This window comes from Triplophysa rosa, linkage group LG17, assembly GCF_024868665.1.
Source record: "Triplophysa rosa linkage group LG17, Trosa_1v2, whole genome shotgun sequence".
In the NCBI taxonomy this organism is placed as follows: domain Eukaryota; kingdom Metazoa; phylum Chordata; class Actinopteri; order Cypriniformes; family Nemacheilidae; genus Triplophysa; species Triplophysa rosa.
Window position 1 is genome coordinate 9,245,525 of NC_079906.1, and position 72,089 is coordinate 9,317,613.

General features: G+C 37.8%; 3 protein-coding genes across 7 annotated transcripts in view; all 3 read left to right on the forward strand.

Moving 5' to 3' along the window:
* The first annotated feature begins 7,446 nt into the window (after positions 1-7,446).
* Positions 7,447-32,504, forward strand: si:ch211-158d24.2 (multiple epidermal growth factor-like domains protein 9). The gene is made up of 6 exons (XM_057357403.1): positions 7,447-8,089; positions 14,406-14,604; positions 21,758-21,897; positions 23,778-23,927; positions 27,861-28,130; positions 29,255-32,504. Exons 1-6 carry the CDS (start codon positions 7,654-7,656, stop codon positions 29,728-29,730), a joined length of 1,671 nt encoding a protein of 556 aa, XP_057213386.1. The 5' UTR covers positions 7,447-7,653; the 3' UTR covers positions 29,731-32,504.
* Positions 32,505-35,155: 2,651 nt separating this feature from the next.
* Positions 35,156-45,371, forward strand: si:ch211-158d24.4 (uncharacterized protein LOC560966 homolog). 5 transcript variants are annotated; one of them, XR_008964701.1, is made up of 6 exons: positions 35,156-35,557; positions 36,212-36,242; positions 36,625-36,711; positions 37,030-37,370; positions 38,038-38,139; positions 38,502-45,371. XR_008964701.1 is itself a non-coding variant. In XM_057357338.1 (5 exons), exons 1-5 carry the CDS (start codon positions 35,363-35,365, stop codon positions 38,535-38,537), a joined length of 690 nt encoding a protein of 229 aa, XP_057213321.1. In that variant the 5' UTR covers positions 35,156-35,362; the 3' UTR covers positions 38,538-45,371. The 5 variants fall into 5 exon arrangements, 2 of the variants coding, with proteins under 2 accessions (XP_057213321.1, XP_057213320.1); XR_008964699.1 differs by lacking the exon at positions 38,038-38,139 and having other exon boundaries at positions 38,502-38,621; positions 40,858-45,363; XR_008964700.1 differs by lacking the exon at positions 38,038-38,139 and having other exon boundaries at positions 38,502-38,621; positions 40,862-45,363.
* Positions 45,372-68,864: 23,493 nt separating this feature from the next.
* si:dkeyp-14d3.1 (transmembrane protein 132C) overlaps positions 68,865-72,089 on the forward strand; it is a 244,288-nt gene continuing 241,063 nt past the window's right edge. The window contains exon 1 of the mRNA XM_057357037.1: positions 68,865-69,691. Within this exon, the coding sequence (XP_057213020.1) occupies positions 69,616-69,691 (76 nt within the window). The 5' untranslated portion in view covers positions 68,865-69,615. The remainder of the gene's footprint in view (positions 69,692-72,089) is intronic.

Below are 72,089 nucleotides of genomic sequence, written 5' to 3' on the forward strand. Positions count from 1 at the left end.
GCAAAAAAAGTAAAGTTTAAAGTAAACTTACATATTTGTACATTTTACAAGCAGTTACTATATAACTGATAAATTAACTTTTAATTTTCTTTTTTTATAAATTCCCTTTTTTTAGTAGTTAATTGCAATGAGATGGTATTTTCCCCACACAAAATAAAGTGTTTAAATACCCATTAGACACTGAAGAAAGTGTGTCCGATGACTGTCCATAAGAGAAGTTAAGAATTTCAATAACATTTCTTAAATTGCATAAACTCAGTAGCAGTTACAGTAGTCCATATCATATAAATCAGCTGAGTCTGCACAGAAAAGTGATACAAAGATAAGGAAAATATGATTTTGTTGTGTTAATTTTATTGTATTTAATGTATTGTGAATTATTTATTTCTCCCCAAAGGCACAACCATGTAAAAACTTTTAAGGTTGTATAAAGTCTTTAAAGTGACAGTTCATCCAAAAATAAAAATTCTGTCATCATTTACTCAACTTCTTGTCATTTCAAACCTGTTTTACTTTTTTCTTCCGCAGAACACAAAAGAAGATATTTTGAAGAATGTTGTTATCTGGCCTCCATTCACTTGCATTGGTTTTGTGTCCATACAATAGAAGTGAACGGGGACCAGTGCTGTTCAGTTACCAACTTTCTTCTAAATATCTTCTTTTGTGTTCTGCAGAAGAAAGTCAGTCATAAAGGTTTGAAATGACAAAAGGGTGAGTAAATGATGACAGAATTTTCATTTTTAGGTGAATCACTTAAAAGGTTGAATATATGCAAATTTAAAAGCAAAAACTTCAATACACTTAGACCTTGACCATATAAAGAAGACAAAACTAAAACTGGAGATAAAGTTGCTTTAAATGGGACTTTGGAGTAAGTGCTACCTCACTATTTCTAACATTGTTTACTGACTTAACATCTCTTATTCCAGGAAAAACATGACTGATACCTGCCTATTATCCATAGAATTAAAATAAAATGCATGTGGTTCTATGTATGTTTGTGTTGTTTTTAATTTAGGAATAATAAAGAAATGGTATTCCAAAAATGATATCTCATGAAGGTCAGTAGTGGTTTAAGTGTAATGTCTAGAGATCATCATCAGACTGCTTCTTCATCACATGTCTCCTCTCTTTTCTGATGATGTGTGTAGTGTAGCACATGCAACAGTAACAGGCCCTGACAGGTTTAAACATCAGACTTTTAAAAACACTGAAATCCTTCCCATCAGTCGCCCAAAAGTCATTTCAAATCATGATCTTGTCCTGGCTGTAGCTGCAGTGTAACAGGTTTGGGTCAGGGAATGGTATCTTCAAACACAATCCCATCATAATCACCTGTGGTAAGGAAAAATGCAGTTCAGTTAGGCCCAGCATGTAATATATTTACTGTATGCAATACAGTGAGTTTGACACTTTTACTTTCTCTTACCTTATTTAAGTAATGTGCATAAGTGTGACTGAAGATTATTGGCTCATGCATGCCATTTTGCTTCAGTGCTGGTGATACTGTAGGTGCACATTATGTCACACACCATCTAAGAGATTGTAATCAGTCAGCTTCATTTTACTTATTGATTCTGTTGCTTTTTGCTTAATATAATATTACTAATCTGAAATATTACAATTAATAATAGTTCACCTGCAAATATTATTGTCATGCACAAGACTGCACTCAACTGCGGGGTTGAGAAAACAACTTTATTTAAAGAAGAGAACAAGCAAGATCTAAGTCAATGTGAGAAAAGTCATGCTGTGTTTTTTACAGTCTATGGGCCGCATAGAGGGGCTGGAGTTCACAGTTTTACGGCAGTCGGTAACAGTTTACATTGCACAGATTCGCATGGATTTGTTTGTTCGTATTATCAATACATATTACACAAGAAAAGTGATTTTGTTGCTTATGCTGATATCGTTTAAATAGACACCATGACCGTATTTGTAAATGTAATTTATTTGTTGAAATCTGGAAGCCATAGAAACTAGTGATGTTAGCTGTGACACTAAAGCTCTGATGCTTGCGTAAAAAAAATGAAGCGATTTTCAGTGAAGCTTAGTATTGATGCTTGATTCGTTCAAAATCTCGTGACCAATGACGTCCGAAGCTTCGTTTCACACAGACCCACTTGACTGCTTTGTACTATGATTCAACGGTTTCAAAATTCGCGACACATGCCATGCCCTCATGGGTTGTTACAGCTACAGATTTACTATAATCATATGAAAGTGCATGGGTATTTTTATTTACTTTCTCTATTCATGAGTTTGACTTGTTTACAAACAGGAAAAATGTCCACTTCATCTACAATAAGTAGTGAAATAGGACCTGATGACTGTATTTATATTGTATCATCAAAACAATACCAGCACAGTAAAGCATCAAAACAATCCCAGCAAAGTAAAGCATCAAAAGGTTCAAACATTACTTCAAGTTCAACTTCTTCTGCACGGATAAAGGCATTGGCTTCATTATTACAACATGCTTCTGCCATGGAAAGGAGACATGTTTTGGAAGAGGAGCAAGATAAACTTCGCATTCAAAGTGAAAGGCTCTAAAGACGGAAGGAACTACTTCTGATGGATCCAAACAGCAGCCCATGATGCGAAACTGACAATTTTAAAAACTAGCGATGTTGGAAGCAGTAAAATGGAACCCTCAGATGATTCAAAATGTAAAAGATCTCACTCATCGAATCACACCTCTCAAGTAAAGTTGCCTGTAAACTCTACTCAAGTTGTAAACCACACTACAAGAATACAGGATGACACAGCTGCCGTTCAAAATAATCCAGTTTCTCATTCTCAAACACAGGTTCAGTCTCCACTATCTGTTCATTTGCAAACTGATACAAAACAAGATATTTTGTACAAAATTGTGCAGCAACAGGCAGATATGCTCAACTCGTCCATCAAAAGGACATGACTCCATTGCAGTATGCTGCCTTTATTCAAGCTTTTGAGGATGGAATTGAAAGAAAGACCACAAATAAGCATGATTGTTGATATTATCTTGAACAGTATACCAGAGGACAGCCAAGGGAGTTGGTCAGAAGCTGCCAGCATATGATACAAGAACAAGGTTTCAGTAGAGCCAAGAATCTTTTGAAAGAACACTTTGGTCATGAGTTGAAAATCACTGCATAAATGGAAAAGGCTTTGAAATGGCCTGCAATAAAATCTGATGATATCAGGGGTTTGCAAGCATATGCTTTGTTTCTGAGAGGATACAGTATTTGCAATGTAATCGTAGACTTGCAGTATATGGATGAGATTAATGTTTCATCAAACTTGAAGCATATCATAATGAAATTGCCTTACCGACTCAGGGAAAAGTGGAGAGCCTGAGTTACAAGAACAGCCTGGTTATAGAGTCAAATTTACAAACATAGTGGATTTTGTTGAACATCGGGTTAAGATCCTCACTGTATGTATAAAGTATAATGTATAAAGGGTTTAAAACAATGTTTTTCATACTTCAATGTAACCATTATGTCCAATATGAAGATATGCAAAAGGGAGCAATTAAAGTCACGGTGAGAATATTACAGGACTTTAAAGAGACCTTTGTACTGTTCAGAGATGAACAGCCCATAAAAGGACAACCTTTTCCCGCATTATCTTAAAAACTTCCAGCTTCTTGCATTGAACAGAATATAAAAAATAGGGGTTTTCATTGTAATTACTTGTATGATGTCATATGGAATATACACAGTGGTCAAAATTTAACATACACCTTGCAGAATCCTGAAAATGTTGGAAATTTAATTTATTCAAATAAGTGTACATTTTGAAGATTTGCTTTTAATTTAGTACTGCCCTGAACAAATTATTTCACATATAGTCCACAACACAGAATAATGACTGAATTTATCAAAATAACCCCGTTCAGAAGTTTACATATTGCTTATCCTTATAATACTGTATGATGTACCTGGACAATCAATTATAGTTTTTGTGTTGTCTGACTGTTGTTTAAGAGTTTCTTGTTTGTCATGAGCCATTTAACTTGTACACTGATCTTCAGAGAAATCCTCCAGGTCCTGCACAGTCTTTGATTTTCAGCATCTTCTGCATGTCTGACCTCTGTCACTCTGATGTTGAGATGATCTTTACACACTGACATATAATAGTTGTGTATGAGTGATTGTTGTCAGTCTGTAAAGATGAATCTAACATTGTATGGTCAAAGCTGGACATTGATCAAACATGCAGAAAATGCAGAAAAATCAAAGACCAGTGAACAGTTTAATGGACCAGGACAAACAAGAAACCCAAAACCACACACACTGTCATTGATTTTCCAGATAACATGTATTAATAACAATATATCTCTTCATAGACCTGTCTATATGTAATGTGCAGGGCAAACTTCAAAGCTTCAGATGTGGTTTAAAGTAAACGTAAGGTAATAGATGATGCTGTATACTTAATAATCAAGTTATCAGTCTTGCTTTTTTTTTTATTGCCCTGTTTCTTCGTTTTACAAAAATATTTCAACACTTGTGATTTTGCTGTCTGCTTAGGAAGACTGGGTTGTGTAGTTCACAGTACAGCCACTAGACGTGAATAGATATAACGACAGGTACAGTAAGTGCGCAGACAGTATACCCCCATTGGGCTCCCAAGGACCACGAATTGATTTCTACACACCAGAAAATCGTATAGACTTCCATTTGCATCCACGTGTGGCATGGTAATGTTTCTACCTCAAGACATCCAGAAAGAGGAAGACTTTAACAGACATGCTGAACACAGCACTCAAAGGATACCGTTGATTTGGAAAAATCTGAATAATTTGATCATTTGATAGCTATTATTACTAAAGTTATAGTTGAACATTTTAATATTTAATGTGTTCAGCAAAGTTAAGTAGTTTACAAACCTCGTTGCTAATATGTTATTGTGAAATTGAAACAGAATATACATTTAAATGTATTTGAAAAATGTAAAACTTTAATTAGCAAAGAGTTTGATAACTGGACATTAACTTGGCAATGGTGGATATTAATGGACCTTAATTAAATGTTCATTAATTTTTTTGGGAAAAAACAATTTTTCTGTAGCAACAATAAAAGGCCAATTGCAAAAATTCAAGTAAATGTCATGTAATTTTACACAAATAAATTACTTTTGATTTGTTTTAATACCCATTATACAAGATCTTAATGAAATACTGAGAACTGAAAAGAAACAGTTCACTCAAAAATGAAAATTCTGTCATCATACTAATTTCAAACCTGAATGAGTTTCTTTATCCCATAGAAAAAAATGATATTTTGAAGAATGTTGGTAATGGCACCTATTCACTTGCATTGGTTTTCTGTCCATACAATAGAAGTGAATGGGTACCACTGGTTTTCAGTTACCAACTTACTTCAAAATATCTTCATTTATGTTCTGCAGAAGAAAGAAAGTCATACAGGTTTGAAATGAAACGAGGGTGAGCAAATGATGACAGAATGTCCATTTTTGGGTGAACTATCACTATCAGGTTTTTAAACACCATACAAAGCTAAATGAAAACTTAGTTTCTATTTGAATTGTATTATAGTAAATTACTTTCTGTCATTGTCAATATTTTCAAAGAAGTTAATAACTTGCTCCAGAAGATCAATTCCTAAATCATCCAGCCTCCCACCAAGTGGGTTGACAAGCTGCACCACCTGTCTTTCCCTGTCCCAAATGGCGCAGTTCATGTGGACTTGCGGTCTCGTGGTCTTAAATTGCGCATGCTCGCCAAGTCCGTAGATTTATATATAGTTGTCTCTGGGCTCTGTAAAGCCGAACAACACAGCTTATGTATTAAAGAGATATATTAAATAACAACATATATGCATAAGAACACATTATGCACATTAAGTATAGTGTAGCTATATAAATAAATTAGCAGTTGCATTTACGTCATGCCAAACGAATGCATTACAAACATAACTTTCTATTGCGTAATGCTCGGGTGGCATATCAACATATGAAATACAGAACCCCCCCCCCCCTTTAATGGTCACATCTTAATGACAAATTAAATCAAACAAAATAAATAGTCTCAAAAGCGACTGAGTGATTCTCGTCACCAAGGTAAAATACATCTAAGATCATTTTTTAAAAGATTGATGATACACTTAATTTATTAATCAATCGTATTGAATGGTCGCGTGGTTAATTCATGTTTGCTGTCACGCTGCAAAAACTTGGATTTGGAAAGGGCTTACAACCAGCTGTCATATGATAACAAAACCCTTAACGTTAATATGTACAATTTTCTAGCTGAAGCTTTGTTTATACACGCGCCTGGCTCCGCACCGCGAGCCTGGTCGCGCGCGCACCTCCGGGCGAGGTGCTCAAAATGCCCCTCAAAAGTTATGTGCACGGCGCTGTCAGACACACATACAAATCTCTCAACATCTCATAGTTCTTCTGATTGATTACACCTGCAATCAAAGTCAATCTTGTGAACAGCTACAGCACACCACATATGAAACAAGACAACTACATCTTTTTAAATTAAAGTGTAATGCTACCGGATTTTTTAAATCATTTGTGTTTATATTGCATCAATGTTCTGCAATCCACTAGATGGCACCGTGTTTAATGATATGTTGTGGACATGCAAAAGGCTCTCCTGTTTTTGCCAAGTGGTTGATATCCTTAGGACAACATCATGTTGACCCTGGGACAACATTTAAATCAACCAATCAGATTTCAGAAATAAATTTACAGTTTATTTTAAATTTAATCTTCCAACCAGGATTAGGTGCTTCGAGACCATTGTTTTTCGCTTATCATTTCCCTCTGATTTTAGGGGTAAATTATGGTTAGGGTTGGGGTTTGGTGTGGGTTTAGGTCTTATTTATAAAAATGTTGTCCTTAGGTCAACAAAATATGTTGTCCTGAGGACATCAACCACTTGGGAAAAAAAAGGCCGAGCTGCAGGAAAAGCAACAGCAAAGCAATAATCACACGATGAAGTAACGTTATTGGTCGAGAATAATGTTGTGACAACTTGAGACTGTACCTGAGTTTTATTTGAATCGTCGAATAAAACACCGAAGGCCGTTTTAATTTACACAATATGTTAAACAGTGAGTGTTTCATATTGAAAATGAGTTGTTAGATTAAAATGTTATTTTATTGATCCGGTAAAACAGCAGTCAAACATGTATGTGATATAAACAAATATTAATGTCGTGCCTTATAAATAGTGTGAAATAGCGGTAGTAATAGTGTGTTGTGTGACAATAGGCTATAAAACGAGCCGTGGAAATATTTTAATGATCGCCTGACTGCATGAACCAGCCAGAGATCAACAACGAGGTTTCGACGCACCCGATGTTAGCCAATCAGACCGCTCACCGTCTCTCAAGCGAAGAAAAAACAACGCATCTGACTTCGGCGTTAACCCGTCCTGTATTCTGATTGGTCAGTAAGTGTGTCACTCTAATGCGCTTCCTTCCTACTACAGGTCGGTGCGGCTCAAACACCTTGCAGTCGGATAAAAGCCATTGAGGAAAAGGGGGTCTCACTCGGATATGGTGGAGTAGGAAACATCGGGGCGGCTTGGAAACCACCTAGTTTGGAATAACCCGATGGAAATTGGAGGACAGAGGCCTCGCGACGTCCGATTCGAGGAGGTTTTCATGGAGCGTTAAAATTATTATTATGTGGTGGCTTGCCTTAATGATGTTTACATCTCCGGTTTTCCCATTCATCGTGTTTGTGTGCATGGGCTTAACCGATGTGGCTCATTCTTACGATGCGCTGCCGTTAATACGGAAATCTCGCGAAGTCGCTAAAGAGCATCTGAATACCAGCGCTAACGGGTTTCCAGGGTACCGGCTCGGTATTGTCGCATTAACACAAGCGCCCACGATCGCCGCCAGAAAACCGATAAATGTCGCCGCACCAGCAACCACCACCATTCAACCACCAACAACGGAGCCCAACACATCGTTTCTGTCTGATTCTATTTATATAGCTGCATTTGATGGGAGAAAGCTCAACTCTGTTGACATGAAAGCATCGCAGATGTCTGATAATAAAGCAGAAAGACCGGGCGTCGTGCCTGATCTTAGCACAACCTCTGAACATTCTCAAGGTGAGTTTAAATGCGCAAATATAATGGAACAATTGTATATAGGGTAATCATTTTATTTGTCATTGACATGTTTTTTTTTGTATATTCATAATCATTTATTTGTCTTCGTCTGGCAACCCGTTATCATCAGGCCTTGATCTGTCACTTTAATCCTTTACAGTATCAAGCGTAATAGCTGCAGCCTGCCGCCAGGAATCACTTCATTAGCAGTCATAGCCATGCAACATGATATATATTGATGAGGTGTAGATCGATAGCACATTCTTTCATAGTCTCTGTCCGTTCCTCTGTCCAAATGTATTGATTTGTAATAAAACTTGACCTTTAATTTACATAATATATGATGCAACAGGGTATCATGTTTATTACTGCATGTCTAATGGTGGGTGAGTGTCTATGGGTGAGCTTAATAATCATATGGGCTTCTTGTTGATTGAACTCGCTCATGGTGTTTGTCCTAGCTGGTTATGTCTGTTTTCATTTGACCCCTTCAGTATGAAGGAATTTAGAATCTGTGGGTTTTATCATTTAAGGGAGATCACCATATTTTTGAAAATGTCCAGCGGGGATTCTTGTTGGGATATTTGTAAATTAGAAGGAATGACCCGGGGTTATCCATTGTGCACGTCTTGGAAAGAAATAGGTCAGATTGTTAATTAGATTGAAGTAAATCTTTCATTTATGTTAAATGATCGTTTGGGTTTTCTTAGTATCTATAGACTTGGCCTACTTTCACATGATAATGCTAAACCCCCAAGATTAGAAAACAGACTGACAAAAGAGGTAATTGACCCCCCCATTGATTTTACATTGTATTGATATAAATGTAGAAACTCACTTTAATAGAACAACAGGGGGACAAAGAAAGCTAGCTGGTTTGTGGGGTTGTTTTAATATAATAACCCTCTGGCTCTGACTTTCTTGCATTCCCTACCCGACTGTAAAGAATTTATTTTTAAGAAACGCCAACATATTTTGAGAACATTTGAAGAGGGCAAACTATCCCACCAGTGTCCCACCCTTTTCCGGCCTGCTGTTGTGATCAGAGATCGCACAGCTATTGTTCATGATGGCTGAGGTTATAATCTGGAGACAAAGATCACAAAAGCCAAAACACGGGCAGCGTCTAAGCCTGCCTAAGAACTTTGGATAACAAACCATACAGACCTGAGACAGCTGGCTAGAAATCAACAGTGAGGCGTCACACCTTTCACCTTCCGTTACTTATTTTTGAAAACAAGTTTCTGTATTGGCACATACTTTTAGTTTTTGAAGACAAAATAAAAAATCACTGAAAATTTCCATCTTTGTTACACAGAAAGAAAAAGAAAATACAAACATTTATTACATTTTTATTTACGTTTGCAATTGGCAAATGATTTTATCCAAAGCAACATTCGCTAAATTCTTGTGTTTCCTGGGATCAAAACAATTTCTAGTGCTATTGTCCAACAGTTATTATTCAAATCTATTTTCACTATATAGGCTAGTTGACAGCTGCATTAATAATTAATGATAATACTAAAAATTTTGTGTGAAGGATAAATTAATAAAACGATTGTCATCTTGGAGAGAAGACAAGAAATATAAATCATAAGTCTGTATATTTCAGTAGACGTATTTACATTCACTTTTTTTATTGGTTAACAATTAAAGCATTTTCTAATCAGACTGAGTGAAAAACAACATATCAGTACCAGAATTATATCAAAGACACATTGTTGACACATTTTTTAACCGATTCAGATAAAACATTTACGACGGCGTTTCTGTTGTTATTATGTATAGCACAATTTAGCTAGACAATCATCTGATTGCAGAATCTTAAATGGAAACAGTTAAGTGTCTTATGGTACAGTACATATGTTTTAGAGATGATTGACCTACATAGCAGCAGGGTTTGATTTCCAGTGAAATGAGTGGACAGTGTGTCTCTGGTGGAATTTCGAAACGTACGGAGTGATATAGGTTACTGAGTACGCATGAGTCAGACACCGTTGTCATTTTTTATTTCTTTTGTTGTCTGACATCCAGGCTTTCAAATACATTGCTGATGTTAAGTGTGTGCGATGGCACTGAGAGAAAAAAATGGGTCAATCTCAAGAACGTTCAGGTTATAAGATCAAAGATAGAAAAAATATTTTAAAAAATTGTTTTATTAAAAAATGGAAACTCACTTTTAGTACCATTGAGATTTTTGGGACCATAAGCACACAGCCCAAATATAGTAAACAGTAAAATAAAACAATAAAATAAACAATAAAAAAAGCTAAATATACACATGTTTTAAGGTAACTCCAATTTTTGTAATTATGTGCGTTTTTGTAAATTAATTGTCTTAAAAATATCATAGGCAACTATTTAGTTTTAGTTAAATATTACACAGACAGTTTTCTGACATCTTCCACGAGATTCGCTCAAATCATTGTGATAATGTTTTTATTTTCCTGCCATTCATTATTGCTTCAAGTCAATGAAGCCAAAATGAATTGACCTCACATCAAAGGTTCATCATCTCAGTTGGCTCATTTTTAATCGCGCTGTCATATTTAACATTCTCATCATATTTTTTCTCATAAATAGATGAGTCTGGTCGGCAGCCTCGCTTATGTATGTCTAATCTGTCAGACAGGGTCTGTAAGCCTCTTATCCACACCCTCCACAGCTCCCCCTCAGGAGCAGAAGGTGTTTACGTTCATACTCCACAGCTCTTTGCATTAGAACAGGGGTCGGGAACCTTTTTTAACCAAAGAGACATTTTTCCAGTTTTGGTTCATTTATTTTTGCAAAAGAGCCATTGCAAAAACTATAACATCTTTCAATGTCTTCAATTCTTATAACTTGATTTATGTCCACAGCCTCACTTATGGTCCCTGTGGGTATCAATTGTTCTTTGCCATCGATAAGAGAACATGTCCACAGACAAGGCAAAAACTGTGAAACAAACGAAACAGTGCATACATCTGGGCCCATGAAAATGATTTCCATGACTTATAAACAACTTTCAGGTTTACATTAGGCCTCCATTCAATTAAACTTCATTAGGCTATATCTAACATATAACAAATTTAAAAAGTGCTCGTTCATAGTACTGATACTCACAAAATACTGCATATGTGTCTTCTGACTTTGCATTGCGATGTTCGACTTCTTGAAATGCTGCATGATCGGCGAATGTCTGACATCAGAGTACCGCGTTTCGAAAGCACACGGAGCTCTGCTCTCGCGGCACTTTGATGTCATAGGCCGATCGGTCTGCGCAACATCTCATGAAAGCGAACATACCTAGCGTCTTGCTAATAGCTTTGTAGTTCGGTTTGTAGGAGGTCAAGACACTTACATACCGGCATTACAACTCCTCTGTCAACCTTGACAACTGTAGGGACTTCATATGCGAGAAAGACTGCTCACACGGAAATGAGGAGCTAAACACAGCGCATCCATACTGACGCGTCGCAGTTTACTTCCATGTGTTTTTAAAACTTTTTACATGTGATTACATAGCGCGGTATTAAGTTCTGTATAATACGCCACAAAGAGCCGTAACTTTCAATAAAAGAATGACGCTCGCTCTTCTAAAAGACCTCGCGCTCTGGGTAAAAAGCACGCGAATTGGGAGCCTGTTGGCTTTCGATATGATGCTGGGCTGCCGGCGCGAGAGGTTACCATATAAAAGTTGTTTGCTGTTGATTAGTGTCGTGACGCGGCTTGCGCATAGCACTGCATGCGTGTATTGGCCAGGACAACCTGAAATATTCATATACAGTATATTATGATGTTTTTAACGATCAAATGTTGGTGAAGGGAAAGATACCTGGCGAGCCACGTGTGGCTCCACTGCATTAGAAGGTGTGTCTGTCTGTGCATACAAATGATGTTTTTCCCTCCAGCAGGTAGGTGCCCCTCTGGGTGACCCGCTGCAGTAAATCTGGGGAAATGGGTTTCTTGGGGATGGACGTGCGTGTGAGAATCTAAAGGCAGACATGTGGCTTTTACCATACATCACTGCTGCGTGCCGTCTCTTCAGTTTTATGCATTAAACCCATGCTGAGCAGACCATTGTTAACGTTGTTCTTTACATTAAAATGAATATGTTCAGGCAGGCTGTTTGTATGTTGTAGAGGTGCCGTGGTGGTTAAACAATGGTTAACCTCTTGTCTGGCTTTGATTTTTGTCCTTTGAACTAAATGGCCCATTGAAAGAGGAAAATGGCCCCTCACTATTGGAAAAGATGTTGCTTTGGGTTGAACAAAGGCTGCTGAATAAAAACATGAACTACATGAAAGATCGATTCAAATGCGATCTTCAGATTTCCATTTTTACAAATATAGCCCACTTTGCTTTGTCAGATAAAACACGTTTGACAACAGCGTCTAAGACCATTATAGATCTTACAGACAAGAAGGAGATATGTGGATAATCAGGTAGCGTTTGATGTTATTTAATCATAGGAGCTGTGGTGCTCATGTGAGATAAGTGGGTTCGAATTTTGCACGTGTTCTTGTTCCGTTGCATTTCTTTCCTTTCATCAGTTCTTATACTCTAAAACATGCTGGGTTATTTTCAACCCAGCTTTGGGTCAAAAAGGGATGAACCCAACTGTTGGGTTAAATGAACCCAGAAAATGGTTTATATTTGACCCATCGATGGATTAAAACAACCCAACGGCTGGCTTTGTCCCATTTTTACCCAATGGTGGGTTGATCACCAGTAATACCAAAACAATAATAGTAACCCCAAAATAACTTACTAAATAAATAAATATGTAATATACGCAATGTCTACTGCCTCTATCAACAAAAAAGTGCATTTATATATAAAAGAAAATCTACATCCATAGATTGTACACTGAAGGCGCTTTCACATTGGCAGTTTGAAAAATGAAAATTGGTGAATCTGAAAGCTGTCATGCAGACACCAGAAAAAGCCAAAGAAAATATATATAAACAAGATGCGCCACTGCCTTTACAATGAATGGGGAGGAATGCAACACTCAATATGGCTGCTTTAGAAAAGAAAGTCCCGCCTTCCAGTAAAAAGATCCAATCGTCAATCGATAAAGACTGATGGTTCTTTGGGGCGAGACTCTTGTAGCTGAAGCGACTTTGAAAAGGTAAATTTGAGTTGAGTATTGGGTCAAAAAAGGGACAAAACCAACGGTTGGGCCGCAAATTAACCTATGCTGGGTTGTTTTAACCCATCGTTGAGTCGAATATAAACAATTTGCTTGTTTCATTTTACCAGCAAATTGAAAGCACTGGGTTGAAAATAACCATCGTTCTCCATGCATTCTACAGACACGTTTATGATATAAGTTGACCGCAAATGCATCACACAGCAAACATGCCTATCGTGAAAACCTCCGAAACTTGAAGCTAGACTTAACATCCAGATGTTGTTCTCAATAATGCTGAGCCAAATGGTCACCAGACTGAATTCGGATCAATATTTAAACATTACACCAACACTCCTGGAAATTCCTCTTTGATTTAATTGCGGTTGGTATGGATTTGCAATTACACAAGCTTCAGTCATTTCCAGGAATATTGGGGTTGGAATCCTACTGCAATATTCTGTGCATTTCATCTCTGGTCTTGCTTTATAGTGCCGTCCGGCCTCTCTGGAATACTAAATATCTGCAGTCTCGCAGGCTGATATCAGCTTAATGAGCTATCAGAGAATCAGACCAGAGGGAGTCATTCATTACAGCTGGCAGAGAACAGCAGGATGGAGCAGGGTAATGCATAGCAGATATGAAGGAGAGATTCTCCTCGAGCAGAAGTGAGATGCATTACAGGTCCAGTGTGTAGTTTTTTTGAGGCTCTATTGACAGAAATGCAATATAATATACATAACTTTGTGTTCAGAGGTGTATAAAGACTTTACATAATGAAGCGTTATGTTTTTATTACCTTTAGAATGAGCTATTTCTATCTACATACACCGCGAGTTGGAATTCACGATGTTGTTTCTACAGTAGCCCTAAACAGACAAACTGCTCTTCAGAGCGAGTTTTTTAAATACGTTATCTTCTATGGCAAAGCAGTGAAAATGTGACGACATCTTTGACCTGTGTCAGCCACCGTAGTGCTTCAAAAGGGAGGGGTGGAGTGAGCCATTGGTTGCAATTCATAACCTCACCGCTAGATGCCGCTAAATTTCATACATTAATGTTAAACAATATCCTCTATTTAATATTAATCACATCAGTCATTCATGTTGACCTTTTTCTGTGATTTGTATAAATGTTTGCTGTACTACGGCTGTCATTGGTTGTCAAAAATTCATAATGAATTTCTCTGTGTCCTCTCTGAAGAGCTGGTGTGTAACTGCAGCGGTGAGGGCGTGTCGGACCCCGACGAGTGCGACCGTGAGACGGGTCAGTGTGACTGTATGCCGGGTAACACCGGACTGCAGTGTGAGGAGTGTGAAGAGGATCACTTCACCAATGGCACCATCGGCTGCCTGCCCTGCGGTTGCGACTCCTTCGGCGCAGTCAGCTCACGCTGTGACAGGTAAGGAGCATTGTGGGAAAAGTCTTTGTTTTTTAACAATAATGCTTATCGTGTGAATTACTTCTTAGCAATTGAAATCATTTCGTACATACATAGTCACCATCATTAAACTAGACATCACCTATACTTGAATCTAAAAACTGGTACTCCGAGTGTAGCAAAGGATTGTGGGAGTTTACATTAACTTGGTATTGATTTTGTTAGATTAAAGCTTTATGTATTATTTAATTGTATAATTCCATATTTCCTCTCTTACTCGCATATCTTAGAACACACTTGATGCATCTGGAAATTTCAGTTGCCTGTTGGTATATTTACACTGTGCTTTAAATGTTATGTGGTAAACTATGCTTCAACAGGGACATGATGAGTGTTGCCAGATTGGGAAAAATGACATCAATTGATGTTCATTGCAGGGAGCAGATGCTTTGTTTTGGCTTTTAGGGCCTAAATAAACTAATCCATAATTAAACCCAAGTTTGGACATTTCTTCAAAGACAAATGGAATTTTTTTGCAAATGAAATGATTGGATATCTGACTGTATTTTAAAGCAGAGATAACAGGGACAGTGTTTGTGCAGAGAGAGAGAGAAGCTAATTCACCTTTACATCATGAAGGTCAAGTTTTATGATCTTAAATACAACCTCTGAATAGTCAGCCAAGCATGGAAGCAAGCTGATACAACATCCCTTGCGATGAAAAACCCTAATAATAATCATATACAGTATAATGAATATAGTGTTTGGGAGGCTCATTTACTGTGTGATTCAGGTGGGTTGTGGTTATTTTAGGGGAAATCACAGATTCACACCTCTGATCAGACTGATATCTTACTGTGTTCGATGTTCATACTTAAAGAGCTCCACGGGGAAATTATATTAACTTATTTGAATACACTGTGTATTCCCAAGACATATATTAGCATATCATAGCAGCCATATCAAAACTGAACTTTTGCTGGGCTTGATTTGGGATTTTAAGAGCTTATCATCTAACAACATGCAGTAATAGAGGAAGAATGCTTGTAACAGTTCTTGGCCACCATTGACTACCATAGTAGAAAAATGACAAAAAATACCCCAGAACTGTTTGTTGTCCTACATTCTTCAAAATATCTTATTTTGTGTTCAACAAAACAAAGAAATGTATAAAGCAATTTTCCTACTATGGTAGTCAATGTTGGGCAAAAACTGTTTGGTTACAAGCATTCTTCTAAACAGATGTGTTTGAGACCCCTTGCCAAGCACAGGTGTTAATTTCTGCATCTATTTGTCATTAAATTCAATTATATAAATTGTTAAATTATAAATGTATTGGTATTGTATCGGTTGTTGTCAACCTACCCTGCTCTCTAGAAAACAGTAGTGGCATAGGCCATTAAAAACCCATACGTACATAAGTACAACATACATGTAAAGTGCCCTGTGGTTTAGGTAAGTCAATAAAGTATGATGCCAGGAAAGGTTTTGGTAGCTACATCTGTGCTGCTTCCCCAGTTGCTAAGAAACCAGATCTTTCATGTGTTCTCCGCCTAAAACATCTAAGTCTTTCACTTTCAAAGCAGCAGGCAAGGTTTACAGCACCCGGTTCCACGGTTGTCATGGTTGTGAAAGATGCAAGATAGAGAATGATGCTGGCATCTCCATGGCAGCAGCAGAGAGAGAGGGATGGGGGGGGTCCAGTCGTTGTGTAACACTGACCTAGTTAATATGCAGCTGATCTGCCCCAGGATCTCTGAAACATTAATGAGCTTTCTGCTTCTGCTGCCTGCTCGATGTGCTCTCTCTCGCCGAATGCACACTCATACACACACGCACAAACAAGCAATCCAAATGATTTAAGAAGCGTCTTGTGATATTATGATGACATATTATGTGTCAAGTCTGCAGGATTGGAGTGTATAGGTTTGATTGGGTTAAAAGCTGGCTGTGTTGAGTGATGTTGTTCAGGTTTTGCCTAATAAAGGCGGGGTAACCATTTCCGAATTACGCTTACCCGAGTACCAAAACAACCTTGTAGCCAATCAGCAGTAAGGTGTACAGTGTACAGGACAGACATTAGCCGAGCCGAGCGCTGACCAAAGCGAAAGATGGGGGTAGGGGTGTGTTTGTTTTGGTGATTTGAACATCAACAACGGCTAAGAGAAATCGGACACCCCGCCTTTAAGAGTTTCTCATGTGGAGTTGCGCGTGCTGTGAGGAGGTGTTGGATCTTTGATTTCACCTTATAATAAAATTATAGTCTTACTCTTTTTCTTGTCTTGTTTTCCAACACAGTTGTCTAAACATCCCTAAAACTAGATATTTACTAGGGGATAGGACTTCTGCCTTGATTTCACAGAAATCTAATAGAATTTTGTGAAGCTTATGCTTAAAGGATCAATGTGGAGATTTTTCGCAGCATCTAGTTGTGAGGTTGCGAATTGCAACCAATGGCTCACTCCACCCCTCCCTTTCTAAGCACTACAGCGGCTCTCACAGGACTAAGATGTTTTCGCTTCTTTGCCGAAGGAGATAACATATTTATGAAACGCGTTCTGTAGAGCAGTTTGTCCGTTTAGGGCTACTGTAGAAACAACATGGCGAATTCCATGTAAGGGGACCCGCGGTGTATGTAGACAGAAATAGCTCATTCTAAGGTAATAAAATCATAATGCTTCATTATGTAAAGTCTTTATACACCTCTGAAGACATAGTTATGTATATTATATTGCATTTCTGTCAATAGATCCTCCAAAAAAAAACCCACACGTGACAGCACCTTTAAAACAAGAACAAAGCTATTTGCCAAATGGTGTAAGAAAAATAAACTTTTAACATTTGTTGTTAAACTTTTTCCTCGAGAATTAGATCATATTTTCTTACCTCTTTGGCAAACAAAATTTTTCTTAAGCAAAAACCTCAATACTGTAAGATTTGCTTCAAGCAAGACATGAAATATTATATTATATTATATAATTTTGCTTATCTTGTTTTAAGGATGTTTAAATAATTGTATTGGAAAACAAGACAGAAAACCTTGAGTAAGAAAAAGATTTGCGTTAAAATTATATATTGTTATTACTGTAATGCAAAAAGAGTCCCATACTCTAATAGTAACATACATCATTTATGGACAATATTTTTTTCATGATTAAAAATAAACACATTACAAGGACTGTAAAATGTTACAATTTCCTTTTTTACATAACGGTAGTGAAATTATTGTATTGTATTATAATAAATATAAATGATTGCATTATAAATTATAATTTATAACAAGCTACCTGAGTGCCTTTATGCATTTATATTTATTTATACTCATTATATATTAATGTTGTGAACTCAAGTAAAATGCTCATGGTGAGTTATCATGTGCTGTGACTCCCTGACAGCGCTTCATATTTCAACCCCATAATGCAGTGTCCACACAGCTGAGATGTAACTAACGGTTGGACAGGTTTTTTTACTAATATTATGACAACAAATAGCCTACCGTACATACTTTGCCAGCTCTAATTTTATTGGCCTGTTTGCATGAATCTAGTATTTTTTAGCTGCATTTACCAGATCGAATGCATAGAAGTGTTTTTCTATCTGAACACTTGTTTTTTTTTAAATAAGACTAAAGTAAATAGTCGTTCTGGAACAAGGGTTGATCCATTTAGAGCATCATGGTGCTAACAGCTACAACACCGCCCTGTTTTCTGTTTACACAAAACGTCAAATGTGCCACCGTGTGAATGGTTTCAACAGCTGGCTTTACAGAGCTGTCTGTAGCCCATGCAGAGAAAGACAAGACATCTGTCTCTTAATGAATGTAAAAGCAATGGTCGGACGTTCGACCGGGTGTGATTGATCATTATCTGACCTTGATAATGTCTGATTCAGACTGGGTGCTTGTTTGGGAAACAGACATCTTTATATGCTCTTATTACTGACTCTTTTTAACTCTGTTTTTGTATGGACCGTGATTGTGTTTTGCATCTGTATCTTTTCTCCAGTCATATGAATGTGTTAAAGGAAAAATTCACCCAAAAATGGAAATTCTGTCTTCATTTACTCACACTCAAATTGTTCCCAATCTGTATAATTTCTTTGTTCTGATGAACACAGAGAAAGATATTTGGAAGAATGCTTGTAACCAAACAGTTCTTGGCCACCACTGACTACCATAATAGTGCCCCAGAACCTTTTGCTTTCCTACGTTCTTCGAAATATCTTCTTTTGTATTCAATTATACAGATTTGGAACGACTTGAGGGTGAGTAAATAAAGACAGAATTTTCATTTTTGAGTGAACTGTCCCTTTAACACGCTGTGGTGGTCTCTCTCTCTCTCACTTGATATCTCTCGTTCCCTTCTCCTGAGAATGTGATTGATAGGTCATATGTCCCACCTCACTCTAATTCCTCAGAATCGCCATGGTAACCTGTCTATTGGCCCGTGCACATATACATGCACCCGCTCACCCACACACACACTCGCACAGACTCGATAAGTGCAAATGTATCTGATGACTCCCAGCAGACATCAATGATGGGTAACAAAGCCGAAGCAAGGCTTGGTCCATTTAGTTCATGTGATATCATTGGGGACACTATTACATGTTGTATTATGAAGCATTACACCTTGAATGGACATCTCGGTAACCGCTTGTAGATTCATAGTCTAAAGAAAGGTTTAAGAAAGCCCAGGTTTAACCCAGACACACATATAGTTATGTTTATAAGTATAAATGAATAATATTGCATTCTTTTTCTGTTTGTAAAGATTTCTTTTTGTTCCACATAATTGTGCAAAAATGTGATGATTGAAAGCACAAAAACATGCCGTAGATTTATGTATAACTGTGTAACATGTTGTTTTGTCTTGTCAACATCATTCTCTACTCCCCTCCCCCATTCACACTTCCATAACACTACTGTAGATCCATAATAAGGTGCGTGCGTGTCTGAATGAATTCAGATTACATTCAGTGTGATCATTTCCATATGTCACAGTGAGAGTATGCCTGTAGTGTGGGTGGATGGTGAGGACACTGATGATGCCGCTGCTTTATATGTCATGTATGCTTCTTACAAAGCAGCCCGAACAAAAACCAGCCGTGATGCTTTTGTTTATGTCACCCCCTTTCTTTCAAAATCTCTTTATGTGCTTTTCTTTTTTGGTGTGTGCCCTGCCTCTGTTTTTGCTGCTCTTGTTGTTTTTATCCTGGGGTCCCCAGTGCTGCTGGAGATTCTGTCAGCATGGCTGAGCGCTTTAAACCTGTCCCGTGAGTCCCATCGTCCGCCCTCTCTCTCATCCATCACCCCCTCCGCTCGCACACAGGAACCAATCGCGCAACCCCGAGCCCCCTCACCTCACTACAACCTTCACCCCAGATCTAACACAACAGCCCAGGGCTGTGTGATGATAGTGAGGGAGTCTATTAATGAGGAAAATTACTCATTTAAGGTGTGTGATAAACACGAGATCACTGAAATAATGCTATACATTTATAATGACGAAAGATCTAACGCCATATCAGTTTTGGGGAGATATGGATGTGGGTTTTTGGACTTTGGCCAACAAGTAACCACCCAGAAGACCATTGAAACCATATATCAACACTATGAAAACCACTCAGAAACCACAACAGCAGCTCTGATAAGCACCACTCTGGAAAATCTAGTTTGTGTTTTCTGTGATGTGGCATTTTGTTTCTATATAAATAGACGTAAATGGACCTTTCTCTTTGAGATCTGTATTTAGTTTGGATATCTGATTTACTCTATTGATTATTAATCTTCCTTAGTGTATCACTTCCACAGTCTTTAGTAGTTTTATGTGGACCAGAAGCATTATGGGTTGACAACTTTGCAAGCACATTAAGATTAAATTAGTTTGGGATTGTGTGTGTGTGGTCCTGGTAAACCCTACAGCCATACCAATACTTTTTGTTCTGGGACGGCCCATGAGGTAAACAGCTTATAAATCAAACTAATTGATACTTATTTGAAAATGTTAAAAGTGCATTATTGTTCTGTGATGGTTAGGGAAAACAATATACAATTTGTTCATTATAAAATTCCTAACGTCTATAGAAAGTCCCCATAAAACATGGCAACCCAGCACGTGTGTGTGTGTCTGTGTGAGAGATTCCAGGAATCGGGGCAAAAGCAGCAGATGGTTTTAAAATGTGGTATGGGCCACAGATCCCCCATGTATACCCACATGTAGAAGTGGTGGAATTAAAAATAAAAGGTCTAGACTGCTAAAGTGTGCATGACAGTTTGGGGCAGGATTGGTAGCCGTCTGGGTCAAAGCCATGAATACAGTACAAGTGTGTGTTTGAGTGAGTGAGATTTCATGGATGTGTTTGAGATTGATAATTATTTGTGTTTTGTGTTCGCATGAACATTGTGTGTTGTGAGATTGTCATGAATGGTTGAATGCACATTTCGCAATTCTGGTTATTTTATTCATAGTGTGGTATAGAGACAACAGTCAATGATGGGACAAAGATGGGAAAAAAGGCTCAGGTTTGTGGGTGGTTGCAAACTGAACATGTGTTGTCTGCAAAAGCACAATGTCTCAATGTGTCACGGCTAGGCTGAGTAAATAAAATACTCTGTTTTTGTGTACTATATTGACCTATAGTCTTTTAAAGCAATCTCTTACAGGGATCTTACAACAATCAGACTCTCAAGCAACCCCTCGTATAATGAAATAAATATACTTTTATTATGATCATCAACAAACATTACTACATCATGCTCAACTATAAGACCTAGTTACTCAGTTCACAACCGGTAGACCCTTTGTTATTGTATTGTCTGCCAGAGAGAATGTTACATTTATATAAATATAGAAACAATTGTATTCTCAGGCGATATATGTAAACTACTTACGTTGTCAAGAGACTGTCACATTTTAACAACAAATGTTAAAGTATCAATTAACTATAGAACAATTACAACAATTATTTATACAACCCACAAATTATTTTTAAAGATTATGTAACACCCTGTCTACACCGGACGCGACAAGGCGTGACACGACATGACAAAAGACAATAGAACCCATTATAATTTTGAATTGTGTCCACACTGGATGTGGCGCGATGTAACTTTACTATTTTATTCTTTTCAGTTGTTTTCATCTTTGTATTTTACATATATTGTCTCTTGCAGCTCAGGTACGTGTGACTGTAAAACAGGTGTGTACGGGCCCAAGTGTGACGACTGCCATCCTGGATTCTTCCACTTCAGCAGCACAGGATGCCAACCATGCCAATGCAATAGCCACTCAACCTACTGCCACCCACAGTCAGGTCAGAGTCAGTTTCTAGACCATCTCACAGCTGCTGATGAGTTTGCACCACCCTAAATTCATCCACAAATTACAGTTTTCAAACATTTATTTATTAAAGAATTAATGCAATTAATGTAAAAACAAGCCTTATGTTTCTGCCGGGAATGTTGTCCCCAATACTTTTCTATATTGTTAAATGTGTTACTGTACTTTACAAATCTATAGACCGTTTCAGCGACAACAACATAAACGAACATTATGTGGGCCAAACTTAACTTCCGGCAGACCTCCGCAAAGAATCAATAACAGTTGAGTAGTTTTAATTGAATACATTTACATTTATTCATTTGGCAGACGCTTTTATCCAAAGCGACTTACAAGTAGGAGAGCAAATAAACATTTTGTCAACACGCTAAACAGTACCGTTAGTTCACAAGGCCATGATTAAAGCTGGAGTAAGCAAGGGAGAGAATGAACAACAAGGTTGTTGTTTTAGACACATGACATAGATAGACAGTTATTGGTTAGTCAAATAAATGCAGAACAGGTATGTAATACAATTAATAATATACAAATATAAATTAACATTCATATAAATTTTATATAAAATAAATTGTTATAACCAAACACAAACCAGAAGTTAACTTCAGGCCAGGCGTATGAGTCTGATAAAATTGTCTATATGTATATTAAAATGTTTTTATAGCATTTATTGTGCTTTCAAGCTATTAAATACTCTTTTCATAGAACTCATTTCCTATATCTTTAGTCTTCTAAGACTACTTGAGCTTCAGTAAATGATTAAATGATGACAAAACATTATTTTGGAGTGAACTATATCTTTACATCACATTGAACAAGGGACTTTCTTTAAAGGGATAGTTCACCCAAAAATAAAAATTAAATCTATTTTTACTCACCCTCGAGTTGTTTCAAACCTGTATAATTCTTTGTTGTGCTGAACGCAAAGGAAGATATCTGGAAGAATGTCAGTAACCAAACAGATGACTGACTGCCATAGTAGGGAAAATAAATACTATTGGAGTCAATGGGGCATGAGATGTCTTTGGTAACTGACATTCTTCCAAATATCTTCCTTTTGTGTTTAGCAGAACAAAGACGTTTTTACAGGTTTGGATGGAACAATCTGAGGGTGAGTAAATGATCATTTTTGGGTGAACTATCTCTTTAAATCTAAAATATCTACAGATTTGAGATAGAGGGGTTTATCATACCATTATCCAAACCTCTCTCACTCTCTCGCTCCCTCCTTGTATCCTAGGCAACCCAGATGTTAATTAACCTCAATCTGAATCACCCAATCACCATAACGCTCATGTCTGTGTATGCGTGTGTATTAGTTAAGCCAAACTGCTGACATCTGAGGAGTGTAGGCGCGTTTGTCTTAAATCACTTCACGCATGTCTGGGTATACTGATGTCAAAGCTGTGTTTTTCAGCTACTTGCATTAGCTTGCATGCGTGTCCAGGAACCCATCTGTCTCAACGCCGCAAGCGTGTGTTTGTGTGTGTGTGGTTGGTAACCCCACCCCTGATGCGAAGAGTCAGATTTACAGCCCTCCTCAGTCATAAACCCCATCAGTATCTCCGTAATGCTTGCAGTTCATAGATCTACACCCCACCCTCACAGCGTAATACCCCACACACAGGAGACCAGCAGTAACTCATTGACTCGGCACATCAGTGGTGGATGATATACAAAGGCGTTGGGCTTCTGCCAGTTTATTTTGCATTCTCTTTGTCCAGGCAGTAAAAAACCTAACTGTAGCATACACATTGATTTAGCTGTTATTAAAATGAACAAAGAAGGAACAAGAATAAAGCTTCTGTGACATAAAATCGAAATGTAACATTGCTTGTTATTTTCTCCGTCCCTCAGGTGTGTGTTTGGACTGCCAGGGCAACACTCAGGCCCACAACTGTGAGGAATGTCTGCCCAGTTTTTACCGTCGTCATGGTGACGGTTTAGGGGATGCCTGTACGCCCTGTCCCTGCTCTTCGGACAGCTCCTCCGGCAGCTGCCATCTCGGTGAGTCTCCATCTGTGCGACGCTCACGGGGTCAAAGACAGGATATAAGATCAGTACATGATGTTCTGATGTTCTGTTACTCTTCACTTCAAAGACAACATGAACATGGCTTAAGCAAGGTGCCCAACTACAATAAAGTGACATTATTCTACAGGAAAACATCAAATGGGATTTTACTGGATGGATCTTTGCATTCACAGATATTTTCTTCAGAATAAAAATGAAGAAATCTAATTGGCTTATGTTAATTCAAGGAAAAGTTCACCCGAAAATTGGTAGTCAATGGTGGCCAATAATTGTTTGGTTACTGACATTCTTCCAAAAATATGTCTCTGTGTTTATCAGAACAAAGACATTCATAGAGATTTGAAACAACTCGAGGGTGAGTAAATGAGGACAGAATTTTCATTTTTGGGTAAACTGTCCCTTTAACCATGTGGCCGTGGTTATCTCAAAAACAATAGAAAAGAACGTTTTTTCAAAGGTAGAGAAAGGTGTTATATTTGGGATTATGTTATCATTACAGGATGTGAACTCCAGACTACAGAACATAGTTTATTATATAAGTGGCCTGACTTTTGTTCCAGTTACCTCAAATTTTATTGCATTAGGTTGATGGCAGCGTGTGAAATTGCGGGTGTTGATGTGTTTTTTTTTTTGTCACCTGGGGGTCTTGACCTCTTCTAAAAGTGTATGTGGCACTCAAGAGCCAATCAGAGATCTTGTTTCAGTTCAGCTTCTTGTCCATTGGTCCCAGCTGCACAGCAACAGTCACGGTGGCTTTGAGTTGTCAGTTTACATTACATACATGTCCATTGCAGCCTGAGGAGAAGAATCAGTGAGTGAATCTGAGAGAGAGAGAAGTGAAAGTTCCGAAGCATTATATAAGTGTGCCCAGTTTTGCAGTTCCTATATATTAGGTCAAACAAGAGCTATTATTGGTGATGTACGTTTGTCCAAGACTATAGAAGATCGTCTGCCACTATTTGAATTGATTTTTGGGATGACTTTATCTTTAAACTGTGAATATCGTTTTAAAATTCTAGTCAGAATCAGTTCTTTATTTTTCTGATATTACTGCCAGAAAACTTGATTTTACTAATACTCACTGAAAAAAATAGTTGGATTTACTTTTTTAAGTCAATTACTCTGCAAAAACTTGCCACTAGGGATGCACTGATATGTAAATTTTGTCCGATAACGATAACCGATAATTCTTTAACATTGGAAGCCGATAACCAATATACTGGCCGATATACAATATCTACATATTAACATAACATTTTCTGAGACTGAAACAAAAGGCAAAAAGTGGACAATTGATTTTATTTGAAAACACTGCATCCATTAGTTCTTTTTTCCCCCTGAAAATCATGTACCAAGCCTACTTTACACTAGTTGAAGATTCTTTAACTTTTCAACTTTTCTGGTATAATGTTTATTTAATAAACAAATAAAAAATATGTCTATAAAATAAAATAAAGTCTTAACAGGTCTCAAAACAGAAAGCATTCAGACAGCAATCGGCTTCAAACAATATGCTTTTGTTCCTATAATTTACACATTCATAATATCTACATACTGTACCTACATTAACAATGTTTTGCTAATAGGTGAATGATCATGACAGAAAGACTGTGCTGTACTGGATTTGAACTGTGAGCAGAGTGCAGCTAAAGTGGTTCAAACTGGCTATAATATATCGGCCTGAATTTATTATTGGGCCGATACTGATAAAATTAAAAAAGGCCATTTAACGGCAGATACCGATGGTCGATAATTTATTGTGCATCCCACTTGCCACTAGGGTTGTCACGGTACTATAAACATGTCTTACGATACTATGCCAGCTGAAGTATCTCGATACCAAGTAGTATCACGATGCTGTGCCATGTTCATAATTCAAATCTATACAAAAAACACAGATTTAGATTAAACATTTTGTATTTACTATAGTAAACTGTATTATACGTTGCACTAGAATATTTTGTTGTATTAACTGTAGTAATTGGATAAATAGTTGCAAATACCGTAGTAAGACTCAAAAACACTAGTATCTATGAGTTTTAGTAGTTTACTGTAGTAAATACTAAAGTACACTAGATCATTTTTCACGTAGGAACTAATTCAAATGTGGGACAAATTTAATTGATACAGCAGTCTTTATAAAGGGAAATATTAGGCTTACTTTAAATGCAGAACTAAGACGGCCAGTAGGTGGCGTCAACTTTCCACTGAGTTAGTGAAGCATTTAACCAACTCGTTCAAAACGCTAATTTGACTCATTCTCTCGTCCGAGACATTCAAAACACACATTCATTTAGGAGATAAACACCGCAAAAAGGCAGATGCAAGTGTTCTAATGAATATTAATGTGCATACGCAACATTAACTACGGTACTACGATACTACCGTTTCAAAAATAGAGAGGCATCGCGGGTATTTTGAAGCTTTAGCACCGGTACACCGTGCAACCCTACTTGCCACAGAAAAAATGTAGGTAAATTTACTTTAAAAACTGTGTGCAAAAACTTGCCACATAAAAATTTAAAGTAAATTTACCAAAAATTAAGCAAATTAACACAAAAAATAAGAAAATCCTACTAGTTGTTTTTCAGTGCTCCTCTAGCTGAAGAAAATAAATTCCTGAATGTTTTTTGGCTCTTGCTGATGTTCAGGATGCCTTGGAACTGATACTGACCCGTATGGACGAATACAACTCCGACAGTAGAGTGACGGCCTGTTGTCTTTAAAGAATTTATGTAACCAAAAGTGCGTGTTTTGTTTCTTTGCAAAGGGTAAAGCAGCAGCAGGTCATCTACATCCAGGCTAGGATTTTTTTTATTTATTTAAATCCTTAAAAACCTGACAGACCATTCAGGAAAGATAAAGAATTGCCATCAGATTATATGAAAAGTAATTTGACTTAAAAAGCACACGAGTGAATGTGCATTTCTGTTTAAATAGTTCCTTTTGTTAAAGGTTAAAAGTGCCTCATCTGTTAGTACACACTGTATGCGTGATGCTGGCACGGATCAGCACTTCTCATCACATGAATGGCCTTCTGGTCATTTCCTTCTGTCACTGCCACCAGTCTGTCTGCATCTCTCTGATTTCCCCGCGACAGATTTGTGGATGTCACCAGGCAGTAAAGCCGGTCGGGGTGTCGTGGCTAGAGATCTGCTTTAGTCTGTCAGAGAGAGGGGTTGCCGTGGCAAATTAAATAAATATAAATAAATCATTAACTCTTTTGAGGTCATGTTTTGATGTTAATGCTAAATATCAAGGTACATGAATAACCACTGAAACTACAGTACTTATAACCGATACAGTGATACTGAATTTACCATGCCATGATATTTTAACTACAAAAACATGGCAGATAAATATCTTAAAACATGGTAGTATCATAAAACCAATGGCTCGGCTTTCGTGCGGATCAGTGGTGGGAGCACGGCACTAGCAATGCCAAGGTCATGGGTTCGATCCCAGGGGATTGCACATAGTCAGAAACAAATGTATAATACAATGCAATGTAAGTCGCTTTGGATAAAAGCGTCTGCCAAATGCGTAAATGTAAATGTATTACATTTTGAAAGTGTATCATTCAGTACTGATACCATGATATCACCATCTGATATAATCACTGTAGCACAGAACCTCTACTGTACAAACAATTTAAAGAAACCAAAAATAAATCTCAATACTGAATCTGCATTTCATTCACACCTCAACAGATAATGAAGGGCTTAGCATAAAATGTGTTGTTGTGGCGCCTCTTTGTGGTAGAAATGGTAACTACACTACAATGAGTCATTGAGAAGAGAACTAACTGATGACTGTGCATTGAAAGAAACATCAACACTGTAATAAGTTTTCCTGAAATAAACCCAAAATCACATGCTATTTCTCTTTTGTGTGATCTCTTGACAGATTCCAGCGGGGACCCTGTATGTGACAAATGTAAGCCTGGCTTCTCTGGCCCCACATGTGATGTGTGCACAGACGGCTTCTTTAAATCAGCAGGCGCGTGCGTGCCCTGCGACTGCAACGGAAACTCGGACCCTCGATCTATTCCTCAGATATGCCACCCAGAGTCCGGACGCTGCCATCGCTGCATCAACAACACGGCGGGAGAACACTGTGAGATCTGTGCACATGGTTACGTGGGGGTCGCGCGCTCCCACAACTGCACCCTGAGAGGTACGACAAGCATGTACATTGGGATGTGTTTTTATGTATTATGTGCAGTAGTTATATTTACTAGCCAGTTATATGCAGTAGTTTCTGGTAGTTATGTGTAGAATGATTCATTGTTTTATTGTTTAATTATTAATTTATTATGCAATTCGATCATATGTAGAAAAGGCTGTGGACACTTTGAGATCTTATTAGCGCCCTCTACTGGTTTGAGGCCTTTACTCGATAAGTATTAGGACCGTATACAGATTCGGCCCACGGAAAAAAAGATTTTCATTTATTCAGCCTTTCTAGGTGTATTGTGACATTTCCAGTCCAGTGTCTGTTGAATTTCAACAAAATCAAACCTCAAGAGTGACATAAAGCCATCCAACAGCAACGTGAAAGACTGACAGTATGACAAGACACATGAAAACTTTGATAAAAATCACAGGTTATCACATAAAATATAATTTAAACTTTTCCTAAATACATGTACAAATATGACTGTTGTATTGTGTAAAAGTAAATATGAACTTGTTTTCTTTGCAGTATTTGCAGTAAAACCCAGAGCATCTTTTCTGTTATTTTGATCGTTTTCTTCAGTTTTCGTTTTCTGCTAATAGAAACAATATTTTCATTTGAAATTTGGGAGAAATATTGTTAGTAGTTCACAGAATGAAGCAAAAGTGATCATTTTACCTAAACACATACCTATAAATAGTAAATTAATGGTCTCTTAATTTTAGGAACATTATGTCAGTACATCATCGTTTATCAATATAAACTCGTGATGATGTCATTTCTATTGTGAGCACATTTGTTGTTACAATGGTTGCTAGGGTTCCTGAGTTTTGCTTTCAATGACTAAATGAGCCATGACTCATGAGTAATGAATGCAAACTTCAACATTGTCTAGATAATTTTTTATGATTTTATTACACCTCAGGCATTTTCACTCAACTACTGAAGTGAAGCCACATTTCCGGTCAGGAAAATAAACAGCAAATTTATCACTATATAAACATCAATTGTATGGCAACCCTGTGTTTGTTTGGGCAATCAAACTCATTACATAGGAAAACATTTAACTCAATACGTTCGAAAACAAATGCACTGACCATTTTTATCACCCTTTTCTTCCTCAGCTGTGAGACTTCTTCCAACTCGAGAAGACATCCAGGCAGAAATTCCCAAATCTAGAAATTCGGTTTCTTCTACCCCTCCTCTCCTCACATCCTCCTTCGCCACCACGACCCGCCCCAGCCTACCGACCCTGCAGTCCGGCGCAGGAGACTCGGCGGGACACAACAGCACGGCCTCCGCCCTGACCGTGGTGTCGTGGACGCAGTTTAACATCATCATTTTGGCCGTCATCATTGTCGTCGTCGTTCTCCTCATGGGCTTCGTCGGAGGCGTGTATACGTACAGAGAGTATCGCAATCGGAAACTGAACGCCCCGTTTTGGACCATCGAGCTGAAGGAAGATAACATCAGCTTCAGCAGCTATCACGACAGCATTCCACACGCCGACCCCAACGGACTGTTAGAGGAGGAACCGTGCGTGGTCGCAGCTAATGGCCAGTTAGCATTAGCCACAGCTGCTAACATGTACAAAGCGTGAAAAGTTGATGGTTCTTAAACTTCTCTCGTTATTTACTCACTCGTAAATTGTTCAAAACCATTATGATAATTTGTGAAACTGCTTTTAAAACGATGAAAGCGAATGGTGACTCATTTTGTCAGTTACGAGTCTTTTGTCTAAAGACGTGCTACGCAAAACGCTAGTTACTGTTCACACTTATTACTTTTTTAAAACAAACTCAACCCTCTTGAAAATGGTCTTGCTAAAAAAACATGCATGTTTGGAACAACATGAGGTTAAAAGAATGATGACAGAAGTTTCATTTTTGGGTGAACTGTCCCCTTAAAAATTTGAAGATTGCCAAAGCTACCTTCTTTATTTTAGGAATATTTCACCCAAAAATTCATTTTCTCACCCTCGCGCTGTTCAAAACTTCCATGACTTTCTCTTGTAGACCATGTAAAGAGATGTTTAGCACAATGCTAACAAGACTCTTTTATAGTATACAAGTACATGATGACCAGAGGCTGTCAATGTCCAAAATTTCTCTTTATGTCCGAGGTTGGAATGAAATGAGAGTGAATTTTATATTTAAAATTCTTGGGTAAATTTGTTTTATTCAGACGAAACACTATTTAGCCTCCCTGGTACCATTGCTTCCTGTGTTTTTATTTAAGATTTTTCCGGTACCATTTTGGAGTCAACTCAAGTAAATTCAAGACAAGCCATTATTATATTAAGTCACGTTATCCCTCAGACACATAGACGCTTCTCGTTCACGAGCCTTTAAACTTTGTGTGCTTGAGTTAAATGATAAGAAGTGTAATATTTCTGCATACATGAATAGGGCTTCACTTTCATTAAAGAGGCATGACAGACCAACACGCCTAGTACTGCTAGACGGAGACAATTACATCATCCAAGGATTTTCGAAATATCTCCAAAATTTATGGACGTTCAGTCAACAAGCCAGCTGTAAAGGACTCATAGACGACTTCTCAGAGAAGTGTCATTCAGATGACATTGAAAGAACTTCTGTGGGTCTGTCTGAGACTATTTCATTCATTCTTCAAAGACTTCTCTGGAATGCAGTCTTGATACGGTTTCCCGTTTCTCGCCACGACAAGAGGAAATTCCTGTTTTGAGTCTGTACCAAAACGAAGACCCTACATCAAAATCATACCTGGTAAACTGGTAACACAAGCACCTGTTTCAGCCTTATTGTATCATGCGTGTGTGTGTGTGGGGGAGTGACGGTGTCGTGTAAAAACACGGTTTCAGTTTTGATTGTGTAGAGCTGGATTCTACGCAGGAATGTACAAAAAGACTTTGTGAGGACGGACAGATTCTGCCGCAAGGTTTCACAGAAACCGGATGAAATGTTTGACACGATATTGTAGTCGTGAAAGCCATGTGGAATGACACGGGACTTTGCGAGTTTAGAAGACGTTGCGATGCGATGTGTCCGGGAATCTGTAATCTACACAATGGAGGACACCATGTCGTTTTTGTCTCCATTGTTTTGCCAGCACCCTTTGAAATGTGATTTCGGATTTGGATGATTTGGACAATGCTCTTTTGAATTATTGTGTTTTTTTATTAAGTTGATGTGTTCGTTCTTATTTATTTATCTTTGTGTTTGTCTCATGTGGTCTGATTTTATTGCTGTTTGTTCCTCATGCTGCATTGTACAGTGTATCATACCGAATGCAAACTCTGTAGGCTGACTTTTCAGGACATCCTCAAAGACTGTGTTGGACGACTTAGTTTTTCCTTATTTTCTTTCTAATTTATTTAGTCGGGTTACGCAATAATAACACAAACAATTTCAGTGGAAGATGTTGTATTTTCTCATTTTCGGGTGATCAAATGACAAAATTAAAGGATTATTGAATCGGAGGATGTTTTAATGATACTGTATATGCCGTGTTTTAGACTGAATAAGAGTGAATGGAGTGATTAAAAAGGGAAGCGTGTCATTTCTTATTTCTGTATATAGTTTGGGGGGGAAGGAATTTCTGTTTGTTAAACAAGAGGCAAAACCTTTTTGTCCTTATTCTTGTATTTCCGTTCATGATGCTGTGTCTCGAAAATCGCACACTTCACCTTTACAACTGACAAGTTGCAAATCAGAAGAACATTCACTTGGAATTCTTTAGACGCCTGAATGTTTTTAGTCACGTGACCCATTTAAGGTACACAAATGAGCCCTACGGCTCTTATAAAGGATATTATAAAGTCCCACTCCATTTGATAATTTAATCACATACAACTCATCTTCAAGCATTAAAATAGCATATGTAGAAAGAAATTCCTGTGATGATTTCTTCATGCCTTAAAATAACTTGAATGTAACTTTACACCCTTGCTTCCTTTAGTATACACAGAGTCATAAATATGTAAATTAGTCCCCGCCGCATCATTTTGACGTGTGAGCAGTCACAATCAGACCTGAAACACCAGCGATCGTTTCAGTGCCGAGTCTATGCATAAACCTTACATATGGCTCAAATCTGTTAACGTGATGTATGATGTCATAAACAGAGGCAGTTTCAAACTGCATTTTTTAAACTGTCTTTGGTAAACTAACGTTTTATGAAGACAATACTCCGCAACGGTTTAAAATGATGAATTTGCACATGGTTTATCTTAAAGCATATTAAAAGCAGCAGAAAGACATATAAACAACATAAAAAACTTTTCCCCACAGGCAAACTATAACTGAATAAAAATAGTCAGTTAGACATGAATGTTCACAGTCACATCCTCAATGGCGTACACTGTTATAAAAAAGATGCTTCACAGTGCCACAGAAGAACCTTTTTGGTCAAAATCCGAAGAACCTTTCTGTTTTATAAAAAAAGATTATAAAAAGTTAAGACAGAGATGGTTCTCTAAAAAACCTTTGTCTGAATGGGTCTTTGTGGAGCCAAAAATGCTTCGCTGTGAGGAACCTTTTAAGCACCTTTATTTTTAAGAAGGTAGCGCAGCTGTCCACGGCAAAAACTGGATCTGACGGCACAATTCCAGACCGACATCTGTGCCAAACCCTCAAGACTTAATGTGGATGATTATGATCAAACATGGCGCTTTCTATGAAGCAGGTTTTAACATGTGTGAACAGTTTTTTAACAGACATAAATTGTTTTTTTTTACAAAACAAAAATCTACCCTTGACAAATGAGCACTTTATAGTCACAGATGCAGACACAATATAATAAAACATACAGTGGGGGTTGCGATCACATAGAAATGCGTAACTCTAACTTATGTTAAGCATATTGAAAAACAGAAACATACAAAACAAATGAGAAAATGTTGGGAATACGAAATATTTTGCACATCAAATATGGATATTTGTCGCGCTGACAATATCGATTCCTTAGCACAAACAGCCAGATTTCTTTTTTCCATTACAAGATACTTACTGGAAAGTTCTCAAATGATGAATCACCACATTTTCCTGAAATCATAACTATTACTGTAAACCACAAAGAGGCACTGTCCATACTAGTCTCACACTTTTTGACCCCACTTTATATGATTCACAGTCACGTTACACAAACAAAGTGGATGAATAGTACATAAACACTCTTGCATATGGACAGCTTTATGCAACTTACACTCAGTAGGTGTGCATCAAAGGACAAAAACATGCCTAAAGATAAACAGGTGCTGTTCCACAGGGTTGAGAATAATGAAGTGTGACGTCTGTTTGACTGACTTTCAGCATTCATAGCATGTAATGTGCCAGACATTACACCATAGACACCACACCGGATTATTCTCAACCGTGTGGAACGTATTTACTGATATGAACCTCTGATTCTGGTCTGACTTTCTTGAGCAACTGGTCTAACCTTTTTGTTTAATATGTGTAATACCGAAACGCATTCATGTATAATTGATGCTTGGGGAGCCGAACCAATCAAAAAAGTGTTAGAATCAAATCAAATAAATGATGACAGAATTGTTTTTATTTCTGGGTGAACTTTAAGTATGCATTGAAGGACTCAGTAAGATAGCAAATGATAAACATGTTCCATTCTACACCGTTCACATAATTAAATGTGATTTCTTTGATGTTTGATGGGTTATTGTGTGTGTTTACTAGTCTTATGCTGGTCTGACTCTCTTTGTGTTGTAAAAGCAAGAAAATGACATGTATTGTGCATGGAAAAGTTGCTATGGAAGCTCCTGAGTCAAAAACCGCAACATTGAATCACTGCTCAAAGTGCTTTGGCATAACATGTTATTAAGCCCACATTAGAAAGTTTTCAATTGTTTTCAGTTCAGTAAAATTCAAAAGGATAAAATAATTACAAAAAACATCTGTTTCCTTTTGTATTTGTTTTACTTAATAAGGCGTGGTATTTGATTAATTTAATGCTATAATATCTGGTATACGTTAGATTGAACCATTTCACAAATTGCTCCCAACCCTCTGAATCATTTAGTTTCACTAGTGGGTGTTTTAAACAGTTTTCTACTTCACAGTATTTACCATTTGGGCAGGCAGTTGACAAAAACTGTAAATGTGTCCTATATGGTGTGACAGCAAAAAAAATGAAAAAATCAATCAATAATGAAGATAAATCTCTTTTGTGCCATGTTATATTATAAATATGATATGAATAATATAAAATCATATATTATTAACCCTTTTTGGTACGGTATATTTGTCGCCTACCCGAGTGCAGTTTGGCTTGTTGTTGTTGTTACAATATAAAAGCAGAATACAGCCAGCTATTAAACAAAAGACGTGTTATGATTGTCATTTTCTGTGTTGTCTTAATCCACACGCCATTGTTACACTGCTGAAAAAAATATTCCATTAAAATATCACTATGAGCTGGGAGCTTTTTATTTGTAATGGTTTTAATGTGTTTTGGGCCTAGTTGGATTCAATGGTGTCAGTCAGACAACATCCCTATAGAGGCTGTTATAGTTTACAATTAAAGCCAAAATATTTCATATTCCAACCATTTAATCTATTAGAATTTCTGCGATGCTTTCTACTGTTTTTTCAGTAGGTTTGTTGCACATTTTCCTCACTTTATTGCCCAGAGAATCAATTGCATATGGAAATCATTTGCATTTATTCATGGTTTACACTTGGAGGTCAGTGGGAGAGACCAAATATAAAGATTCTGCAAAATCTTACTTCATACTTCAAAATAGTATTGTAGTTGTATTGAAGTTTACATTATTCATAGTGCAATCATAATTGCATACCTGCTAAAAACAATATCGAAACCCAATAGAACATCACAGATTCTAATGCTTTCCCCATTAAAAAATTCCCTTTGTGATGTGTTTTGGCCATTATTCCAGCGGATTTAACATCCCGACCCTAGTTAAATTTCTCAAGTATTGACAATGACGCAACTTTAAAAATGACAATAACATTGGCATCTATCAGCAGGCCTCGTAATTGTTTACTTCCTCAGCGATAAAACTTGGGGCAGGATCTAAGGCAAGCGGTATGAGAGAGGCAAAGCAGGAAGCGACGCCGCATTCCCTTTCAAACCCTGTATTCATGTCGCCGAAACCGATCGAGCGGTGCGAGCTGTTTGTTTTGGGCGTTGATGAAAACACGTGGGAGAATCAGTAGGCTATATATGTCTAGAGAAGTGGGAGCTCTATGGCACAACGCGGTGTCTCTTAAGAGATGGCGATCGAGCACGGACGAGCTGGATCTGAAGACTGCACTGTGTTAATGGAGTCGAACCCAGGCGGTCTGAGGAGGAGAGAGTACCGCTCTCTGCAGAAACAGATGTGCTGCCTTCAATTCATGACGGTGTCTTTCTGCCTCGCGTGCTGTCTGCTCACGCTCATGTATCATGCGAACCCATCAGGATGCAAGGTAAGCAAATACACGTGTACTTTTCTATCATTTTATTGTCGGATAAAGTCTCTGTCCAAGTCTCTACAACGACTTACAGCAATGAAGCGATTTTTTTAGGGAGAACACAATGACCGTTAAAGGTCTTTGAAACCATACATCCTTTTAAGAAAGCTTTATTGTTACAGTAAGAGTGTGTAACCCCGTGATGCTTCGATTTATAAAATATTGCAGCATGCTAAATTCATATTTAGTATTAGTCCACATTTGTGGGTCCATCTGATATGTAGGCTAATAATTATACTGTAATACAGTTACATGCATACTTAAGTGTTGCCTTTTAAATAGTATAATTATCAGATAATTGCACACATTATCAGAAGTTTGTAAAGGCTAAAATACACTACAAGACTTTTGCTCAGATTTTCAGTCTGGAATTGTTGTAGAAAGTCTGTGCCGTCTGCAGATTTGATCAGTCAGTGTGTTTCTATCTGAAACTTTCGAAAAGTCTGCAAGTGTATGATGTCTAGTTAAAAAAAAATCTGTTCAAGATTTTAGTAGTGTACTTGTAGTGTATTCCAGCCATAAGTATGCTTGCATTGGCTTTAAGATGTAATTCACATCTATTAACTCATTCATTCCTCAAGCTGATTTACATTTGCTTTGTTTTTAAAGGACAATGAAATGTTAAAGCCTCCTATGATAGGTAATTATGTTTTTATTATTTGCAAGTGTATCAAGAGTTGAAATCGATTAAGAGATGCTACCATGCTGTTGTATATATTAAATTTGATATCTTTGCTGTCTTTCTGAAACCTCCAAATTCGCTGTTTTTCAGGAAATGGGAAAAAAACACTCTACTTTTTCAATGATTGCACACTGTGTTGTCAAAGTTCAGAAGCACTTTTTAATACTTTTTAGTGGTTGGATATTCGCAAAACAGAATGACAAACATAAAGGGTGACGAATAATAACGATTTATGGCAAAAAATAAAAATCCGAAATATGGAGATACAAGGTTTCAGAAGGACAGCAGCGATGTGTAAATTTACATTGACTTACAGTAACACAATTATCTGTCCATACAGCAATGCAGAAACAGACTCTTGGATCGAACAGCAGTGAAGAAACTTCTCACGAGCCAAAACCCACACCTTTCATTCGTGTGACAACACGTAATGTGACATTTATTTTTCTTATGTGACAGGGCATACAGATCGATAGCTGCTAAAGATTGTATGAATGAATCACAGGCAGCGTTTTGACAACAATGATGCAATCTCAAACACAGCTCCTTGAAAAACTCCTTGTAGTTTAAACACTGTAAGACACTTGCAAGAAAACGAAAAAGAAATGTAACAAATCAAATTCAATTCCAGTGAATATTCAATGTGCTTTAGCAGTTAATAGATGCACAGAAATAGGGTGTACACATTTCTGAATTTTTAATATTTTGGCCAAAATGTCCACTAACACATTTTTCTTCTCTTTAGGAGCCATCTATGTCTCTGGTGAAGGTTACGTGACATGGCGGCTTCCAGGAGACCACGTGAACCACATCGAATTCTTCTCTTTGGATAGCGACGGTGAATCTCTGATAGTGCATCGTGGCGGGACCTACAAAGTGTCTCTGCAGATCTTGTACAGGGGAGTTCAAGAACAGCGCAGTGGTCAAACCCTCCTGTCGCACGAAATTCGCCGTTACACAGCCGGATACCCCATACCCCTTACGATGCTCGTCTACAAGGAAACAATCAACTTTATGTCTCACATGTGGAGGAAAACTCTGTTCTCAGAAGGCGTTTATTCTCTGGAAGCTGGAGATAGACTCAAGGTGTGGTCCGAGAATCGCTCGCTAATTGACGGTTCATCGAACGTTCAGCAAACATTCTTTGTTGCGCATCCTCACTTCTTCAGTTAGCACAACAGATTTCTTCAGTTGCTTTACATAAACAGTAAAGAGCTGCTTCACATATGGAAAATTTAAATTTTTCCAAAACAATTGACAGAACATAGGGAATTTTAATAGAGTATGTTCCATTGCACATTGAATGTTAAATGTACAAATAATTCATAATTCCTCACTGTGTGTTTTATATATTCTAATATATATATATTCTTATAGATAGTGTAAAACACTGTAAAAGCATCTAACTTCAATTTAAAACTGTTGATGAATTTCCTAAATTTTTAATAAAAAACAAAGTGGTGCCGAAGTTACAGTTTCAAGTTTATTGCACATTTTAACCACTTTAAGTTTATACAATACAATGTTGCAAACAATTTTTATATTGTAGACCGGTGTGTTAGTCATGCAAATAAATGTGTACATAAACCTATTAAACACTACAATATTAATGCTTGTGTATGCTATTATTAATGACTGACAGTTCAGAATGTGGACTGCGAATATAAATGTTAAATTTCTGTCTCTTGGTCTGGGTTAAAAGCACTGCATATAACCTTCATAATGATTTTGTGTCTGTATTACTTTCCTGTAGCTCAGTGGTTAGAGTATGGCACTGACAACCCCAAGGTCATGGGTTCGATCCCAGGGATTGCACATAATTAGAAACAAAAATGTGCAGTATAGTATATGCAATGTAAGTCACTTTGGATAAAGGCGTCTGCCAAATGTAAATGTTGTATTTTTTATGAATTTTTACAGCATGTCACATGCCGCCAGGTACAATTTTAAGATACACATGTCAGATAATCGTGTGAAAACCTGAGACGCTTTTATAGACAAAAGGATGACACCAGGAGGTGTGTTTTATTACAGCACATAAAGTAGTTGTGACACCTATTTAAAATATGGAGATTTTACATTACATGCATGAATTTGTTAATGCAAATAAAGTATGCATCTACCTCTGACCAGATCTAAATAACTTCACAAAAATTACATTTAAGAAGGATGCTGCACATTAAGTGAATTAAAACTTTTAACCTTTCCTTTTTTCAGGAAAAGAAGTTTTGCTACAAGTGTTTGAAATCTTGAGATGAAACAGGACAGATCCAACCAATAATGCTTCCTGTCTGAGGTTTACATGCCTGACACAGTAAACCAAGTGAGTCATGACTGGTAAGAGACACTCCCTTTCTAGTTTGGGATATGAAAAAGTCTTCAGGCACATGACTCAACAGCCTATTGCATCACATCCTGTAATAGTTGAAATGCTTTCTCTAGGTTGTTATGCAGCCACTTTCACATTTGCATTCATGTGGCATGAATTGTTATGGTTGCAGAGAACATAAACAATGACTAAATCCATTTGTAAATATTGTTGTATATGTTCGTTTTTCTGTTCTAGTAATGTTAGTAAAAAAAAGTCAACACATCCTGATAAGATTGAGTGAGAAATTGATTTCTGATTTTACATCAGATTAAAAATGTTGCGTGAGATACTATTATAAATACTCACAAAAAACATTTAAACATCCAAGAAACATGCATCTCTGTGTGTCTGTGTGCCCGTTTCTGTGTGAGGCACTGAATAAAACCAGACCGAGGCCGTTTCTCAATTCCAAGAACGCAAAGAATGGACTTGGACCCGTCTTGCAAGGCAGCCTTGGAAAAACATACTCGGATGGACGGATTTGGAATGCACAAGTCTGCATTCTTGCATCCTTGATATCAAGAACACATCCGGGTACTTTCATGCGTTCTCTGTTCTTGAGTATTGGAACCGGACTTTGGTGGTTATTGATAAAGTAGAGCGAGAACACAAGGACACAAGACCGCTAAGAACACATATTAAGAAACGGCCCTAATTTGATGCATTGGATGATGACTTGATTTCTTGAAGGTTTTGTTCAAAGTCAATCACACTTGAGATGTATCATTCCAAGGGAATCGAACCTGCTGGCCTTGTAGCGGATGAGAGGAAAATATCATCACTGTGGGACTGAAACCTCACATCTCCATTTTTTGGTGAATAAATCACAGATATTGACCAATCAGAATCAAGGACTGCACTTAACCGTTTTATAAAAAGTAATAAAAAGATCTTGTGAACAAGCCAAAGAATCCGTTTTTTTTTCATTTCCTGTAAAGTGGCATTTTTGGAGATATGAGGTTTCAGTCGGAGAGCAATATCTTTAGCGATAATCATATATTGCATCATATGTACATTCAGAGCAATTGTTCCAATCCCATGGTTTATTTTTAAGTACAACAGCTGTCTGGTTAAAAATGAGCAAGCTCCTGGTGAGCCTGACGCACAACAGTGGTTATAAAGTTCACAAAGACCACAAGCTATTTGAGAATATATCTAAAAATGCACCGAGTGGGTGGAGAGCTGTTTTATTTGCACTCAGCTTGTTCCTAAAATGCCCGTTTACTCATAGGTGGTTTGTATCTGCTAGGAATCCGAACCTGAACTCCGACCTCCGTCTTTTACAAGTTATGCCATTTATTATACGACATCAATCCTTATTAGGGTACACCGATTGCTCCCTGTTAAATCATTTACCGGTATTGCATAAGAAAAATATGCTCATCTACTGTAAATGTTTGATGATGCTCTTATACTTCATCACATTCTAACACAAAGTGAGTGCAGTCATTAACTTATTTTACGATCCAAGAAGGATTCGTGTTGATAGCAACTTTCACTTAGTGGTGTCCTCTGATCATGTGGAGGGTATTTTCAATCAAATAACTTAAGGATGGTTTCCAACCTTAATTTTGGATGAGTTGCACTCAGTTTTATGTTTGCCAGTTTTATTCTCTATTTATATGCTTAGCTCCTATGTTGCCTAGCAACTGCAAAGATCCTACAGGGAGGAAAATGCATGCATTTGGTAATCACTTTTACGTAAAGTGACAAAGTGCATTTAAGATATAAGTATATACCTTATATGGGGTGTTCGTGTAGTTCAACTGATAGGGCATTGCATTAGCAATGCAAAAGATAATGGGTTTGATTCCCTGGGAAAACAAAAACTGATAAAAACACTATACTCTTAAATGCACTACAAGTCGCTTTGGATAAAAGTGTCGGCCAAATGTATAAAAATTGTTATCAGTATGTGTGCTCCCTTGGATCAAACTCATAACCTTTGTTCTGCTAATGCAATTGAGCTACTGTAGAAGAACACCTGTCGTTAGAAATGAAAAGTTGAGATTATTACTAATACTGACACTAAACTATATTTATCATAGGAGTCTTTCATCACATTGCTGCGCTACCACTTCACATAAAAGCTTCACATACCCTAGAAACGCCTCTTGTAAAATCACTGCAACACAAAGTCCCACGGCTGTTTTCTTAATCACCTAATACTACGAATACTCAGCATTGTTTCTATTTTTTAAGAAAGGATTCTTCAATGGAATGGAAATCGTTGCCATTATTGCAGAGTTACTTAGAATGAAACTAGAACGAGTGAAACTGTCGCTGGGACACGTGTAGGTGTCAAGGAGACACCTACACATGGAGAAAGAGGCAGGTGAAGTTACAATTGCATAATGATCTGTACTAAGTTGTGGGGTTTCCCCTTTTGCCATTGTTATTTGCTGTCTTGCATGAAACACCAGGAACCGTTCCTTCGTTCTACCTAGAAGATGACGACATGTTTAAACATTTGACCCTAACAAATACAGCAAACAGCATGTGTTTGTGTAGAAAAACAGAAAGCAAACAATTTTATTGTCACTAAAGCCATGTTTACACAATGAAAATGCAAAAAGTTTCACGAACACACAAAAATGTCAAAATGAAAAATGCAAAAAGTTTCACGTACACACAAAAACGTCAAAACGATCAGAGTTTACAAGGATCAGCGAAAACCAATAAAAACGCGCTATGCATGCCAGGAGGCCGCCATTGTTTTAGAAATGCTTGTGCATGCACACATAATACGTATGCGAATAACGTCAGCGTTTTCACATTTTAGAATTTTCACCCGTTTTCAAAGTTTACACAGAGTCAACCACAGCATCGTTTTCAAAAACGTGCACTTTGAAACCTGTTTTCAAGTTTGCATTTTCAGTCCCCCAAAATGGTGTTTTCTTGTAAACCAACAAGCAAAACACATAAAAAGTTTTCTGTTTTTAGTTGAAAAAGTTGTCATATAAACAGCCCTTAAATATCTTGAGTGGAAGACGATTTGGATTAACACTGTGACTGAAAAAATGTGCATGCATTATTGACTTCATAAAAAGCATTAGGCTACAATAGTTATTCTTTAAATCCTTACTAAGATAAACCCAAACAACTCTATAAAATCAATGTACACTGAAATTAAATGTAGAGTCGAACTATATTTTGCTATCCTCTTTGCTATCTATAAGGTAAAAGAAGGTGCAGACTCTTCCCTTGAACTACCAAGCCATACTGCAAAAATCAAAACAATGATGATGATCCTGTATTGAGGGCAGGCTTTCCCAGTTGCATCTTAACTGAATGTTGGTGATGACATATCTCTCTGCTACGATGAAAGACATCAGGTTCAATTACATGCTCAGTGAAACTATTTAGCCACCCAGTTGTATTATATTGCAGTATCTGTAGCTCTTCTGACTGAAGGGAAAGTTTGTAAGAAAGAATCTGAACAATCAAATGTCTTTGTGCGCTACTGTAAACTATGCGGTTTCAAAAAGACTTAGAATTCTTGTGTGGGTGCGATGAAACCATTAGCTCAGACAGATTAAAGCAGTGGTTCTAAACCTTTTTTGAGTACTGGACCCCATCAAACCATCCTCATGGACACCCAACCCCCACGCTCACGCTCACATTAGTGTTGTTTTTGGCGGCCTGTTTTAATTTTAGTTTTAGTCTAGTCTTTGTGTCAAGCTGTCATTTTAGTTTTTATTAGTTTTAGTCACGTTCATACTCTTTTTAGTCTAGTCAAGTTTCAGTCGACTAAAAGGCTTAGCATTTTAGTCTTATTTTAGTCAGAATTATCCATGACTGTTTTCGTCTAGTTTTAGTCGACGAGAACTGATGACATTTACTCTAGTTTTAGTCAATGAAAATTGTATTTTAGTCTCTTTTTAGTAATGCAATTCTATTTAACCCAGTCAATACAGTATAAGTACCTAGTAGTATAGACGAAACCAAAATTTTCTTTTAGCCAAACCCATTTCAAACAAGGTTATCTTATTATATTATTGTTACCTTAATGACTCAAGAATACATCCATTCCAGACACGGAAGATGCTCTGATTTTAATTTTAAGCCATCGTTAGGGGTGGGAATCTCGAGGCACATCACGATGCGATTACGATTCAGAGGGCTGCGATGCAATGATAAAACGATTCTCGATGCAGCTTTTTCCTATACAAATTTTATTTGTCTTGCTGTGTGATTATTAAAATCAAAGTACGTGAACGTACCCATAACAATTTTACTTCCAATATCCTTTATTAATAAAACAAATGGAAGTGATTTCGCAAGTCAACTGAAAGGTTACATTTGCCAGCATTGCAAAGAACCAACAGGAAAAGAGTGACTGCCCTCAGTGCCGTGTAGTAGCATACAGAATGCAGTAAATTAATGCAGACTTTTTTTGCACATAGCACTGGAGCTAAAGAGGTTTAAAGTTTGGTAGCACAGGCCAAACAGTAGGAGCACAAGTATAAATTGTCAGTTGTCATCATTATAAAAAATTATGCAAGTGCAGTTCATCATGAAAAGGCAGGTAACTGACAAAAGACATTCATGTTACATACAGATGGATAAATTAGGGCCATGTAATTTTTACACTACTTTAATTTTTTCTAATTTTAAATTTCTAAATTTGTGTGTTTTTCCTTTTTTACTATACAATAGTGGTATATTTGTCCACATAAATTACTGTAGTATACTATTGTATTTACTATAGTAAACTACAGTAAAATTCTTAGATACTATCGTGTTTTTGAACTTTACTATAGTATACAGTGTTTATCAATTTACTACAAGGGCACTACAATTTTCAATAGCAAATACTATAGTTCACTAAAGTATTTTTTGTCTGAGTGTTCAATTTAACGGGACTTTTATTTTGACGGGTCTTTGGGGAGACGCTTGTTTGCCGATAGCTTCACTCAAACAGTAAACGCTCATAAAATAAACTCTCAGAGCAACTCTGACTGGAGATGAAGTTCATTTGTTCATATCCTCATACAGTGCAGACCCAGATAAATCCTGGACCATCACTCGTGTTGTATGTTAAACCGGGCACATAATTCACTCAGACGCGCAGAACAGCCAGATGACATTTAAATAACAGGATTCCGCTCAACATCTAGGTTAAAGCATAAGGCGAAATAACGTTATAACATTTCGTCTCGTCTCGTTTTGGTCAACGAAAATGAAGAGACATTTTAGCATAGTTTTTATTTTGTAAACCACATTTAGTCTCGTTTTTATTCGTCAACAATATTGCATTATACATTTAATTATAGTCATCGTCACATGACCAGCATTTACGTTGCGTCTCGTCTCGTTTTCGTCACGTGATAAAGGTTCGTTGACGACCATATTTAGTCATAATTTTCGTTGACGAAAGCAACACTAGCTCACACCCCATCCCATTTACTTTCCCCAGCACAACAACATATTTCCACTAAATTAGGAAAATAAAAAGATTCAAAAGTCAAAAAATTATGAAAGTGAAAGTGACCTATTACATAGCTAATGAACAGCAGCTACGCTAATTATTCTCTTTCTGTTTCTGCCCTCGGCATCCCGAGGTAGGGAGAGATTCCGCCAGGCCCAGATGAACGTCATATGCCCATCCACAACTAGAGATTACGCCAGCTACATCGGAAAATCCCGTGCCATCATCCTGCGAGAGCCTGCGGACTGACTGACCATCCAGCTCCATCCAAGGCAATTCCATCACCACCCAAGAAAAAGGCGACCATCTGGCCGGCCCAGCTCAGACAATTCCATCCCCAACCGAGAGCAAAGACGGACTACCTGTCACATAAATGCTAAATTTACAATACTTGGTATTTAATGCTAAACTTACATCACATGACAGCAGTTTGAAGTTATGGCTGCACTCAGTGACTTTGATTGGAGGTAGCTGGGTGGGTGTTGTAGGGAGTGGGGGGGCTTGTTGGTTGTGGTTCGGGGCGTTTCATTTGTTGGGACTGTGTGGGTCTGGTCTGGTTGGTCTTGTTTTGTGGTTGATGTCGGACAACAGAGGAATAAAGTTAATTATGCCATTACTACTTTTCCCTGGTTGTCCCTCTGTTGTCTGTTGTTGACCACGGAATGGGACCGGGTTGGACCTGCACGGTTTCGGCGGGTGGGGCTTCCTGGGTCGCGGCTCGTGGGCTCTCCCTGTTCTTCGTGGACGTTGCTCGGTGGCTTTGGTCGGGGTCACTGAGTGCAGCTATGACACGTCAGAGGAGATCTGGCCCTCCCGGCTGAGCCTGGTTTCTCCCGAGGTTTTTTTTTCTCCATTATTCAGCATTGGAGTTTGGGTTCCTCGCCACAGCAGAGCAGTGCAGTGTTGGCTTGCTCACCGGGAGACTGCATTTATTTATTTATTTATTCATTTATTTATTAGATATTATTTATTATAATGATCTTGCTTGGTCTATAAACACCATGCACTGTGCTGTGTTTTACCTTTCTGTGTTTTTCTTATTTGCTCCTGTAAAGCTGCTTTGGAACAATGCACATTGTGAAAAGCGCTATATAAATAAAATTGAATTGAATTGAACCTATTAGTCAGATATGGTGACCCATACCCAAAATGTGACCTCTGCATTTAACCCATCCAGAGAGTAGTGAACACACGCACAGCAAGTGGTGAACACACATACACCCGGAGCAGTGGGCAGCTATCACTGCAGCGCCTGGGGAGCAAGTAGGGGTAAGGTGCCTTGCTCAAGGGCACCTCAGTCGTTACCCTGCCGGCCCTGGAAATCGAACCGGCAACCTTCTGGTCACAAGTCTGACTCTGTAACCATTAGGCCACAACAGCCCCCATTTGTTATTTGTAATTATATTTATTTATATTATAATTATATTTGTAAAGTCAATAAATGAAAGCCCAACTTATAATTACACGTGACCATTTAATGGTTTTCAATTGCGTTAAAATTACACAATAATCACAATTACGTCGCGAAAACATTCCATTTCAGTATCTCCAACAGTATAAACACACTTTACTGCAGTTTATTCTTTTGACATTAATTTGTAAACAAGGACTTACACCAACCATTACTATCAGTTACCGTTATAAGTAACCATTATATTATGTATATATACTGTATATATATATAATATGGCCTTTGAACTCTGGTGTGCGATACCAGTGAGTTGCCCAACTTGCCCTGCATGACATGCACCTGACCTGACACATTCCTTACAACCGATCCGATGCGAAACCGCACCGAATAGGCCAATTGGTCCGGTGTCAGGTGTCGTAAACAGGTGTGTGATCTAACAAAGATTGCTGTTTTCACATGCACACTTTCATACACTAGAAGGCCTCCGTTACACTTCAGAGTTCTGATCGATCCCTGTGTTGAACTGATGAGGTGAAACTGATGCCATTACTGTTTATTGCTAAGAGCTTAAGCTCATGAATATGGTAATGCGTGGTGCTTAAATGAAAATAGGCTTCTTCGACTTTATGCGGCAGTGCACTGAACCATCTGGCATATGACATCAAAGTACTGCAAGAGCAATTCAAAAGCAAACAGAGCAGTCGACGCTCTCATGCGGTGGGTTGGTCCTCTCCGCACACATTTGTCAGATTTTATAGTCTGAATGTCCATGCTACAGCAGGCGCACGCGTCCCAGAGTCACGTCTGAAGCCTCCTCTTGGCTTGTGCGCACACACCACACAACCTTGGGGGGTCCAGACACTTCCAATGCGGCAGCGTTGGTATTCTCGTTCCCATAGCGTTTGAAACGCAGCATCGAGAGTAGCTTTTGATAGGGAACGTCTCGGGTTACTTGGCTGTAACACTGTTCCCTGAAAAAGCGGGAACGAGATGATGCGCCTCAATGCCCACTGTAGCCCGGACGTCCTTTCAGACAAAGTTGGAACCTGAAGTCACGTTCACTTCACGTGTATTTATAACCTGCAGTTAATTAGCCACGTCACCTGCCGAGGTTATTTAAAGCTAATTCTTAGCGTGTTTGACATGTGCTTCACAACCGGTCGAACAAACAATGTTCTCCCATAGCGTTTGAAACGCAGCATCTCGTTCCCGCTTTTTCAGGGAACAGGGTTACAGCCACAGCTACAGTTAGTAACCCGAGACGTTCTGCTGAATACAAAAGGAGATATTTGAAAACGTCAGAAACCAAACAGTTATCATCCCCCATTTACTGCCATAGTAGGGAAAATAAATACTATGGTAGTCAGTGCGGGATGAGATCTGTTTATTTACTGACATTCTTCTAAATATCTTCCTTTGTGTTTAGCAGAACAACCTGAGGGTGAGTAAATGATGACAGAATTTTCATTTTTGGGTGAACCAGTGATTCCGGGTCTAAACTCTCCATCTGATGCCAACGGCAAACAACAAATAATGCAATAAACAGTCATGGTGTGTTATAGTAAACCAAAAAGTAAAAAAACAAAACAATCCTAACCCTAATGTTTATCTCTACAACGGAATCCCAGATGGCTAGACAGCAGTTAATTTTTATAATTATTAAAATATTCATGTCAGAGTTTCCATGAGACTGTAGTTTAAACCGTGAGTTTATAAAAGTTTCGATTAAATGAATAAATAGTGCTCATGTGTTTAAGGCAGCTATAGTTTCACTTGAAATGAGTGGAGGCTTGGAGCCGGAAACGGTATTACATCACGATTAAACAAGCGTATTAAAGCCATTAGTTAAGTCGTTAATACCCAATACCAATTAATTCTTAATATCCAAATAAGCACAAACAAAATGATCAGATTCTAATTTGAACAGGAAAAATAATCATTTTATTTAAATGAGACCACTGTCGGTTGCTTTCAATTTCTTCAAAACTTCTGCCCACATATTTTTCCTAGAATTCATTTCTCTATTTTATACACTGTGTGAATAATGCCTTTGCTGTTAACATAGGAGAACAAGCCATGTCTGCCTACAGTACATTATTATGTGGGAATGTGTAAGATGTGGGTGGAAAATTCACTTTTGATTGATGTGTTGCCTCATTACTCAGTCACCCTGGGAAATGGCAGTCATCCAACCAGTATGCTAGCAAAATCATTCTTTGTAATCCAACACATATAATCAAATTTAAAAGGACAGTTTACCCAAAAATAAAGTCATCATTTACTCGCCCTTACAGAATAGACACATGAATTTCACATGTTTTTCGCATGTGATCACATGTATACAACATGTGTTTAACATATGCTAAAAACACGTGTGATCACATGTGAAATGTGTGTTTTTGGAACATTTTGGTGTGAATTCCCACGTGAAACCCATGGGATGACATGTGCAACATGTGGTGACGTGAAGAACATATGCGACATGTCTCCACATGTGATCACATGTTATCCCATGGGTTTTTACATGTTATCCCATGGGTTTCACGTGGGAATTCACATGGAATTCACACCAAAATGTTCCAAAAACACATTTCACATGTGATCACATGTGTTTTTTGCACATGTGAATTTCGTGTGTCTTTTCTGTAAGGGGATCGCCCTCAAGTTGTTTCAAACTGGTATAAATTTTACTGTCATGTATAACACAAAGATATCTGTAAGAATGTTTGTAGCCAAACATTTCTGGGTCACTCATTATTGACTACCATAGTAGGAAAAGAAACTACTATGGTAGCTAATGGTGCCCCACAACTGTTTGGTTTTCCACATTCTTCAAAATGTCTTCCTATGCGTTCAACAACTTGAGGGTGAGTAAATAATGACATAACATTCATTTTTGGGTGAACTATCGCTTTAAGACTTCAGTCTCTCAAGGTTACCACTTTTTTCAGTCCAGTGATTTTACATGCTCTCTGACCTCATGACCACTCAAGCATTTACCTCCTGCATCATGCACAAACATCACACGTCATTTCCAACAGAAATACATGGACAAGATGTGTTTTATGATCAGTGTTTAAACATGTGTCCAAGTTCATCTTGTAGCTCAACAAAGTCTCCAGCTCCTGTAAAACAAGGAACATTTTGTTGTATCATTTAAAGAAAGTAACATTTTGCTGCTGTCCTTCAGAAACCTCGTATCTCCATATTTCGTGATTTTTAGGTTTTGACAAAAATCATTATTATTACTCACCCTTTACATTTGTCTGTGGGTTTCGCAAATATCTAAAAAGTGCTTCTTAACTTTGACAACACAGCATTTAATCATTTAAAAACAGCGAATTTAGACATCCAAGGTTTTGGAAGGACAGCTACAATATATAAACACACAGCAACATTTTTAAAAAGCACAATTAATCCAACCTTTCAACCCCCTTTTCATAAATTGTGTCAATTTATTACTTACAACTACCCATACACATATTTTAATTCAAATATGATAAATAATCGACTGCAACTTACTTTGTCTCCATTAGCCAATCAAAATCGAATATTCCAAAAAGCCTCGAAACGCCAGTTTTAGCAGTTCACAGTCATGATAGCTTTCAACGGATGACGAAAGGTAAGATACTGCTGTGCTAAAACTAGAATGGGTTATATAAGTTAAAACAATATGGCTACTGCAAAACATATCAACTGGAGTATTTTCAAACGGTCTCTTGCGGCATTTCATTGTTTTCCTCAACGCGTTTCAGCGTTTTTAAAGCATATTTTACCTCAGTTGTTACTTTAGCTGTATTCTGAACATGAAACTCAAAACAAAGAAAACAATCCCTTTAATTGAGACGTAAGCACGTAACAAATCGCGCGATTCGGTAAGAAATTACTTCTTCTTCCTTCTTTTGGCTTTTTATGGCGGTTGGCATACAAACAGAAAGGTGCATTCCCGCCACCTACTGAGCTGGAGTGTGGTTCATTGATGGAATAGAATTACTAAACTAGCAGAAGGGGAAATAAATATATATATATATATATAATATATATAAGCAGTACAATATATTAATACATGCTCTACAGTTTCTGCTAATCCACATAAACTGCTATTCCCAGACTCATGTTTGTTTATTCTATACAGGGAATAATTAAGGGCTGTATGCCCTAGATGAAGTCTAGTTATGATTGTGTCTTCTCTTCTACCGCTTTGACTTCCTCTTTCACCACATTTCATTTTGAATCTGATAAAGATGTCTTCCTCTTTCCTCCCCTTTCCATTGTACGTGCCATTTGCCTTTTATATCTGTTCCAATAATAGCCTTAACTTCTTTACAAAGTGAAATATTCAGATAAATTCAGCGCCTCTTTTGCTAGATGATCCATTTCCTCATTTCTTACTACTCCCACATGTGCCGGGACCCACAAGAAACATATCTTGCTTCCCAATGCATTTACCCTGTACATAGGCTATACTTGAAAGAATTTCATATAAAACATCTTGTCTTGAAGATCTCCCACTAGTTAAACTTGTTAATGCTGAATAAGAGTCTGAGCATATCACCACATTCATTGATCGAGTATCCTCCATCCACCTGATAGCTAACAATATTGCTGCCATCTCCGTTGTATATACTCCTACTTGATCCGATACCCTTTTACCTATCTTAACTTGATAATGTGGGATATATACTGCTGCTGAAGCTCGACCTGTTTCCGGATCTTTAGATCCATCAGTGAAAACTGTAGTCATTGATCTATAATTCTGCTCAAGATACTGCGTCACCATTACATCCTTGGTTACCACTCTGCTTTGATCATTTATCATTTTTTTGCAATTTAAGATCTACTAATGGTAAAGAGAAGAGCCACGGTGACATGGGTGAGACTGCTACTGTCGGGCTCAATTCTATATTCATGATTCCTCTTGACAGAGCTACTATATCCAAAACTATTGAGTTTAGCAGATTCATGTTCCCAACATTTTATCAACACTTTTTTAATTGGATGATTTTCCTTATGTCACATTACTGTTAACCAGTAATTCAACATTAGTTTAATTTTCCTTATATCAAGAGGCATTTCATTCATTTCTACCTGTAAGGCGGGAATAGGAGTAGACCTGATAGCACCACAACATATTCGTAGTGCCTGTGACTGAACCATTACTTTACGCAGCAATGTTTTAGATGCAGACCCATATGCTATAGGCCTACATCCATAATCTATGGTTGACCTAATTAATGCACAATAAATTCTCTTCAATGAATGACGCTTTGCCCCCCAATCCGTAAGAAATGACTCTTATGAGCCGGTTCTTTTAAAGAGTCGCTTTGAAAGACGAGCTACTAATTTGAATCAGCTGGACGAATCCCTCAGCAAAACAGACGGCTTCCACTTCTTTCAGTCAATTTTAAATGCAACGTGTTTAGTGCATTTAAAGTGTTAGTGTTTTAGTTGTTTTAGTGCCCTCACTAGTGATGGGCAGAGCGAGGCTTCGTGAAACAATGAAACAGCTGAAACAAATGTGTCGTAGCGTGTCGAGGCTTCGAAACATTCCGACACCCGTCTCCACGGTGACATCTAGTTTTGCTCTAAGACACTTATATAACAACGGCTAAGACAATCGCTGACGCATTAGAATCTGTATGTTCGTGAGTGAGTTTGATTTAGAGTTTGGGGAGTGGTTAGTGTTCCTGACTGGCGTGCTGTGGTCGGGGGTTCTAATCTTGGTTGAATATCAAAGCTTAACATCATTGGTTCATTGTGCTTAAGAACGCAAACACGTTGAACATTTAAGGAACAAAAGATTATACAATACCTGGAGGCTTTTGTCAAGAACAGTGGGACTCATAGTACAGAAAAGGCCCCAAACTGCTGTTGATGCAACACATTATGTTTAAAATTATGTCATGTTTAAACAGAATAATTTGTGTAAATCTAGTTATAATTGTTTGAAATGTGAAATGGCTTCATTATGCCATGCAAAAAAAGATTTCATGTGGTTTCTTGTTTGTCTTACAAATCTATAAACATTTTGCAGGTTCTGCAAGGGCTGTCTGTAAACATATGCAGTGTATATGTCCCCTCAGACTCATTTAAACCTCCCCATTTTTTTTTGCTCTGTCAGTTCAAAACACCATAGCTCGTAAAGCCTTGTGTTATGTGATTTGCATTAGCATTGGTCAATACATTGATCTTTATGGAATGTCAGTCCATCATCGTAAGGTGCCTGTGATCTTGTTGATGCTGACCTTTTGAAGCACCAACCAATGAATATTGATCAGTTTGAATTATGTGGACTTGCTGGTACCAAAATCACAATATAAATATACAAACACTTTATTGAAGATGTTGTCAAATGAAAAATGAAACACTTATGGCTTGCGAGAAAGTCACAAAATCAGGCTACAGACTTGCCCACACAGGCCGACGCTGACTAAGATTGATACAGCAAGATACTGACAGGTTGACTCATTGATAAGGCCTTAAAACAATATTATAAATGTGTGCTCACACCCAAACCTTTTTTGCAGAATCTTTCTGTAATTTGTGACCCTGCATGGACAAAAAACCCAGTCTTAAGGGTCAATTGATCGAAATTGAGATTTTTACATCATCTGAAAGATGAATAAATAACCTTTCCATTGATGTACGTTTTTTTAGGACAATATTTGGCCGAGATACAACTATTTGAAAATCTGGATTCTGAGAGTGCAAAAAAAATCCAGATATTGAGAAAATCACCTTTAAAGTTGTCCGAATGAAGTCCTTAGCATAACATATTACTCAAAAATAAAGTTTTGATATATTTACACTAGGAAATTTACAAAATATCTTCATTTTTGGTAAAAATTAAAAATCGATTATTTTGACCCATACAATGTATTTTTGGCTATTGATAAAACATTTCCTGTGCTACTTTTGTGGTCCAGGGTCACATTTGATTGTTGTATTCCTTGACGTCAGTGGTGTTTTTTTCACTAACAATATTTGTATTAACTTGTATATTGGAGGAAGCTATGGTTACATATTATATTTAAGTAATAATTCACCAATGGAAAGTAAAGAGAACTAGATAGTAAATTTTCTAAAGAAACTGTGAGTGATGCTTTCGTGGCAAACCGAGGAACTCGGCACTAGGGTGATGACACTTTAAGTACTAATGAATCTAACCAACCCCCATGAGTATAAGATGTTCTGATACAGAGTTATAGGTCTTGCTAAACGTTTGCTAGGCTAATGTGTTTGGTTGCTATGGGCGTGGCTTGGCATCTGCACTTGATAATACTCTAAGCTATGAGTGAAACGAACCAACCCCTGTGTCTCTATGATGTTCTGATGCAGAGATATAGGTGTTGCTAAATGGTTGCTAGGCTAACCTGTTTGGTTGCTATGGGCGTGGCTTGGCATCTGCAATTGATAATACTCTAACCTATGAGTGAATCGAACCACCCCCCCGTGTTTCTAGGAAGTTCCTATGCAGAGATATAGGTTTTGCTAAATGGTTGCTAGGCTAACCTGTTTGGTTGCTATGGGCGTGGCTTAGCATCTGCCAATTGATGATGCTCTAAACTGTGAGTGTAAAGAACCAACCCCTGTGTCTCTACGATGTTCCGATGCAGAGATATAGGTATTGCTAAATGGTTGCTAGGCTGACATGTTTTGTTGCTATGGGCGTGGCTTCGAAGCTTCATGATGATCCTGGGACACTGATTGGTTACCTGAGTAAAACGAGCCCACCCCCTTGTATCTACGACACTGTGTTGCAAAGATATCCACATGTACTTTTTATAATGGGAGTCTATGGGATCGGTTGCTAGGTTGCTGTAAATGGTTGCTATGGGAGTGATTTAATAACTTCATAATGATCATGTCACACTGATTGGTAGCCTGAGTAAAATGAGCTTGTCTCTAAGTGGTTGTACTGCTAAGATATTCAACACGGGACGTTTTATGCCTTATATGGGCATGCTTCCTGTGATTGGGAAATTTTGGGAGGCTGTTACACCCCAAGGGTACAACTTACACCCCATTGTGAGTGATGTTCTTACAGAGCCTGATAGCCTCTTCAAATCGTGTATTATTTTCATGTTTCTACGATATCCTCACTCGGAGCAACGACCCGTCAAAGTTGGGCGCAATGTTAAGTCAATGGGATTTTTCGGGTTTTTATTCGCCCCCCCTATCGCACCCCCTCCACCCGATCGCTTCCAAAAGTCATCACACACCATTCCTCAATGGGCCGCTCGATTTGATGTAGTCATTCATGGGTCCAAAGTGAAAAAATAACGCGTGAATATATAGGTATCTAGGTTTTGAATGGGAGTCTATGGGCGCCATTATAAGTATACGGAAATTTTGGGAGGCTCTCCCCCAACTTACACCCCATTGTGAGTGATGTTCTTATAGAGCCTGATAACCCCTTCAAATCGTGTATTATTTTCATGTTTCTATGATATCCTCGCTCGGAGCTACGATCCCTCAAAGTAGGGCGCAATGTTAAGTCAATGGGATTTTTCGGGTGGTTTTTCGACCACCTATCGGCCACCATTCTCGAATAGGCCCGTCGATGTGATGTATTCATTCATGGGTCTACGTCAAAAGCTGCGGGACAAGTAACGTGCCAAACTTTTGGCGGAACAAGAATAATTATAAGAAGTATGTATGTTCGAATAACAATAATTATTCTAATGACTAATATTGCTTGAATATAGAGGTCAAACAAATCATTCTTTCACTAGGTACATTTAGTAACTTTAAAGCCATTTCATTGTATATTTTCTTGTAGCATTACTACACATCATTACTATCGCTATAGGTGCTATTATCGTTTAATGGTATGATTTTCTTCCAGTGATTCATAAATAGGCCTGGATACATTTTGACTCATTGTCTTGGCATTTCTTTGTCACTTTGCAAGTTTGTTAAGAGCGGTTTGGTTTGTTTTGTTAAGCAATACTACACATAAAAAGAATACTCTGCAAGCAAGTTCTTAGGATTTATAGACTCTAATAAACAAGGAAAGATCTTACTGTCAGTGTTCCAATACAAACTATTTCAAATAAAATCAGATCTACTTGTAGGAGAAATGCAGGATGTTTCCAGATTTGCAGATCTATTTCATGAAATTTGAAGCACACAGGTAATTGTGATTTTAGTTTGTTGTGTTTATTATGTTATTTTATTCAGGGCAGAGCAGATACTTGTCAGGATATTAAAGGTAATTTCAAGATATTACATTTCAGAGGGTTCATGTGAATGATCAGCTTGTGAAGTTTGTGCCCCAGGGGCTTATGGTCCGTTGATCCATGCAGCCCCGAGTTTATGTAACAACCAGACATGTCTAAAAACATGTCTACAATGTCTGAAACCTGTGCTTGGTACAGGGTTCAACTTACAAGTATTAAAATGAGTCATATTGTCTGAGCAGGCCCAGTGAAAAGCTGCTTTACTGAAAATGTAATGTCAGTATTCAAACAAGAAATATTTTCTTAAAATCAAAATGATTTTGAATTAAAGTAGTACAAAAACACTCATTGAAAAATATTTGTGATATTTTGAGTCAGTACAGTACAGTACAAGCCAGAATAAATAAGGAAAAACGTCATGGTGTTTTAAATCAGTATTAGTTTCTCTGTTCTTTACAACACAAAAGGTTCATATTGAAGAATATCCCAGCTGCTCTACTTTATAACGAAAGCTATTTGAATAAAGTGATGCTGTATTTCTTTTGAATCTATATGATAGCTTTGTGAGAATTGTAAAATAATTAAATAAAACTAGTTACACTGCAATTAACTGAGCTCTCATAGCTGGATGAACAGATTGCCTTATAGTCCAGATGTTTTGTGTCCTGTGTAAAATAAAATAAAAATGAAAGCAGCATAGATCAATAATACATTTTTTATATATACGTATTTGGCAGATGCTTTTATCCAAAGCGACTTACAGTGCATTCAATCTATACATTTATCAGTGTGATCCATGGGATCAAATCCAGGTTGTGCTACTAAAACAATTCCCTACCAACTTGGTGTTTTAAACATTGTATCAGTTATAGTATTACATTCATACTGAGTTTATAGATTAAAAACATTTTCATCATGCAGTTTTGGTGTCTTGACAAATCATCTCTCTTTTGAATATCTGAAAAAGATACAAAATTCCTAGGTTTTTCTTTGCAGAATATGTTGTCTTCCTTTGATAAAATACACTTCATCTTATTGCTTGCTATATGTTCTAGAAATAATTGTAGTAGGCCTTTTGTGGCGTCTCTTATGGGTGTGATTCATAGACCGTATAAAACAATTGTGATTGCTGTCAAAGAGAGGCTTTCTGACACTAGATGGCAGCAAATAGCAGTTTTATATAAAACATTGCCTTGTATTATCTGTTTCTTGCTGAGTTCTGATGCCAAAATTACAGTAAATTTTACTTAAAGATAAATTTAGTGTATCTTATTTTTTTTAAATTATTAATGCTTCATACTGTAAACATATTGCAATAAAAAGGGAAAATACGGAATATACTTACTGTGAATTCTGTTGTACGCATACAGTAAAAAACGAATATATATAGTTGAAGAATAATAGAGAATAATATGCAAATTTGTCCTATGGTGTGACGGCAAAAACGTAGAAAAAATAACAATGAAGATAAATCTCTCTTATGCTATTTTATGTTAACAGTTTGTTAATATTATCTCACACCATAGGACACATGTACAACTTATTCGTCACTACCCATATATACAGTATTACAGTTTTGAGTGGTACAATTTATATAGTAATTAAATTAGTATAATCCTAAAGATGAGGCTAAAGGTTATTTGCAGTTAGGGGCTAGCCATACCCATATGGTGTTTACATTGTGCGTGATATTTCATTAAAAACCTGATTTTTAAAAGATCCTTTTAAATGTCACTTGTATTATGCTGTTAATCACATTATAATAGATATTCCATGAAAATGTCTTTAACTTTGTACTGATGGACTTCACCTTATGAAGATCAATGCTAATTTTGTTCCTATCTCAAAAAGTTCTCATGACGTTCAATAAAGTCCTCTCAGGGTAAATAAAGTTTATAATCCTACAATTTTAGGCTGATCGTGAAATGACATAAAAGAGGCATGAATCCTAAAACACCTAGGATTTTATTTAATCATTTACTTTTTACGTTTAGGGCGCATTGCCACCAACACGATATATTTAAAATGATTCAAATGATCCAATTATGTGCCTGCGTGTTGTTTTGATTACACGTGCCCTTGCTGTGAATGTCATGTGCATCATAAAGTATGCTTACTCTATAATCTTATAGCCAATCATCTCTCTCTCTCATTCACGCAGACGCACGCACGCACACACACGCACACACGCATGTCTGGTTTACTATCTCCGTGGGGACAGTCCATAGGCGTAATGTTTTTTATACTGTACAAACTGTATATTTTATCCCCTACCCCTAACCCAACCCCTAAACCTAAAGATCATAGAACACTTTTTGCATTTTTAGATTTTTAAAAAATATTGTTCTGTACAATTTATAAGCTTTTTTGCCCATGGGGACCTCAATTTTGGTCCCCACGGTGACACGAGTCCTCATGTGTTGGTGTGCATTCAGGTTTAGGTCCCCACCGGGATATAAAAACATGAACACACACACACACACACACACTCATACACAGCTCTCAGTTCCTGTGGTCTAGCAAGTAATGTAATGAGATAGTAGATTTATGTTATTGCATGATCATCTGTTTGGGGGTTTGTTTTGCCGTCTCTCAACAGCTCTAAACACACACTCGCAGCATCTGTTCTTGAGTGCTCTAGTCCCCTAGAGGAGACTGTTCATGCTCCAACACATCCCTACACAGATGCCTGGACACAGGCATCACATTTGTTTATGTTTATTCTCCCATTCCATAATACCTGAAATGCCACCATATTGTTATGAACTTTATTGGCGCGATACATATTTTAAAAGAGAGGTGCAGATACAGGTGTGTGTCTTTGATATGTAGTTATTATTATATCCCTAAAAATGGGATGTAAAACGATTGGGTAAAAATTAACCCTCTTATAAACTTTACAATAAATTCAACTGTGTGAATTCCACATGGTATTAACCTTCACCATGTCTTTTGTGTTCACACCTGTGTGCTCGCGAGGGTAAACCGTCATAATCTGATGTGTGTCTGACTTTAATTATTTCTGCAGCATCAGGCCAAACCTGAGACAGCTTGACAAACACACCAGGGGGGAAGAGCTCAGTCCTTAACAATCAAGTGTGTCACATCAAACTGTCATCTCTCTCTCGCTCCTACAGTACCTCCTATCGTTTTATATTCTTTTTGATGTTTTAACATTTTTTCTGCTTTCCCAAAGACATGGGAGAATATATATAGTTGTCTTCAGGTTTGGTAACATTATAAAACAAAGCGAACACAAAAATAATTCAACAGTTCTGCGAGGGAAAGATTGCTTTGCGAATTCATATTCATCCTATAACTACACTGTAAAAAATGATTTGTTGTTCTTTGTTGTTTCAACTTAAAAAAATAAGTTACCTTGTTGCCTTAAAATTTTAAGTTAGTTCAACTTAAAACTATTAGTCAACGCAACGAGTTTGCAACAAATTCATTAAGTGAACTAATATTTTTAAGTTGAACTAACTTAAAATTTTAAGGCAACCAGGTAACTTATTTTTTTAAGTTGAAACAACAAAAAACAACAAATCATTTTTTACAGTGTAACTGACGTCTTACATTGTAAATCTCCTAAGTCATATATTAAGCATAAACATGTGTCCACCGAGAGATACTGTTGTTGTCACAACAACAAGAGTTGTTCTTAGTGAGTCTGTGCACTAAGGTAATAAAAAGTAAGAGAGTAACTCAACAAAGTAAGAAAGCAGTTTGTGTTTTTCTGTGACAAACAGACCATACAGAATGGGAATTATAGATGAGAGGAAAGAAATGCAGGAATGCACCACAACAGAAAAAAGATTTCATGAATGATGCATCTTTTGACAGGGGGTGATTTTCCCAAAATCGTTGAGTGCTACACTACATCACAGGGTTCACAGAAGGCTAGGTTGCTATCTTCTGTGGAGTGAGAGGATTCTGGGAGGAAGCAAATTGCTCTTGACTGAAGTACTAATTCATTTACAGATTAGAAGGGACATAAAAGTGACCTCATTACCAAGGAAACCTTGAGTTGCTTCTTTAGAAACTGATGTGAGACTCAACAGAGAAATCTATTCATGTTGACTAGATAACATTTAAGTAACCAAAAAGGTTTTTTTGAAAGGGTCATTTCAGGTTTTGGAATCTTTTTCAGAGTTTTTCCCCTGACTTTTCTCTTTGCTGATTTCTGGTAACTACAATTAAATCTGCTGGATGCTGACATTCCAGTTTCAGGTGGTACCCACAGCCAAGAACAACACAAGGTTTGACAGATTTTTTTCTACTTTTGACTCTCTCTTTATTTTTGTTTGGTTAGAAATAATAGGATCTACAGTATGCAACCTCGTTCTTTCTCTTTCTCCATCTTTATTTGACTATGATATGCAGGATTGGTTTCTTAATTTGGGTCATTACAGTAGCTCTGTTTCCATCACACAGAGTTCTTATAGTTTTGATTTGAGTTTAATTTCATTTTTATTAATATTTTAAATTTGCTTTTATTTTTAGATTTTTCGTTTTTATGTTAATTTTAGTTAAATATTTAGCAACTTTGTTGTATGCTTTTGTCATTTGATTATTTATTTGTTTATTTTTGATGTTGCTATATAAGATTAATTAATTTTAGTTTTGTTTATTATTATAATTTTTGTGCTTTAAACTTATTTCAGTTTATTTCTGAGGCAGCATTAAAAAAATTTGTTGATTTATTTTTTTTCCAATAATTTTTAGGCCAATATTTTATTTGATTTAAATAAATAAAAACTCTTTCAAAGTTTTAACTTTAGTAAACTAAAATAGCCTTACCATCACCCTGGTTTTATGCACATTTTAAAGTTTCGCATCAGAAACGAGAGACGCACCGATACTAAATTTCTCCACCATACCCGATTATTCAGAGTGATGTCTGCCAATACTGATACCGAATCTGAAGGTTCAAATAATATTTCTTAACTTTCTGAATGTTATTAATTCATAAAATTACTATTAGTATTGAACATGGTGACGTTTCTTAACATTTTCTATATACAGAGCACAAATTCATAGCATTTTTTTCTCTCTTTTGTCTCTTTTGATTGACAGTATATCAGCCCTGATCATCGACTGTTTTTTTTAACTATCATTCGATAGCCGAAAAATTGCTTTTAATTGCTTTTCATTTAATAATCGGTATTGGCTGATATATCGGTGCATCTCAAGAAACAAGTGATAGAAATGCAAAATTTCCCTTAATCTGCAAAAGTTTTTACACCAAACGTTTTAATTTTACGAATAATGGCAGATGGAAACGCATTTACCAAATAAATTCTGAAGTAGCGAACATTAAACCCAAGCAGCTGTGTCCGCTGATGGTGTCCTTCCGTTTTCCGGGTCTCGTTTTACCTTTGAGAAGATTGGATTTGGATGGAAATCCGGCAATTGGCATAATCTTTCAGTTTTGTTGACAGAGATGAAATGTTCATAGTACAATATTTTAATCTCTTTATTTTTTGATTAAATATGACCTCTAAATATTACAGAAAAAGCGTGAAAAATCCTCACGCAGCCCCCTCAAACAATGCAAAGACTGCTTTCAAAATGACTTTCTTTAGGGTGTCCATCAAAAACTGATCCTGGTCCTTCCATTAAACTGTCCAGTACACACTCACGGCACTTTTTCACACACTCAGACACCCAGAGTCTTGAGAGCGAGACGTATGAGAAGTAATATTTGTTGCCGCGGTGATAGATGTGACCACGTAGAAGCTGTGATTACCGAGCTTAAAGCGCACATCCATTAGACCATCATTTAGACCTGCTGGGCTCCAGCCGGCCTCCTTCATCAGACAAAGAAAGAGAGGAAGAGCGAGAGAGGCAAAGAGTGAGAGGGACAGCAGAGAAACGAGGTGTTTATGAGACCAAGGTCTCATGTTTCCTCTTTAAAGAGGCCTGTCGTAGCCATGGTGACGGGTCTGTTATTGCTTTTGTTCCGAGATACAGAAAATGATTTTTCATCTGGGTGATTATTAAAGGCACAATCTCCTTTCTCTATCCCTCATTCTCCAGGGCGTTCATCCATTGTAACCTTCGGCGCCGCTGCACATTCAACCTCACACAGTACAAATGGTAGTACGAGTACAAAGAGCAAAGCACATTGAAAGAAACTTTGTTAAATAATCCTTTTAAACTCACTCACTGTGGAGCAAACAATCAATTTCACTTATGCTGATATTGGCATAGACCTGAACAAAATGGATTTGGACTTGAAAGTTCACCTTTAACTCCCGCAATGGAGTGAAGCAATAAATACAGTGTGTCTTGAGCTCAGCCTTAGATGGAAGTCCATCATTGAAGGAACTATTATGGGATGGAGGCACAGACATGGAGAAAACGCGGGAGATGAACAGGAAGAGATGGATTGGTTGGGTGAAGCCGTGATGTAATTTTAGTCGGAATATTGAATAGGCAGAATTTATCAGGCACCACAAAAAGTCCTGGAAAGTTAAAGCACGCCGTAAGCGGGTCTCAACCTCTTTCATTTCTATAATAAAATTGGAAGACAGAAAGGGGAAGAGAGATAGAAAAGAGAGGAAGGGTGCACCGGCATGTTCCATTATCGCTGTCAGAATGACCCACCTGCCAGTCAAAGTAATGGAGTGCTGAAAGAGAGATTAGAATTCTTCCAGGAGGTTATTTTAGGAAGGGCTCTTTAAGGAGCAAAGTACCTGAAGACCCACAGTACTGTACAGAACACTGAAACACCTCTGAAGACAAAAGATTTGCCCAAGTTTTACTGCGACTTTTAGAAAAGTTTCGTGTTTATAGCCGTTCAAGAAAACTCCGTCAGTATGTTTTTATTGATCTTAGGGCAGGAAAAACAAGAATTGAACGTTACACATATTTTTCACGTTGACACATTTTCCACGTACAATGGCTTGTCACTAGGCATGCCTGGACTGCAGTTAACTTCCGGTCTGTGTTTGTTGATCGGTCTGGCTAGTGTCTAATACCATAACCATTTAAATTTGATTTCATATAAATTTATGTTATTGTTTTATTGTATAATAATTGTATTAAATTAACGATTTGTTGAATTTTGTTGTGTTGATTTTATTAAATAACAAATTTGTTGAATGGGTCCTGTAGTTTTGTGGCATTTAAAGAAACCGTATGGGACACTGACATCTAGCGGTTGAGCTTGGTATCACAGTCTAAATAATCTACAGGCACTTTATTAACGCGTGCATGCGCAGAAACGGTTGTTTATGTTGTTGCTTTGAACCCGTCTATATAGACTAATTTGGAGTCGACGTCATGGTTGTCACTGCCAGCTGCGCGCGCATACTGGTTGCAGAAAAATAGTGGAAACAAAGCACCAATGAGTAAAACGGAGGAGACAAAAACGTGTTTTTGTGTTGTTGAATGTCAGAATAGGAATGGCAAAAATTATGGTATTATTTCCTATGGAATACCGTCGTTGAATATGCCATTTTAAGATAAACAAGTAATTAAACGAACAGGCTGGACTGACAAAATCATCCGGATCTGTGTTTATTTTATTTCAGGTAAGGTTTTCTATAATCTTTAAGTCGAACTATTTTGTATACCGTATCTGTGTGATTCTCTTATAAAGGCTATCGCTTCCGGGTTTTTCTGCAACCAAGATGCGCGCGCATCCCGAATGTTTACAAACTTATAATTAGCCTATAGGATAATGCGCATCCCGAATGTTTACAAACTTATAATTCGCCTATAGGATAATGCCATCAAAATGTCGCTGCTGTCCTTCTGAAATTATGTATCTCCATATTTTGACCTTTTTTTTGCAATAAATCATTATTATTAGTCACCCTTTATGTCTCTGGGTTTTGTAAAAAATATAACAAACCAATTCAATTACAACACAGTATTTAATCATTTAAGAAGTACAGTGTTTTTTCAATTTACTGAAAAACAGCAAATTTGGACAAACATGGTTGCAGGAGGACAGCAACAATATGCAAGAAATGGCTTTTTAGATAGCTATTAACTGTAGTGACCTCTATGTGTGAAAGGGGTAATACTAGATCAATACATTTGATCCATGACTCAGTCAACATTGATATATTGTTACACCCCTCCTTAATACTGAATTTAATTTGAACAAAACATTGCAATTTTCATAAGTAAAAAGCATTTGTCTAAAAATTATGTCTAAAGCATACCAGAAATCAACTCACTTATAAATAAGTTGTGTTCACTTGAATTAGACCTTCTGCAGATCATTTGCTTCTTTCATTGTCTGGACACTCTTGTATTTCTCAGAGCTTGTGAACGGAAGCAGAAAGGATTTTTTTTAACTATCAAAAGCTAATCATTTTCATACAATGACTGCATTTACTGTGTGTTATTCATTAATACCCCAATAGCCCTATTTACCACTTATTTGTCATTACCTTGAAAATAATATTGAATACTGAACACATTTCCCTATTTTAATGATCTAAGCGCATGGTCTTAAGCGCACGGCACAGGTGCACTCAGGGCGTGTCCGAATCCACTTTTGCTAGTTTAAGGACGGGAAAATGGTTGGCGGGCCAGGCGCATGGTCTAAAAGGGTTGTCCCTATTCTCCTAATGAGTCATGGGTGTGTTTTGGGCAAAATGTGCAGTAAAAATTTGCTGTTTACACTGCGGAATTTGCAAGAGCAAAGACTGGACGCTTCTTCAGAGAGGAAACGCATCTGCTCATGCGTGAGGTTAAAGCACGTGAGCGCACCAACAATCTCTTATCTTTATGTAATATGTACACAATAATAATCTTTTACATTGTAATCCATTTATTTTTAATATTTGGCATATTTGTGTGCTGCTGCGCATTCCTCTGTGTGTAATAATCAGAATGTACGTGCGCTGTGCTCTCCGCCTATAGAGAATGTGAAGCTACGTCACGCCATGTTGAATGTTGTGCCATCTTGGGAGGATCTCTGCTAGTGCGTTCAATGCAGTGTTTTGTTTTTTGTGTTTGATTAGGAAATATAACTATGGTAGGTCGGTCTTGCTGTGTTAAAAACTGCAATAGCATTACACAAAATCATTCAGGAAAAGCCCATGGTTCTTTCGATTTCTCCATATATCAAACAAAACAAGTAACGGTACATATCTAAACAATAATAGCAGTGGAGTATGATCCTTCCAAGATGGCGGCGCCACTGCAACATAGGGTGTGACGTCAGCTTCACATTCTCTGTAGGTGCATATTACTAACGTGCTATATAAATAACAAAAAAATATTGCGGCGTTAACTTTTGACCAGGTTTCAGTTGGTCAATGGTGCAGTCTGTTTCACTTGCTTCAAAATAGCAACGCGCCAACAATGCCCCTGAACACACCTCGTTTTCAGACCAGCACGCCCATGGGCGCACAAATGGGCGCAAATGCATTTGCTATTTAAACAACTTGGTGCAGGACTTGAAAATGAAAACTGTGTCGAGCTGAAACTAGCAAAAAACACTTGCCTGGCGCCGCGTTGCGCCAAGTGGATGATAGAACCCATACTGTTAAATACTGAGAAATAAATGCATCTTCAATGCACCGTAAGCCACTTTTGATTAAAGTGTCTGTCATAGATCTAAATGTAAATGTATGTAGCACTTCAAACCGGTGTGTGAACTGAGGTATGTGAGTATCCTGCATTAGTTCTCTGAAGGTCACCTTCTCTTTCTCTCCCGTGGACAAACAAAAGGATGCCACTGGCAGAGGACGATAAATAAATATAGCTAAAATGGGGCTTCAAATGGGCCACAGTTATCTGTCTGTACCTGGTGTGTGTGTGTGTGTGTGCGTGTGCATGTGTGTGTGTCTGTGCGTGTGTGTGTATGTGCGTGTGTGTGCGCGTGTGTGTGTGTGTGTGTGTATGAGGGCATGAGGTGTGTGGCCTGGTCTGATTTAGGTCTAGGTAGTTATTATTGGACCCGTAATAGATCAGATACAGACAGCGGAAGCGAGATGGTCTTTGACTGATGCTCGAAACCTTCATTGCTAAAGAGAAAATGAGATGAAAAATGAATAAAGTGAAGGACATAACCCTTGACTTACACCATAGGACCTTGAGTTCTCTTTTATATGATTCACCATGTGTCAGTTGTCGAGGTAAAGGGATGTACTGACTGAAGTTTGATGACTTAGAAAAGATGTAGCATCAAGAAAGAAACAGCTTACTAAATTCATTAACTTTTTAGTTTAGAATATTGAAAATGCAGATGTTTCAAAATGAGATCCAAATGTGTAAGAGCTCCAAGAAGACGAAATTCGTACCTTTTTTAATTTACCGTCCAAGACTTAAACATGCAACAAAAATGTCTACCATGACAAATGTAGCCTCTCGATTTTCTCAATGCTGTGCAAAATAGGATCCAGGCAGTCAGAGCTGCCAATTTAAATGTCAAAAACATGTTGACATGCAGAACAAAAGGGTTCTGTTGTAATGAAACCCAGTTAATAGCTTCAGCAGCTGTCTGGAAGGGGTCTCGTGGATTGTTTTGAGACCCACATCTACAGGAAAGTGTAACTCTAGATGCCGAGGCCTGACCTCTGGTGTGCCTGTGTGCATATGTTATGATTATATATGTTTGGCAAGTTCTGTTTAAATAAATTTCCCTTTCTGCTGAAGCATACACAGGTTTGGTGGTTAGTTAGCAGACCCACATTTTAGCTCTATTTATCTCCTCATCCTGGCAACTGCATACTAAAAAGTTGAGTGCAGAAAAATGTTAATTTTAAACACTGGATGCTATACTGTTATATTATAATATACTGTTATACTATGACTCCCACAGTATTTATTTCCCATATGGCAGTAAATGGGGGATGAGATCTGTTTACTTACTGATATTCTTCCAAATATCTTACTTTGTATTTAGCAGAACAAAGACATTTTTACAGGATTGGAACAATTTGAGGATGAGTAAATGATGACAGAATTGTCATTTGTGGGCGAACTATCCCTTTAAACAGACGTTGTATACTAAAAATATCACTCTATACAGTACATATTGTAATTTTTTGTTTCGCAATATATTGTGCTGGTGGTATATTATTACCTCTCTTTTTTTATTCTTCAAGCGTCAACTTTGCTCTGTACTGTCTGTACATAGCGACCATGTTTCCTAACCTACTTTGATTGTGACAAAAGTGACATTTTGTCAATCAATTGGTTTTCATCTATAGCCCCACCCACTTTAAAATCTCAGTAGTCTAAATGTTCAGATTGATAATATCTGTAATGATGTCAAATTCTACGATAGTTTATTACTCAGTGTGGACAATCAAGAGGTTTGTCGCTGGAAACCTGTCACGTCATGTCTGGTTTGGTAACCGTGTTAAACTTCATCTTCCTGGCCTGGCGCCGGCACACACCGCACCTGACTGACAGCCTCGTCCATCAGCCCTGCGCAGAGAAAGTGCTTCTCCTCTGATCTCCTGCAGCATTCCCACACCGCTAACAGTCTGATGAGCTTACCAGCTGATCCCAGACCATAAACGCATGCACTTTGACCTCCAGAGTTCATCTGTAATAGCTCACATATGAAGACAGAATTGTATATTAGATGGACTCGAGAGTAGTGGATATGGAAAAGTGATCTGGAGGGAAAGAAAGCAGGAAGATTGAATATCAGTCAAAGGGCTCTGAGGAGAATCGAATGAACTCGATAGGGAATTACAGATTTGTAAAACAGCTCGGAAATTTGATTGGAGGATGACAAAATGATGTCAGCCGGGTATGATCTTAGGAGAACTTAATCATTGACTCCCAGCATTCTCAGCAGGATATATGTGTGTGCGTGTGTGTGTGTGTGTGTGCGTGTGTCTGTGCAAATGTGCATTACAAACAGTGCTAAAACATTTCTCTCTGGATTGGCCCCCTGTGTGCGCAAGCCTCTGTGTGTTTGCCTTTTGCTAAATGAAATAATAGCGCAATGTAAAACAGGCCAAATTTAATCCATATCTTGTGTTTGTTCACTGCAAAATCCATTTTAAATCCAATTACTGCGTTGAAGAGAATGCTTATTTATTTCTTTTTTATTGAAAGATTTTTGAAATAGTTGAAAACGCACATTTGAACTTGACTTGAAATGCAAGTTCCAGACATTCTCTGCAGTCTACAGATTGTGAAACATAGGAAGTGCAATCAAACAGCTGGGCTAATTTCACACATACACACTTGCCCTGAAAAGTTTTGTGAAGCCACAATTAAAATGTGTAACTTTCATCCCATTAGATTAAAGAATTGTTTTGGAAAGGAAAAGAAGGGAAAGATGAACTTTTGGTAACAAATTTGGCGACAACCGTGTCACTGTGACCACAGATATAACTATTTTAATCTTAAAGGGAGATTTCACCCAAATTAAAATTCTTTCATTCATTTATTCACTCTAATGTCGTTCCAAACCTGACTTCCTTTCTTCTGCAGAACACAAAAGAAGATATTTTGAAGAATGTTGGTAACCAAAAAACATTGGTCCCCATTGACTTCCATTGTATGGACACAAAACCAGACATTTCTCAAAATATCAAAACTCCCCATAAAACATATGAGAGGTATGTTTCCAGCTTTTGTGATTGCACAGAAACAGTAACACACTTATTCATTACAGCACGAATGAAGTCAATGCAACTTCACCTAAAACACGCTATTTCGCTGCTTTATTTACTCAACACCGAGGTTCATTAACCCACCCTGTTGATCGGCAATCCCACTTTCGCGCCTCTCGTCTGTTGCGCGAGACATCAAAGGCCCCCATCAACAAATGGAGGCGCAAAAGACTTACATGAAAGCCTGATTGTAGATGAAGCAGCTGATTATAATTGCATTTTGTATGCAATCGTTTTTTTACTCATCCTTTTCTAATCGGGCCAACTGCCAGCTTTCTTTTCAGTCATTCAGTAATGTGGGAGAGCGTTCTCATTAAGATTCAAGCGCCATGCTCGCTAACTTAATTAAGCATAAGATAGACGCGCGCATAGATGCGATCTGATCTCGATGTGTGTGAGCCCACGTTTAGCTTCTGTTTAAGGGTCCTCTGAGGATGTGATGACAGTGTGACGGGGATCTCAGGTCGGCCCGTTTCCGTGGCATGCGCTCTTTGGTTGCAACTAAAGCTTTGAGTAGCTTGTTTTTTTTCTATAGAGGCAATCTTTTTATAATTGTGTTCCTGTAGCATTGTGTTGGAAGCGCAAAGGTTGTTGGTTTGATTCCCAGGAAACCCACTTTAGATAAGAGCATCTGCTACATGCATAAATGTGGTTGTTTCTGTTATTAATGTGTAGCTTATTTTCTCGAGGGCTGAGAAATAAAAAAAATTACTGTAATACGCCTACTTCTACGATATGATGTAAAGACTTTGTTTAGCCGGTGCGGGGTATTGATGGATTGATGCATGGACATAAACTCCGTTTTGACAGCTCTGATGTATGCTTTTTATAATCAGCCAGATTAATCTGATAAAACCGTTAATGAAATGTAAACTAAGTACAAAATTATTCCGCAGAGGCATTCTAAACCTAAACCTTATATGCATTATGTCTGAAAGTGATCAATGCCTGTAAATCTTTGTTGGCACGAAAACGCCACACAAAGCAACGACTTCCAAAAAGGGAAATTGAAATAACACGGTAAAAGAGAGTAGGCCTATACAGATTTACATGATACAACATTACAGGTCATAATTTTGCCAAAAAGACTTTGATGTGTTGTGTTGGTCATCTGTTAACAGTTACACACAATTGCGGCAATTCACCCTCCACACATACACACGCAGACGTACATGTGTGTAATATCCACAAGGGGTCGCTGTTGTTTTGCAGTCGTTACAATTTGATTAGCAACGATCATAATTAATGTCACCCAGTAACGATCATCAAAGGCTTGAAAATATTTTTCTCTTATATGAAATGTATAGTTGCATAATTAGAAGCAAAATAAGACCTAACAAATGCTTTGTGTCTTTATGTCTCCAACTGTACGTCTCTAAAAAAGTGGAAGACAAAATAAATCAGAATCATTTAGGCATAGTCACATCAGATGTATTTGAAATGCGCTATGATGCAATTCTGTATCTCTAAAGCTATTTGTACAGAAGTCTATAGGGAGCCTTGGATCGTGGATGTGGTGCCTCAGGTGATGATTTTACCCTGTACCTCAGTTTGGACCTGCCAGTGTCTGCGCGGGAGTGGAGAGGAGAGGTTGGCGCAGGCACCTCTTCAAACCCAAATGCACTTCTTTTTTTCAAAGCACACGTCAGCTGATGCCATTTGTTTTTTTTTATACGAACTCGTGCTGTAACAGAAGAGGCTTATCTTGTGGTTTGGCAGATGGCCATGTGAGCGTTTTTAACATTAGAAAACTCGCCTGTCGAAGGAAACCAGCCAAGTCTTATTTTACATCTCTGGACGTTACTCTAACCGAGAAGAAATATATGGAAAGGTCAAATCGTGCAGTCCTGCGCCCGAGCAACTTTTAGGGTGCGCTGGGTGATTCCGCATTAGAGGATGCGAGCGCGGATGCGGGGAAACAGAGATCCTGCGTTACGCATCACTCATCAGGCTAAAAAACCTGCCAGACTTTACTAGAAACACAAAAGTATCCAAGCTACGGAAATCAAACGAAATACGTCTGATTTTTTTGACTGAGTTGCGTGATGTTTAGTGAAAGACAACGACGCGTGGGAGAAATACTGTTTGGAAAGCACAATATTTGGCAAGGATCTTTCGCGCAACGACGAGATACCCTGGCATTTTAGGGCACACATTTAAGCAAGACGTTTTGGGATATGCTTTTTGACATTAAGAAAAGTGAAGAGACGCCGTTGTGAACTGAAGAACACTGAAGATGAATACGGCTGGATTTCCTCCACGTGAGATATTGCAACGTAACCGCGCAATTTTGTGAACGTTTTAGGATAGCGCGCACCGTTTTGTGTCGAGATGGAAGTTTCTCACGGGGCGAAAACAAACATGTTGCGTCTCCACATTCTGCATTTCATTATAATGCTGCTCAAAGGTAAGTTAACATGAGATGTTGTTGTCACCTGCACTTGCGTTTTTATGAGTTAAGACACTGCTGTATGGGATTTCCCATAACTAACTTAGCATCAAAAAGTGAAATTCATAGTTGTTGAAAGAGTTTTATCTGTTAATCTGAACGTTTAGTAATGTATGTTATAAATGCAGAATTCAACGCCCTCAGATCTGCATCTGTATCGTATGCATAACGCAAACACTGACAGTCCTCTGAACTTATCGTTTGTAGGACCTTTTATACTGTAGACGTAATGGATTTCATAAAAATATGATTATAATTACTATTTCTTACCTTTAAACCAACTCACCTGTTGACATTTTGGCTGCCAGGTATATTTAAGGCTAACGTTTGTCTGAAAGTTGTGGTGGTTTGGTTTATTACACATTTAATCAAAGGTTCTGAAAACAAATTACAGGTTGCATTAGAAACAGGCATAATGTGAGGCCCCAAATGTAATGAGGCATGTCTTTTCTTCCCTGTCCTCCCTTCTTTTGTCTTTTACTTGCTCTCTCTCTCACTTTTTGGCCCTCCATCTCCACCTCAGTGATCTTGTCTTGTGAGGGAACATGTGGTAGTTAGTGCTGAGATGCTCTCGGAATTATCCAGGTCTCTGAGTTTTCAGCAGGCATTACTCATGGTGTCGAACACTGTGAGGAACAGAAGCGGATGGCTTCACTGTTAGCTCGCAGAGATGTATGAGAATTCCTGAGCAGCACACCGTCACTGAAAAATAAATGATTCAGTTTTTTTTTGAAAGAGTGAAAAAGATACGAAAGTGTAACAAATCGAAAGATCTGGAAGATCTGAAACATGTTAACCAATGCAAATGTTGTTGGTATAGTTCCAGACAAAACGTCATAGCATGTCTTGAATTTAGAGAAGCTCTGACTCAGACATGGATGCACACACACAGACACGCACACACACGTGCACACACACAGACACGCACGCACAGACATGCACACACGCACAGTGAGAGCACACACTTAAGATAAAGGTGAGAGAAGCACAGGTCAAATATAACAGACTATAAATTCCTATATATATATATCCAATATTAATTAAGTGAAACTTTAAAATTCTGGCCCCCCGGCCAGGCAAATAGTGCAAAACAGTATGCAAACGGTGGCGAGGAACCCAAAACTCCAATGGAGAAAAAAAACCTCAGGACAACCCAGACCCAACCAGGGGATTCCAGTTCTCCTCTGGCAAAAGCTCGACAGTGCTTGCACAACAAGACTAAATAAAAATAAATAAACTTACTAATAAGGTAAATTATAGATTTAATATTATCATTAATAATCTAATAGCATTTGAAATTTTGTAGTGAAGACGTGTCAAGTCACCGCGTCCTTCTTTATCCAGCTCTTGTCAGGTCGCCACTTCCCATTCTTCGCTCTACCATCAGGTCTGGGCATTAACTGCATGCTCGCTGTGGTAACTTTGAAAGTGAAAGTGAAAGTGAAGTGAAGAGAAAGTGACCTATTAGTCAGATATGGTGACCCATACCCGAAATGTGATTTACTACTCTCTGCATTTAACCCATCTAGAGAGTAGTGAACACACGTACACCCAGAGCAGTGGGTGTACTATCACTGCAGCGCCCGGGGAGCAAGACAGTAAGGTGCCTTGCTCAAGGGCACCTCAGTCGTTACCCGCCGGCCAACCTTCTGGTGACGAGTCCGACTCTCTAACCATTAGGCCACGACTGTTCCTTGGAACAATGAGACAAGACTGGCTGAGAGTAGAGTACTGTTCTGCACTCTTTGATGCAACAAGTACATTGTGACGAGGGAGGCGTGACGAGAGCCGTGGGAGGAAGAAGCGAGGCCGGGTAACACTGTCAGCTGGGCGTCAATCCGGCCTCGTATCTCTCACGGAGGAGAGCGGAAGCATAAAAGGACGAACGGCAGGAGAATATGGCGAGCGAGGACCGGGCCCGGAAATGTTAAGTTTTGTGTTTATGTTTGTGTGGCCGGCAGTCGTCCGTGAGGTGCTGCCGGCCTTTTACTTCTGTATTATTGTTTGTTTATTTTTGATTAAAGTTTATTGTTAAATGTTCGCCGGTTCCCGCCTCCTTCCTTCCTTACATTGAACCGCGTTACATACATCAGTTGTGTTTTTGGTTCCGGTTGATCTAACTAATGCAGCCTAAACCCTCAGAGGATTTATATTAAGGAAGTGTAGTGTATGCAAGATTAAAAAGACGCGTCTTTAGTCTAGATTTAAATTGACAGAGTGTGTCTAACACTTTGTTTTACGGTGCCCTTGTTACACATGTTACATATATAGTATTTACTATAAATGATGCATAGTTACATGTAACTAACCTAAACCAAACTCTAATCCTATAGTGAGTACATGTAGTTCATTTGTA

Coding starts and splice junctions, on each gene's coding strand:
- si:ch211-158d24.2 (XM_057357403.1), top strand. CDS start 7,654: ATGTGGTGGCTTGCCTTAATGATGTTTACATCTCCGGTTTTCCCATTC. Junction 21,898..23,777: donor CTACTGCCACCCACAGTCAG/GTCAGAGTCAGT, acceptor TCCGTCCCTCAG/GTGTGTGTTTGGACTGCCAG. Junction 23,928..27,860: donor CTCCGGCAGCTGCCATCTCG/GTGAGTCTCCAT, acceptor ATCTCTTGACAG/ATTCCAGCGGGGACCCTGTA.
- si:ch211-158d24.4 (XM_057357337.1), top strand. CDS start 35,363: ATGGCGATCGAGCACGGACGAGCTGGATCTGAAGACTGCACTGTGTTA. Junction 35,558..36,211: donor CGAACCCATCAGGATGCAAG/GTAAGCAAATAC, acceptor TTGTTTTTAAAG/GACAATGAAATGTTAAAGCC. Junction 36,712..37,029: donor TTTCATTCGTGTGACAACAC/GTAATGTGACAT, acceptor TCTTCTCTTTAG/GAGCCATCTATGTCTCTGGT.